Below are 70,244 nucleotides of genomic sequence, written 5' to 3'. Positions count from 1 at the left end.
AACCTTTTGTGAAGTATGGGCAGGCTGGCTTGGCAAAGAAAGGAGAAGATTACTTTTTAATCAAGACAGATTGCCAGAGAGTTCCTGGGGATTCATCAACACTCTTTTCTGTCTTTGCGGTATTATTTATGTTCTTGGTTTACATTTACAATTGTATTTACTTAAAATGATTAGCATCCTTTTGCTTTTGGTGAAATGTTTGGGGATAGACATCAGAATAATAAGAGATGAGAAAATAGCCTTAGATAAGACAAATCGGTAATCAGTTCTGTACGCTGGAGACATGTTTGTTTCTCAGGTTTGGTAAATAAATGAGAATTGAAGTGTGTGTTTTCTTTCTTCTCCTATATTTTCTCAGTGAACAAGTGGAGCATCAATTTATTCCCACAATGGTTATGATATCCATAAAGAATTCTTGATTGGCAGATCTTTGATGGGCACAACGGTATATCTGCTGCTATTTTTGCGAAGGAAAGCATACTAAGTAATGTTTTGAGTGCAATACCGCAAGATATGGGTAGGGATGAGTGGCTTCAAGCTCTGCCTCGTGCTCTAGTTGTTGGTTTTGTAAAAACTGACATAGAGTTTCAGAAAAAAGGTACATTCAGAGTTTTCTTTGTATCCCTATTGGAGTTCTCCACGTGCACTTTTCCTGATCTTTTAATTTTGCCTGCAGGGGAAACTTCTGGAACAACAGCTACATTTGTTCTGATTGATAGATGGACTGTTACTGTTGCATCTGTTGGGGATTCCCGTTGCATATTAGATACTCAAGGAGGTGTTGTTTCTCTCTTGACAGTTGATCACAGATTGGAAGAAAATGTAGAAGAGAGGGATCGCGTTACTGCCAGTGGTGGTGAAGTAGGAAGACTCAATGTATTTGGAGGCAATGAGGTATGGTGTAATCTTTATATTCCTTTCTAATCAGGACTTTTTAACTAGCCTGTTTTGGTTCCTTAATACATTTATAGGTAGGGCCTCTTCGCTGCTGGCCTGGTGGATTGTGCCTTTCTAGATCAATTGGTGACACGGACGTGGGAGAATTTATTGTGCCAATACCACATGTTAAGCAAGTGAAGGTAAGCTAGTTTCATTTTGAAGTCTTAGTTTATATATTGATGGTCATTTTTATGTGGAGATGTTTAGTACTAAATTTCAGCACTGATGACCTTCTCTTATTGGTTCCCCAGCTTTCAAATGCTGGTGGAAGACTTATTATAGCTTCTGATGGTATTTGGGATGCTTTATCTTCTGATATGGCTGCCAAGTCATGCCGAGGTGTACCTGCAGAGCTTGCTGCAAAGCTGGTGGTTAAGGTGATGTTAATTGGGCCAATCTCACTATCTTTTCAGGAATGGATGTTCCATTATCTTCTCTAATGCTTTGTGTTTTTCTCTTCCATTTTTTAACAGGAAGCTTTAAGGTCAAGAGGTCTGAAGGATGATACAACTTGCCTCGTTGTAGATATTATTCCTTCAGATCATCCCGTGTTGCCAACAATTCCAAGAAAGAAACGTAACGTGCTAACTTCCCTTCTCTTTGGAAAGAAATCTCAAAACTCTACAAACAAAGGCACCAATAAGCTTTCTGCGGTTGGTGTTGTGGAGGAATTATTTGAAGAGGGTTCTGCAATGCTTACAGAGAGGTAACTGGGACCATAACTGCTAAATTTATATTTGCATGATGTCATTTGAAGTTTAATTGTTGCTTTGCTTTGTCACCATCATGGTGGAAAGAGAAAAAATGATCCTTTTTTCCCAATACATCTATCTTTGATTCTTAAATTTTCGGACTTAAAATGCAGGTTAGGCAAGGATTTTCCATCTAATACGAATCCTGAGATTTTCCGCTGTGCGGTTTGCCAAGCAGATCAGCCCTCTGTGGACAGTTTATCAATGAACACTGGGCCTTTTTTCCCCCCAGTATCTAAGCCATGGGAAGGTCCATTCCTCTGCACAAACTGTCAGAAGAAGAAAGATGCCATGGAAGGAAAAAGGTCTACTAGGCCCTCGGAGACAGCATAGTAATATAGTATTCTAGCAACATAGTAAATATTAGTATAATTTTTCTCTGGCAGTGTGAGCATGCTTGCTTCTACATTTGGGTGGTGATTGTCATTGGTGTGTAAGAATGAGGTTGAGATAGCCATATTAGGTCTATTGGAGGTTGTCGCAAGTTTGTTTTTGGCGTGTGCTCTCAGCTGTTGGACTGACTGACAGAACAAGCAATGTTGTTTAGTAGATAACTTCTATTAGTTTGATTACTAACGGCTTGTAATTAACTGGCAATTTCATTGTTACCCTTTATAGGTTTATTTGTTTTTAACAACAGTACACATTATGTTGTGTGTGTGACTCTGTCGGACAACAGGATATGCTCAATCTCCTGAATTGTATGAGCTTTTTTTTTTAACTTGCTACATTATTAATTATTAATTAAATAGGATATTCAAGTAAATTTGATTAAGAGTGTGTTTGGATGGAGGAATTTAAAATTCTGAGAAATTTTAAATTATAAGAATTTCAAATATTTCAATTGAAATTTTTTTATTTTCAAAATTTTATGTTTGGATAAAAAAAATTAAAATTATGAGGATGAAAAAAAAATGAATGAAAAAAAAGAAAAGATATGATTGGTGTGCTAGTTATACGTGTTCCTCTACGCTTAGACTCATCATCGATGTTTCACAATCTCATACGGTATTTCTTGAATGTAAGAAGAGAATTTCAATTTCTCACCTTTTAGAAAGAAATTGAAATTTCAGATTTTTAGTTGTTTAAAATTCTGTTTTAAAATTCCAAAATTTTAAATTTAAAAAAAAAAACATCCAAACAATGAATTCTAAATTACAGAAATTCAAATTTTCTATAAATTATTTTTCTCAGTTAAAATTTTCTATTCAAACATACTAAAGGGATTTTCTAATGGTATATATATTTAAGCTAATAGTTTTTGTCGTAAACGTGAGTAGCCAATTTTCTGATGGAATATATATTTAAGCTAATAGTTTTTGTCGTAAACGTGAGCAGCAAATGGCCAAAATTAAAATATCAGTGTGCAGTATGTATATAACCCTTGGGGAAAGAGTATTAAATGCCTGAAGAAAACTACAAACAGGGTCTCCTACCATACTTTCTCGTTAATATAATATGACATACGATGAGCTGGATTCAGTTTTTAAAATTAATTTTACGTCTTAAATCAGTAAAAAAAAAAACAAACTCAAAAGTGAGAATAATCGTTGTTTCAAAATGATGACAGTGATCTATATTTAAGAGATAAAAGATATAAATTTTCTAAAAGATAAAAAATCAAAATAAACAGCGATTAATGATTGTAGTACTAGATTTATTAAAAATGTCCATATTTACAAGATAAATAACCAAAATAAAAGAAACAATTTTTTTTAAAAGAAAAAGAATCATGATATTTGTTATACTAGATTTTTTTACATAGACTAAGAAAATTAATAAATAGATCAAAGAAAATAATAATCTTATAAAATTAACCTTTTCATTTGTTGATCATCATTAATAAAAAATATAAGTGAAAAAATTTAATTAATGTTACATTAAAAAATTAAAATGATAATTATTTTAAGACTTTTACGATAATTATAATGAAATGAATGGAGTAATATTATAAGTTATTAGACAATATAGAGAATTTTAATTTACAAATTTTCAATATTTAGTTATTATTATGATTGAAATTTGAAACTTTTATGTAAATACTCACCTTTTAAGTTTTGGTTTTATAACATCATCTCCTATGGCTAATTTACTAGCTAATATTGGAAAACATGTGAATGAAAAGGTCAATATAAGTTTCAACCATATAGATCTGTTTAAGAAAGGTCATATCCTTGTCTGTTTTTTCATTTTTCAACTCATTTGTGGTTTTATTAATTGTTTTTATATAAAACTGTTTCTTTATAAAAAAAAATAAAAATCTGTTTTTGCATTTTTCAACTTATTTTTCTTTGATTTTTACGTTCCTGTCCTAGCTAGTATCGGAAAACTTATGACTTTTCTTGTAAATTTTTCTATTAATTTTGTAATTTTCTTGCAAATTTTTGTCAAAAAGGTTTTCTGGAAAATTTTGCTATAATTTAGACAAAAATATGACCATTTCCTTAAATTCATTGAAAAATAATTAAAAATATCTTTTTTTAAGATTCTCATACAGATTCTTGATTTGTATAAAAATAAAAATTAATGTTTCTTATTTTTTCACAAAAAAATTCAGATTTTTTTCTTCAATTTTTTCGATTTAGTAGAAAATAAGGATATACAATTGTAACAAAATGTTTAGGATTTTTACTAATAAAGGAGACAAATTTTTCTATTGTCATAAAAAATAATTGATTAAGAAAATTGATCATATTTGAGTGATATTATGAAATGTTTAAAATTACCCATTAAAACTGATATTTTCAAAGATGTTACATTTAATTTATATATTATAACTAATGTTAACTAGTTTGGCCCTTCCAAAAAATTGTTGGTTGATCTCTATACCTTAATAGAGAAAAAAAAATAGGGTGGATAAAAATAAAAACGGTGAGAGAAAATAAGTGATAAATAAAGTAAATATTAAAAATGTTTCGTTGATCTCTAACAATTGGTCCTGAATTCTAATTTTCCCCGACCATCAATCACCCATAATACTTTGGAAAATGATTATTATGAAGGAAATGCTTTCATACATAAGCAAAACTTTAAGAAGATATGATAAATTTAGAACTATATACTACCAAGTTTGAGGACCAAAGCAAGTATGTTCTTCTGCCTCTCTCACATGAAAATAACCATGGGAAACTGAAATTCAGAATGCTAAATAATGTATATTAAAAAAATAAAATCGAGGACCAAAGCATTCATTACAAATGCTGCTACAACAAGGTGAAGTTTCTCACAGAAGTATATGCTTCCGTTAGATGGTCAGATTTCCCTAAAACAACCCTTCTCCTGCCAGCATATGTATATTATAGTCAGGCATAATACCAGTTAATAAACAAACTTTGATCTTAAAGTAATGCTGAAACCCACATAATTAACTTTTTAATAAACCATAATCAAGTGTGTGGAAACCACTATTAAAACATGTCATTATTTGCAATAATAACTAAAAGAACTTACGCAATTCATCCAAGGAAGTTTTATCAATGCTCTCCCCACTCTTGATGAGGCAAATTTTCCCTGTAAAGACGACATAGAAAGTGACAATATGGAAGCTACAAGTTTGAAAAGTTAAGAATTAAAAAAAAAAAAAAAAAACTAATGAGCTAAATTGAAAATTTATCAATTTCAGCGAGTTCAGAATCCTTTAACCCCAATGTGGTCCATACTCATGTAAGTTGTAACATGTCATAACACTGAAAGTAAAAATGAGAATTCATCCGAGGGAGTTTCATGACTTTTATCAATGCTCTCCCCACTCTTGATGAGGTGAACTCTCCCTGAAGAGATAACATAGAAAGTGACAATATGGAAGCTACAAGTTTGAAAAAGTTAAGAATTAAAAAAGGGTCTTGCTAACCCCTTTAGAGCATTGGTTAAGGAATTAAAAGAGGAAAGGTTTTATTGGAAATCATATGGAAGCACATTTAAAAATCATAGGGGAGTGCCTTTTTCTGCATTTCTGCATCCCAATAAAAACCTTTCCCTTTTACCTCCTTAACCAGTGCCCTAAGGGCACCAGTTAGCATTTGCCTTAAAAAACTAATATAAGCTAAATTAAAATTTTATCAATTTTAGTGAGTTCAGAATCCTTTAACTCCAATGCAGTCCATACTCATGTAAGTTGTAACATCTCATGTTAACACTGAAATTAAAAATGAGAAATGCACTGCTTGCTGTCTCCTTTTAAACAAGATGAAATCCGCCTTTTCATGCAAAGAATACATATTTGGGCTCTCAAAACTTAAGTTCTATTGCAAGATCATTTTGTCCACAATAAATTATCAGTGTAATTAACTGCATATAATAATGGTGGGGATTTCTTGGAATAAATGAGATTAATTGTGATTAAGCAATTAGTATATATACCTCAAGCTTTGCAGCAAACCCTTTTAAAATTAAAAATAAGCTTAAGGTTTAAGATAAGGGAGTAAATGTTCTTAAACAATTAGATTGGCATTGATGATGGGGAAGCTAGTCCAAATTGGGTTCTAACTTAGTGAGACATTATGGTAGCATAACAGGAACCTATATAATGTCCAATGTCCTCAGGGAGAGCTTAATGTTTGTTTGTCTTACAAAAAAATGCTATAGGAGAAAAAATGCATATAAGTTGCCATACCGTCGCGGCGAACACATATCTCTGGAATGCTTTTAACTTCACCGTTGATGCTATCATTATAAACTCTAATCTCAATGTCACCCTCAACATAAACTGAAGAGCTGCATTAAAGCTTCATGCATGAGTGTAGAACATTTACACTAATAATAAAATATGCTCTTGTACAAATACTTACTTTTTAAAGAGTTTCTGTACTGCATAGGCCCCCAGTATATCATTATGCACAGCAATCCTATGCCATTGAGCAGGTTTTGGCAAATCCTTTGGTCCTTGAATTCTCTGGTCAAACATGCCCCCTGTCCCAACTGTAAAGATGGTTAAATTTCTACCATTCCTCAGTATTTTCTGTACAGGGGCTTGGCCAACTTTTCCACAAATAATTGCCTGCTTAGAAAGACTACCACGGTCAAATTATTTTTCAGGTGCAACAAGCAAATATTTCTTCAATTGTCATTTTAAGCTAAGGAAGATCAAAATACATAAAATCTCATTGTTTAAGATTTCTTCTGTTTTAAAGTCTCTCAAGCTCTGTATATGAATAGTGAGAATCTCTTTTTATAGGCTCCAGCATAACCATTGTCTAGAATCAATTCAATTTATTCAAAGTCTCAAAATATTTTATTGCAAAAACTTTTATTCGGTCATAGCATAGCAAAAATGCAAAATCTGATACACTGGTACACGAAAATAGAATCTATCTCAACATAAAATTGAATTCAGAGATTAGGTTTTCTATATCAAAAAACCATCATAGAGATGTTAGTAATAATAATCCATCAATTAAAAACATCCAACATACCTTGTGCACGCCACGAAATCCCCAACCCTTCTTGGGATCCACACCTTGCAACTGTAGCTCGGCCTTTTCGCCAAGAAAATCATCAAGTTCACCATCCAATGCTTCATTCTTAGGTGCAACATTATCTTGTGAAGGCTGATATTCACCTCCAGATAGAGAGGTCGAATACCATGACGCTCCACTTCTCGGCACACCACCTGATTCATTCACCAACAAAATCACAGTTAGGCAGCACACATCTTGCTATGCATGTATTATGTCAACGAAAATGAACTATGGCCTTTGCTAGCAAGTGTTCGACGAAATTATGCTTTGAACAAAAGAAAAAATGACCAGAGCATGCATATTTAGTGAAGAAGGGGTTACTTTAGATGATTGAACCAAACGCAATGCATTTGTGATTGCAGAACCACATTTAAAATATGATTTAGGTTATCAAGGAAACTAAAAGAAAGAAACACACCGAATGAAGATGAGGTCGGTGCAGAGAGTTGGAGATGCTTCACAAGTCTCACCGCCATAGAATTCATTTCCGGCAACAACCTTCAAAGACGAACAACTGCAATGGAAGGGTTTAACTTTAACCAAACACGCACGCACGGTCTTCGTTTATGCAATCGGGCTCACTCTGTATAATGTATATGGGCCCGGCCATACAATTGGGTTTCACATTTATGCTAAGTAAGAAGTGTTTAATAACTATCCCACTCACAATTTATACGCTAATTTAATCGTAAATCACTCTTTTAATTATTTTATGATATAATGAATAATAATTCAATGATTATGTATAAACATTTTTCTCTAATAACAATATGACATGCTTCCAAGTTCCAAATACTATTATTTTTGTATAACAATCTTAATTAGAGCTTTTAACTCTCAGATCAGAGTCCGATATATCTTCGTACAAAGGGCTGAGGGAGTAGGGAGGCCTATAACCCCCCAAAGGTTTTTAAACCTTTGTAATAAATATTATACATAAAATTATTTTTTGCTCCCCCTCTTCTAAATTCAATTAGTTCTCTTTAATAAATATTATACATAATTTTTTTTACTTTTCTTTATTTGATAATTTTATTTAGTTTCTCATACACTTTGCTTCCACAAAATCACAAGTTTTCTCAATGTTGTTGCTAAATCTTCTTACTTTATGTTATGAGTTTCTTTTATTATGTTTATAACATTTTTCATCTTACATTTTTTATGGTTATGGTTTTTTTTATTGTTTAAACATCTAGTCATAATTATTGACTTTGCAATTGCATCCTAAATGTATGTTATTTTTTTTGTTAATCATACGTTTATACTTAGTTAACTTATCTAAGCATTTATCATATGTAATTCATTTAACCAAGAATTTCTAAGAATTTTTTGTGTGACTAAAGTATCTATTTTTGAAATATTTCAAATAATATGCTTTGACTCCAATGAAATTTTCTACTTTATTCTCCTTTTGTGACCAATATTTAGACTTTTATGTGTTAGTTGTACTTGTTGATTAATATCACTTTTATGCTTAACATGATTACATGTTTCTTTTTATTCATAAGAAAATATTAGTTATATATTAATTTTTTTATAAATGTCGTGTATGTAAAATTTTAAATATATTTTTTAAGTCATGAATTTTTTATATTGGCCCCCTTATATAAAAATCTTGACTTCATCCTATCCATAAGTTTCAACAAATTAATTATCGGTTTAAAACTTAATGACACTTAAAGCTTTTCCTCCCCCCTCCAAGAGTGTATTTTATGAGAATTAAACATAGATCTTTCCTCTCAAACTCAACATGTGTTGCTAATAGAGTTACACTTATTGGATGTTCTAAATATTACTTTATATTCTCTCCATCTTTATTTATAAGACTTAGTCAACAAATTTTTTTGTCTCTTTTTATAAGACTTTATTTCATATATGTTGTGTATTAATTTATTTTTTTTACTAAAATACTTTCTCTTCCTCTCTTGTGAAAATTGAAAAAGATGAATAGATTCCAAAATAAAGTTAGGAATAAGTTTGAAAAAATATTATAATTATAGACAAGTTTAATGCTAATAATTAACTTTTTTTAATAAGCATCAATTAATCAACTATCTCTTATAAGCAGGGGATGGAGGGAGTAGTGATTATTTTTTTGTAAAAAAAAAGATATAGTGACAAGGCATGTTTAAATTGTTTCCGCTGCACGCACGTTCCCACTCCTACGTTATATTATTGAATTTCGTTACCCACCAACCCCATATTCTTTGTGCCCAACTCCAATTGTTTCTTCTAGCCTAGTTTAACTTTAACCTGTAACTGCTACCACCTCAGGGCCATAAGAAGTTAAGGATTGTGATTCCCAGGCCACAGGCGGTCACAAAAATGCAGAGAAAATTTCACTTTCTTGTCAACAAAGACAAAGCCACTTCTTCGTTTAGCGCTGATGACAACAGCGATAATGGGGGTACAAGGTTTACGTGTGGAACTCAATTCACAAGGAAAACATTCTCTTGTGTCATTGGAAACAAGGCAACACCGCGTGGCAAGCGTGCTTCCAAACTGAAGAAAAAAAAGGAGCCTCTTGGTCAATCGGGAAACGGAAAAGCTGCATTATCTCAGCTTCTTGCACTGGAGGAGACTGATTGTGCCGGTGAAGCAAAGCAGAACAGAAAGGATAGGCAACGCGTGAAAATGAATCTTCCTTTGTTGAGCTTTCCGAAAAACATGAGAGGATGGCACAATTTAATGAGGGCTAGATTTGGTAGTGAGGTGCATGGTGATGGCAATAATGTTGTTACCAAGTTCGGACAAGTGAGGAGGAAGGCAAGTTTACGCTACTTGGTTAGGCTTCCCTCTAAAATACTGGTCCTTCGCCTCAAGTTGAAGATGATAAAGTGTCTGGTTAAAAAGAAACCGCCAAAGCAGTTTAAACAAGGAGCTGAGGATGATGATGAAAATGAAGACAGAGAACCATGCAAAAAGAGGATTCTCTTGGGAGAGAGATGCAGGCCATTCAGTTCTCCAAGTCCAGGTTACGATACAAGTAATTTTTTCTTACCAAGAGTTAGTTACTTGACAAGGGCACAACGCCATCCCTGATTAATGCTTGGCTTGGATTGGATATCGTATAACACTATTTCTTTGTAAATATCCTTTGGAAATGTTTAGTATCTTGGGCTTGTCTTTTGCATGGAAGATCATGTCTTCTTCTGTACTTGGTAATCCGTTATCACTTATCAATTAATCATTGCAATCTTACATTTCTTTTTCTTTCTCCTGGGTAAAGAAAATTAGTCGCTAAATTTTTCCCCCTTTTTTTTATGTCGAAGTACCAGCAGTAGACTGAAGCCATGTCCTCTAACAACTTAAGCAGGGAATTTTAACTTATAATTTCCCATTACAATTGAAAGGACTAGTAAAATTCTGTGATTTCAAATCTTGCCCGAAATTAAAATTCTTTCAATTGAGCAATATATTTTACCCAAATTCCACAAACGAATGCTAGTAGTATTCTTTGAATATTCAAACCATAAATTTGACTAAGACAAGGCTGCTGAAACTTTCTGTAGTTAAAATTTCATATCAGAAGCTCTCAATATGGTCTCTTTAAAATAAAGACAATCAAAATATGGCTATGGACAAACGAGTTTGAGCTGGTGCAGCAACACAAGTACACGTACATGACAACTTATCCTTTTGACTTGATAACTGCTAATCAGGGATGTACAGAAAAAGCAAGCAGCATCAAGTGCCACAAGGTAACATGGTATTTACCACTTTGGATCCTTTAGTGGTTTCAAACCCAGACCAAACTCATACCACACTGCCAGATCAGACCCTCAGTGGTTTCAAACCCAGGGCTGCTCGTAGTTTGTTCGCTTCTGCAATCTCTGGATCAGGGTGGTCAGTCCCATCATCCTTCTTTTCTTTCTTTTCTTTCTTCTTCTTCTTCTTTGGCTCACCATCCTCAAGTCCATCTCCATGTCTTCTAGGACTTACACTACTCCGAGCATGTCTCTTTCTGTAGTCCCCACCATCATGTTCCCTGCGATCCCTACTTCTACTTCGACTCCTTGAGTGACTCCTTCGCCTTCCACGGTCACGATCCTTCTCTCTTCTCTCCCGCTCCCTACCCTCTCTATCACGACCATAATCTTTTTCTTCCCTTAGACGATATCGGTCCCTGTCCCTGTCCCTTTCCCTATCTCTGTCCCTGTCTCGGCCACGTCCCCGCTCTCGATCGTAATCCCTATCATAGTCTCTGTCATAATCACGGTCCCTATAAAAAAACATCAAAAAGCAAATGAAAACTATGGTCACCTTAATAATATCTGATAACCAACATAATGTCACTTTAATGATCTGTTTAAAATATTAATGCACATGACAGCATCAAGAAAGACCATGAATAAACCAAAATGTCAAGTAATCTGTGCTTTAACTACGAGCAACAGTTAAGCCACCATTCAGATGAATGTGCACATTTACGCAGCATATCAAAGTTGGGGAAACCAGTAGCTGTAATAACCGTGTTAACAATCAACAAAACTACCTTTCCGGTTAAAAAATGAATACGATGATCCATTAAAAAGAGTAAACTGAACTCTTCAATATATAAGATAATACTTGTGGAGCACCATCTACCAATGCAACATAGCTGTTTGACCCATCATACTTCTCACTGCACACTGTCAGTGCAGAGAAACCTGGCAGGATCATTGAATCTTACTATAGGAAGCAGTTGTATACCACAGATGGCTCTGAATGCCAGAGTGGAAATAGAAGTGTAACCTTGCGCAAATTCAAAAACAGCTTCCAGCATAATTTATTCATATCTGTTGTAAATAAAGCTCAGAGTCTTCCTAGAATCTTGTCATTATAAGAAAATTACAATTGATTTGAGGCTTTAGACCCCTTTGTCAGTACAGTCTACTAAGGGTTATAGTCTTTGGTCTCCACCATCAGAATACATCGTTTAAGATTTTACATCCTCCAAACTGGCATACCATGCTGATAGCAACAATCAAAACCAACGTGGCAACCCTTTGAACTGTTATAGTATTTGCATGGCTTACTGATCTTGCTAGAACCATCCTTGTTAGTGTCTTCTTCACAACCACAAGTTGTGAAGAAGGATGTGAAATATTATAGGAACCTAGTAACAAGATCAGTAGGCCATGCAAATACTATAACCATTCAAAGAGTTGCCGTGATGGTTTTGATTGCCGCTATCAGCATGATACGCCAGTTTAGAGGATGTAAAATCTTAAACGACAACGTATTATGATGGTGGAGACTGAAGACTATAACCCTTAGTAGACTGTACTGACAAAGGGATATAATAGAGACTGAGAAATGGGAAACAGTCCAGATACACTCCTACACTACCAAAATTGACGAAAAACCAAAATGCAAATTGAAGGTACCAGAAAAAGCTTTTTCAATAACAATATTTGCATCTACATCAATCCAAAGTTACAATTACAAAACACTTGCAAAGACAGAACAGTACCTGTGTCTATGACTATCGTGCCTTCTATCCCTGTCTCTTTCCCTAGTAGGGCTTCTCCCACGATAATGGTCCTGCAAATCATTCAATAATAAACCAAAACATCACAACTACTTATATTTATTTTTAACAGCAAAAAAAATAAGGTAAAAGAAGATATATCTCATAATTAGGAAAGAAACGGGAAGCACCTTCTCATAGGCCTTATCTTCAATCTCATCAACAGGCTGCTCATTATCCTCTTTCTCTTCTTCCTCCTCAAAATCTTCTTCAAGTGCACTTCTTCTAGGTTCTAACGAACCCAAAGATTCAAGAGTCCACCTATGGCAAAACATAAGTAGAATTAAACATCTTCACACCACAAAACCATGCTCGTAAACTGTATTTTAAAGTATAATTTCACAGTCCACAAAATTATAACTATAAACCATATTTAAGCACAGCAAAGAAACAAGGGAAAATAGCTCAAATTCAAATAATGAGTAAAGACACAACAGGAAACTACACATTCCAATAAGAGAGGAAAAAAATTTAAGAAAATATACCTTTTCTTAACGCGTGGCAGAGCAATATCACAAGAATAATCCTTTGTGAGAAGTTCATCTATAACCTCATCCACGTGCGTCAATGTAAACTCTGCAAATCAAGAGCAACAGATTAGCTTAATAAGCGAGCTGAGTAATTGATAAAATCAACAAACAATGAATGAACGAATGAAAATGGTTAAGAAACTCACGTCCATCAGCGAGCTTTCGTCTAAGTTTGCGATAGTCATTGTATAAAGGTTCGAGGTAGCGGTAGACGTCAATGTCAGAACCAGTGATACGCAAGTAAAAAGCACCGAGAATCCTAACGTACTTGTAATCCTCGTTTTTTATGAACTCAATGACGATTTCTTTCTCGGGCTGAATCTGGAGCATCTTCATGACGAGGCACATGAACGGCGTGGGTTTGCGGTTTCCGCCGTAGGTGCCGCCGAGGTGGTCGAGCTCCATGGCCTTGTCCACCAACGTCTCCGCCGTTAACCCGAAACATTGCTCCTTCCAGTAGGTGTTCTGGTATATCTTCGATCGGAGAATCTTCTCCACCAGGTTCTGAGGGTTCGTGCCCCTTATGCTCTTAGCTGCTGGATCCGTGCGATTCGCCATCGATTACGTACAAATGCACCGTCTCAGGAATTCGATTGCATAAACCCTAACCCTAACCCTATTTAGGATCAGGACCAGGAGGAATGATTCATTCCTGGTCTAATGATGGCACGGATTAATATATTTTTTCTTTTCTTAAATATAAGTGATTTCTTTCAAGACGGTACATTATTTTTATTTTTATCTTAGTTTAAATATAAGCTTAAAACATATGTGGGCATTTGGTCTAGTGGTATGATTCTCGCTTAGGGTGCGAGAGGTCCCGAGTTCAATTCTCGGAATGCCCCTTTTTTCTTTTCCTTTTTAAGAAAAAAGAATTTGCTCTATCGAGTATAGAACCCAAAGTCCCAAACCCATTGCTCCATTTTTTTTTTTTGTCTTGGTGGATTTTCTTAATGGGATATTTATTATTTTTTGTGTAAGCTATATATCCAATCACTTCAAATAAAGTCTAAGTTTTGAGTCTTGTAAATAAAAAAATATTATTGAAATGAAAGAATTTTATTAAAGATGATTTATTTATTATTTAAATCATGATTATTAATTATAATAATTGGGATAATCACGATTTATATGAGATAGGTGGATAACTGAAGTAATTACAATTTAAATGGGATATGTGGTTAAATTTTTATCAATTTGTTACTTCCCAATTTTCCAAATTTAAGTGTAAAATTAACGGACCTTTAGAGTATCAAAACTCAATATAAGAAAACTCTCTCCTCTCTCTCTTTCTAAAAACAAATTATCTGACTCTGACTCTACTGATTATTCTACCTTTCTTTTCTTTTTTCCAACTATTGTTCATCACTCATTTGAAGCTGCCAGTATAAATATCTTATTTTCTTCTCCATCTATTTGAAGATTTATCTAGGGTTATGAATGGTGGTTTTAATATTTGTTTTCATTTTTGTTTATACAATTTAATGGAAGGATTGGGCGACTTTTCTTCACCAAAATATATGTATTTTATTTCTATTGTTCTAACCTCTTTTCTCCAAATTTACACTTGAATTTGCTCTTTTAATTTTTACGCACCTTCTAATTGGTCATTTTGTATTTGGTTGTTTACAATTTTTCTTTTCGTTTGTTTTGTTGTACGGTTTTGATCTTTTCTTCTTCACTCAAGTTTTGGCCTTTTTCTCCAAACGTGGGTTATTTGAATTTGTTCTTTATTTTATTGAATGCGTCCTTTTGATTTTTCACTATTGTTCACATTTAATCCTCTATATATTTTGTTTTATAGCCTTGCAACCAGTATTGGTCCCCATTAGGCACGTGGGTTATTTGAATTTGTTCTTTATTTTGTTGAATGTGTCATTTTGATTTTTCACTATTGTTCACATTTATTTTGGATTAAAATTGAAAAAATTATCTTTAGAAATAAAAAATAGGTTTTATAATCAGTTGTTTTTCAAATTAAAATAATAATGAAACTTTTTGAATGTAACATCATTTTCTTAAAAAAATGTAAACTTTAAACAAGATCAAGGAATCTGAACTATAAACTTTTCAGGAAATTGCTAAATGCACACTATTTTTTACTTTTGCATCCCCTTTATTCTTGTTTTAAATTATTATTACAAAACTACCCTTAGATCCTTTAACCCATCTCTTTTGCATACCAGCAGATTGCAGTCACTCAAGTACACCCCCACCTTCTAACCTTTGTTCGGATTCATCCATTTGAGTGCATTTTATATTGTTTTTCCCTTCCTTAGTCTCATTCTTCCTTTTGTCTTTGTCAAAGTGGTTCCTCAAAACCTCCCTCACTCATACCCTCCAACACTTTCCTCCTGCACTGCAGCACTGTTTGGCCCTTATTCACTCAACCCCAATGATGGGATCTCCTTTGGTCTTAGCATAGTGTGATGACTATGACAATGGAGAATTGGAGCGTGCCAAATCGTAGATGAAGGGGGCTCGGATGAAGAATTGAGTGGATTAGTGGGGGTGACATAGAGGTTAGGGATTGGAGGGATATGGTTGGCGATTCAAATTGGCAAAGGAATATGGAGTATGAGAGATAGCGATTTCGGCATAGTGGTGCTATGAACTCGTGTTCTTGGTAGGTTAAAGGAGGGGTTCAGTGAAGAAGGAGAAGGTTAAGGAAGCATATGTTACTATGTCGAGCGACACTAAACTCCAGAATTAAATTTCAAAAAGGGTAATTTTAGAAAAGAAAAGTTGAAAGGGGTGTTAAAGTAAGTGCAAATAGTAATAGCCAACTTTTCGAAGTAATAATAAACAACTCTAATTTAATCTTAGATTTAAAGTAGATGGGGTAGAATTTAACGGAGGAATTTAAGTCCCCTTTAATCCAAAAGCGCATAGTAAGAAAAAGATGGCTAGCAAACCTAGTATTTGGTACTTCCAATTATATTTTCTTTTTACGAAGAAGTGCAAAAACAAAGTTTGCTTATACCTATAGCATTTTTTTTAACGCAACAATTTTTTTGACTGGAATATGGCTGTTCACGGAGTCAAGTCAACAACTTCCAAAAATGTTGTTCGAAAAATTCAGAGGGCAAGGAAAATCTTCAGATAAATGAATAGAAATATTTAAAAATTAATTTGGAGCTGGAATTTTCTCCCATTCCCTAATTCCAATAATGACAAATTGACAATTGGTTTTATACGGAGTACCGCAAGGGCAAGGAAAATTGACATACACTTGTAAGCAAGATACAAGGACATTACAACATAAATATAAACAATAAAATTGAGTTATTAACTAGAATAAATCAAGGTATACACGATTCTACGTCTAAGCATTTACCATTTTATGTCCAAGCTGACATGATATTGATGAGACATATTGGTGAATCGAAATCTAAACATCTAAGCTGATACAATTACAGATGAAAATAACTAGTAAAATACATTTGATCTTATCTTTGAGCCTGATCAGCGGTGTGGTTGCTTGTTGTAGATGATGATCCTGCCCTACCATTCAATATTCCATTGTCCATAGGTGGGGAGGTTCCCCACTTACCCTCTGATTCGTTCGGTTCTATCACTTTGACAGATCCATCCGTCAGCCCAACAGCAAACTGATTAGGTTCTAGAGGATGGGCAGCAACCACAAGAGGATACACACCTTGACTTCTGCAATATACAAGGATCAAGTATCAAGATTTATCCTCAAGTTTTGCAAGTGCAAATGAAAAATCGTCACACCAACTTGTTTGAGGAAGGATTTCTTTTCCTCCACAAAAAAGACAGTAAAGATATCCATAAATTGAAACAGCAGTAACTATGTTCGTAATAAATTACTAAGCAAACTTTTACTGCACCATTTTACATAGCTAGTAAGCAACCTTGAACAAAATTTTTAATATTTAATACATGAGAAATATCAATATAGTAAAATATTGCATGTGGGACTCGCTAAATAAACTGTAGAGCAGCTTATTTGGTGGAACAGACATTAAATATACTCTATAATAGAGAGTATGTTGAGAAAAGTGCATTGCTCTCTTTAATATAATAAATACTAAGTTTAGTCCAATTTACTGATCTGAAACTTACCCACTTAAAGCTGCCGGTGACAAGCATATTGATGGTGCAATACGACATCTGAGCCTCAAGCTATCAGCATCAAAAACGCCAATGTTGGCATCACAAAATGTCGCATATATTAACTGACTGTTGCAGGAATAAGCTGCATACGATATGGGGGCAGACAGAACATCTTGGGGAACCCACTGCAGCAAAGGAATTTATGAGCATATTTCATTTTAAATTTTGTCAGCAACCACCAGCTTTATCAATATCGGAAGAAACTTCATACCTGCCGAATGCGTTCCATCTTAGAGGCATCATATATTGCCAATTGAGTCTCATGAACTACCAATAAGCGAAGTTGATCAGAATGGAACTGTACTCGTGTATCACCAACAGGTGACTTTCCTGCGGGTAGCTGTATTGGAATTGATTTTCTTTTCTCCCATGTGTCTATACTCCACACACAAAGCTGTACAATAATAGAACTTCTTAAAACCCATAAAGTAAAAATTTTGAGCATGTAAAAACGTAATAGAAGCACAAATATGAGTAAAACACAGGTATTTTAACCTTGAGCACCCAAAAAAGAAAAGACACCCAACCCCCCCCCCCCCCAAAGTTATTGAGTGCAGCAAGCCAGCAAAAAACTTGCAAGGGTGCATCCACTTTGAAAATTGTATCAAAGGAGAACAGTTAAAAGACTTACATGAGCATCAGCACCAGATGAGACCAGTATGTTAAGATTGGTAGAAAAAGCTAAACCAGTAATACGCTTCTGGTGGCCTTTCAATTTTGATTTCACCTGGAACATACCCCCAAAAGGGGAAAAAATGGTGAGATTATTAGAAATAATAGAGTAAATATCAAAACGATAAAACTAGTTAGAGATAGCAATCACCTCATCGACTCTGACATTATAGATGTGAATGGTTGAATCCTCCATCCCAATGGCAATAATGTTGTTATCCTGGGGATGGAAAGCTAGGAAGGTAGAAGCAGGAGGCGGCGGCATGAATGTTGTCATTACCTATAAAAAAAGTAAAGTAATCAATAAACTTAACAAATGAATGGAATATCAGAGTTGTATATTCGGACACACACCTTGAATGTCATCATGTTAAATAGAGAAACCTTTCCACCACAGGCAGACATAACGTATGAGTCATTTTTTGAGAGGGCAATGCAAGGTACTGCTTCTTCAAGGTTGACGCCCGAGATATCATTAGTCATAAGAAGACCATTGTTGGGTTGCCAATGCAGTGGAACAACATTGGCAGTAGCCTGTAATCATAAAAACATCAGAATTCTGTTCTATATTGAAAGAAACAAACAAATGAAAAGCATAGAGAAAACAAAGAACTGAAGGAAGAAATATGTAAATTAATTATTTGCTTAAGATTACCTTCCCAGTAGGATTCTGTTCACTGCGAGCCCATTTCCAAAGCTTCTGGATACCATTTGAACCAAGGGCCAAAATACCAACAGCAGAGTTTGTATATAAAAGTCTGACAACCTATGCACGGATCAAAGTATTAAATCAGTGTACAGAACACAGTTTGCAATAGAGTAAAATTAGCAATCTTATATAATCCACAGTCAACACACCTTGCTGGAAGAATCTGTGCTCTCAGGCATGGTAACTGACCGACATTGGACAGGATCCAGAATTTCAGATAGTTGCCATGGTTTAGCTCTATCTATTACATCTTCCACAGTTCTTGGTTTCTCTGCACTTCGGCCCATGGGATCAACTCCATTCTTGATTGAAAAAGCCAAAACCAATGCATGTTTAAATAAGTACTAAGATGCATTAAATAATTCACAAGACATCCGTAACTTAGAAAAGCTATAAATAACAATTGGCCAAGTTATTCCACAAAGGAATACAGACATCAAATTATAAAGTAAAACAGACTCATGTATGACTTTTGGATCTAAAAGTAGACCCACAAAATGAAATAGGACATGTTCGCCAAAAAGTGGAGAGCAGCTGAAGTATATCCAAAAGGTGGTCCTCTATTGTTTACAAGGGTATTGCATTATTGAATTGAGCATACTATAAGAAAGAATAAAAGGATCAAACTATAGTCCACACATGCCAGAGTGTATGTAGAGAAGGGAAAAACCTATCAATGTCATTGTTCTAACATCATAATAATGAATTAATGATTATTCAATTCACAGGGTCAGATTCATACAAGAATTGGAGAAGGCCTGACAGGGGAGCTTCTTTCCACTTTACAGTTGACCGGACTAACATTAACAGTAGAAGAGCCAGATACCTACATAACACAAAGTAGACAGTAACAGATACATGTTATGATCGAAACATCGGGATGCAAGCAAAAACTTAAACTGTATCACTACCTTAATTGGAGTTGATTCAATGGGTGACCTCAATGCTTCAAATGCCGGAGTTTCAATGGTTCTTAAAGATCTAAGACCAGAAGCATTAGCAAGTATCTTGAAACCATTGTCCACGGTAGTAACAGCAAGAATATTACCTTCCTTGTTGAATCTCAAGCGTGGAAGGCTCTGAACAAATTCATACAATTATATACAGGATGTTTTATGAAGTGTAGTTATATTCCACAAGACTTAAAATAGTTAACCATAAATAACAACCTGTAATCCTCCATCGGCATCACTGCTTATTAGAAGATTAATATTGTCCATGTCCCAAAACTTAACTTGACCATCTTCACCTGCAGCCAAAAAGCGATTTTGGGTTGTGTCAAACTGCACAACACCAGTAGATTTTTTTCTGAATCCATTGTATGTTCTCTTGATGGCGCCTTCACTTTCATTCCATTCAACAAGAAAAGACTCTCCATCTTTACTTGTCCCACAAGAAAATAACCTGGAGAAAATATTTTGGAAAGTGTCATAAGAAACTTTAATATAATACATCTTAATTATCCATTGAGCATGATACTGTAACCGAATAATTACCCTCATCCAAATCCATCTTACCTAGTTCCATCTGCACTGTAAAGCATTGTAGTGCACCAGTGACCAGGGGCATCATAGTCAACCCTAGAACCCATGTTATCGTATAACCATGCCTTTATTTTCCCATCAATGGCAGTTGAAAATATGAACTGCAAAGTTACATAAACAACCTTTAGAGTGCATGTGTGTGTACATTGTGAGATGCTAAATCAATACATATTCTCATTTGACATGGCCATTTACGTGTGTAATGGGAAGGGGCCGTAATTCTACAAGACTACAATAAATGGAAGCCATTTTTTATAAGTTTAAATGCTTAATGCAAAAATAACTACACATAAAACAAAACTGAATAACCTACTAATTTAAGTGGAATATGGCAGAAAACCTTCCAAAGAATAAACATTGAAAATATAGATGCCTCAATAATGATATCTACTTTGCACCTGAATGTTCTCTTTGTGATGGGGACAAATGGAATACACAGGTGCTTCGTGGCCCTCAAAGGAGAATAGTTTTCGTCCATTTAAATCCCATACCTATCAAGAGTTTCTTCAGAAAAAAAAATGATAACTTTTGCATAATTCAAAAATTGCAAAGAGTAGATTTTCTGAACCTTTATCAACTTATCATCTCCACAAGTCACAATACACATCTGTTTATTTGGATGAGCAAATGACAAGTCATTCACACCCCCAACATGAGCATCAACCTGCTTAAACAAGGAAATGTAAATCAAACTGCAATCAAAACTTCAGCTATTTTTTTATGAGAAGAATGTCACCTCTATACGCTGGGTTAGCTCATTTGGTCCAGTGTAAGCATACAAGTGAATCAAATGTTTAGTAAAAGCAATACCTACAGCAAAGCAAGCAGTTAGACATTCACATGACAGCTTCAAAATGTTTCAGAAGCATGAAGTAACATACCCACAAAACTTCCATCAGGGCTCCATGTGACCCGACTGACTGAAATAGGTGCATCCTTGACTGCAGCAGCCTGACAAATTCTCAGCTTTAATTACAATGGTTCTGAATTCTCAAGCAGCAAGACTAATGGCCAAGTACAATAATATACTGGACATGATAGCTTAAGCTGCACTATTTTTCTTGAATCAGATAGAAAAAGAAATATTGCACTGTATGAAACCTGAAATGGTAATGAGCATGCAGACACATCCCATATCTTGAATGGCTTTGAGACCAACTTTTCTCGCAAACTGAGTTCCCAGAGGCTAATTTCTCCATTATTTGAACCAGCTACTCATTGGAAATATATACCATTAGAAGAAGAAAAATTAAGTTATGCTTTGTCGGTATTTTGGCAACCAAGATATTAGACATGAAAAAATCATGATAAACAATACCGAGAAGTAAGGTATGATGAGAAGGATGAAAATCCATGCTCGTCACAGAGGATCCTTGATGCAATGTCATAGTCACAGTTCTTGGTAGATCATCCAGCGACCAAGAGGCTTGTCGAGCCAAGGGATAAGAAACCTTAAATTATATAAATAAATAACACTGACATGAGTCACAAGCCATTACAAAGTCAAACAAGAGAAAAAGATTTGGCATCATAAAATATGTGAGACACGGCTGAATTGAACAGAAATTCATCAAAGTTACCTCCTCTACAGAATGACCAGGACGAAGCCTTTTCATTAGCTGTTCATGATCAGCATTCTGATAATCAATCATGCCAGGATTTGCAGGAGGTGTTCTAGGACGTTTCAAGATAGGCACTGTTTAAAAAAAATGTAGGTTTTAAGCCACTACATCCTCTTGTGAAACTATTGAACAGGTAATATTTTAATTAATATCAAGATATTCTCCTGTTCACCTACGCAAGTAAACACAATTGCAACTGTTGATAATAAGCCTTTTCAAAAGAGTGTAAAAATCTAGAGTGCATGGCATGCAAATTTCATGGAAAAAATAGGGCAGCAATGATTATTAAAAATAATAGCGTAACTACAATTTTAACCTTGATTCTGTGGGACAGGCATAGTTGATGCCGTGACAACAGCTGCTTGGACAGATGATGAAGCTGAGGCATTGGCCATCCAACCAGCCAAAGCATTAGCATTGGCAGTTGCAGCAGCAGCAGGTGGGAAGGGCTATACAAAATATAAAAAAAATCAAATTATTAACTAATCAACATAGTTACAATTATATTATCAATCAATTAAAAATCAAGGGCTGATAAAAAAAAAAAAATTAAAAATCAAGGTAACCAATTGTTCAAAATGCAAGGTATCTTACACCATGAGCTCCAAGTGAAGTATAAGCAGCAGGCTTTGCAACTGCAGCAATTGGAAGATTGACGGGTGTAGGCGCCAGAGGACCATTGGGAGGTGCACATGTGTGATCTGTGAATAAAGTCTTAATATCTGGATTTGGCCTTGGGTTTTTGCAGAGCTGATGCTGCCAGTTTAGACTGCATTGATAAGGGGCATAGATAAATTCACTGATTAAAAAATAGGCAAGGCACAGCACGCTAAAAATTCAAATTTACAAGAATGAATTAAAAAAGGAACAGAAAACCTTCCAAATTCTTATCATTTACCACTGACAAAATATGAAATATACTACATGTCCAGAAATCAACATGATTTACTTTTCATTTTTCCCATAACGACATATGGGTCAAAAAGCAGAGCCCAACTATGTGAATGAAAGAGCATGGCAAAATAGATAGATAAAGTTGGTAGAAATTAATCACACATACCTTTGATTGATCAAAGTTCGCAGTCTTGATGACTTAAGGGTAGGGAAGATAAGCTTATCACGGAAAAGAGGATTTGCCTCTATGAGTTTTTTCAGTTCTATCAACATAATGCTTCGAGCAGTTTTGGTGTCACCATACTTGGATAGCTGCTCATTCTCCCTGTTATGTGAAACAAAATACCACTCAATTGTCAAGCTTACCACTTAACTAATCTGAGTTGTGAATCAAAATTCATGAAGAATTGAGATATGAATTAGATGCACGATCTCATCCACCTAACAGTCAAAGACACTGACAAGCAATGCATTCAAGGTATTACCTGAAATTAGTAAGAGTTAATAACTGGGTTATTTCTTTGTATAGCTCCTCATTGAAGGTGGAGAACATTTTCAAATCACCCACTAATATCTCCACGGCCTTTGCCTTGTCTTGCCTAAAATTTGAAAAACACCAGAGACAAAACAATGTGAAATTTCATAACAAGCGCAAACATGTTTAGAAAAAATAGTTAAAAAGATAACAAAGTTCCGCATACTGATCAAGTGCTTCCAGATATTTCTGTTTCCTGATTTCAAAAAATATTTTCATTGAGTATCTATTATCATCAACTTTGGTAAATCCTGATAAGTACTTCTCAACCTCTTCCCACTCGCCAGCCTGCACTTTTTCCTCAAAGTACTTCATGTTAAAAAAGAACCCAGATTCTTTCTCAAGCCTGCACACATTAAGAAGCATTTAAAAGAGTGACATGAACAGTCGAGTGGATGCCATATAAAAAACTTCGTACCCCATTGCCCAGAGGCTCTTCGCTATGCGAAGGTATGGGGGAGGGATGTTGTACGCAGCCTTACCCTTGCATATGCAAAGAGGCTGTTTCCGGATTCGAACCCATGACCAACAAGTCACCAAGGCACAACTTTACCGCTGCACCAGGGCTCGCCCTCTGATATGAAAATTCTTACAAAAAGAAAACCTAAAAACCAGAACCTTAACCATAGGGAGAGAAAGAGTCTTTAATTTAATTTTTATCATCTCAATCGCACTCTCCAAGTAAGAGCATTATATAAATAACCCCCTTTGGATGAAAAGAACAGACTTATTACCGTTACAAGATTTACAAGTTCAGCTTTTATATATAAGTAGTAAATTGCTTTCCCCCATTCATAAAGCCAAGAGGAGTAAAAACAACAAAGAAGGTACAGAATGTAATACACTTGCCTAGGAGAAATTACTGCATGGCCTAGACCACCACAAGTTCATGGTCTCGGCCAATCACCACGTGACATGTACCTTTCAGTTTATAAAAAACAAAAAGTTAACAAATCTCGGTTACAGCAGATGGGGGACTTCAAAGAAGAAGGTTGGGAATGGGACTTTAGGTGGAGAAGACCATTATTTGATAGCGAAGTCGATTTGGCGGTGTCATTTTTATCAGCTGTTACAAGCCACCCAATTCAACCTCACAAATCTGCTCAATGGGTGTGGAAGGCGGAACCGGATGGACAGTACACGGCTAAATCTGCTTACGAAGTGTGTAGGGAGGATTCACTTGATCAGCAACAAGATGGAGTGTATGAGGAGCTGTGGAAGTTCAAGCTTCCGTCTAAAATTATCATATTTGCATGGAGACTAATAAGAGACAGACTACCAACTAGAGAAAACTTGAGGAGGCGTCACATTCAGCTTGGAGATTCAAGATGTCCATTCTGCGGAATTGAGGAGGAAAGTGCAGGTCATTTATTCTTCTTTTGCAGCAAGATCCTCCCAATATGGTGGGAATCTTTATCATGGGTGAACTTATCGGGAGTTTTCCCAAACCAACCAAGGCAACACTTTCTTCAACACATTTATGGAGTGACAGAAGGGATGAGATCTAGTAGATGGAAATGGTGGTGGATGGCACTGACATGGACCATTTGGAAGCACAGGAATACTATTATCTTCTCAAATGGCTCACTCAATGCCAATGGAATTCTAGATGACGCAATTTTCCTACTATGGACGTGGCTTACAAATTTGGAGAAGGGATTTAATATGCACTACAACTACTGGTCTTCTAACATCAGAGCAGGGTTCCTAAATAGAATAGGATAGAATAGCAGTGCATGTTTCTGTATTATTTATATGTTTTTCCAGATTGGCCAAACTATGTTAAGCTCAATTCTGGATTGATACTTGTACTGTTAGTACCTCTGGTACTCAATTAATATATATTATTAAGTTTGCTGATAAAAAAAAAACTTGTCACATGGAGATTTGTTGAAACCATGGACATATAGTGGCCTCGAATTCGAACCATAAAATAATTTCTCCTTGCCTAGGGGTGGGTGTCTGATTATAAGGGGGCTTTAGTCCACGTGAATCTTTTCAAAATTATAAGAATTTAAAATAATAATAATCTTTTAAATTTCTTATTCAAAATATCAAAGTTGTTTACTCTGGCTCTGCCACTGCCCTTGCCCAATTGGCAGAGTAATTGAACCCTGATACAGAGCTCAACAGTCAATTAGATAATACACTGCGAAGCAATACAGCAATTTCGCTACTCACATCCAAATTGTAAATTACAAGAAAAACAACATGGTTAAGACATGAAATTGAAACATTCCTTCCTACCCTTATTACTCTTTTTTTCACCTCATTTCCAAACATTTTTTCAATAATCAGAACAATAAAGTAAAAAAAAAAAAACGTTACAAAGCAGGATTACCTCATTTCAAATTCATCCCAAGTCCCAACCACACCAAAATCACAGACATCCACAACTTGCAGAGAAAAAGGGGGGAAACAAAAACAAATAAAAGAGAGGGAAAAGAAAGGGAGAAAGAGCCCTCACTTGTGTACGGATTCTTTGAATTTCTCTTCCTCCAGAAACTGGAGTATGAGAAACACCAATTCTCTGCTCAGAGAAGTCATTTCGGACACTCAAATCCAAAACCGCACCGTTAATTTCGATCTCCAAACCCTGATCTTCGAACACGACCAATATAACCTTAAAAGAAAACAAAAACACTACGGAACTCAAATTCCACCGACCACGGACAAACTTTCCCTCTTCAACCAACTCCAACTCCAAATCCTAACTCACGCAACCTCAAAATCCTCAAAAAAATTAGAGCCTCATAGGATTATTATATAAAGGGCTCGGACTTCGAGAATTTCTAGGGTTTGAAAGGCTGCGGATAAGAGGAGAAGAAGAGAGAGAAGAGAAATTCGGTCTCGCTATCTTCGATGCGTTGTACAAGGTGGCTCTTTTTCTACTGACCCATCAGACATAAGCACATTCACTTATGCGATAAGCACAATCTTATCCCGTGAACGTATCACTTGGTGCTTGATAAGAACACTCTAAGGAGTGTTGCGGAATCCAAACTAGTAATTCAAATCTAGTGAATATTCGCGACACACGTCCAGTGATCCCATTATTTTTGTCCTGTCTCTTTCACATTCTAAGGATAATTTGATTTCTCATTTTCTCGCGATACTGCCGAGAATGCAAATACAAGAGCGGGCAGAATTTAATTCCTGACCCCACATTTCACTGTCGGGTTTTTCTTTCTCTGTTTTTGGCGTGCGTGAGGGTGTCTATTTCTCTCTCACATTGAGACTCTGATTATCAAATTATGGTCTATTCTTACCCAAATTACTATAATTATAAAGCAAATACTATTCAGTCTTCTTGGATCATTGGCTAAAAAATTAAAAGCAATTTTTTTTATTAAGATACATAAAATTATGTTTTTTATAAATTTTTTGATAATTTTTATTATAAATATTTTTTCTTCTTAATTTCTTAACTAATGTCTTAAAAATATTGTTAGCAAATCCTCATTCTAATTATAATTCCATAATAGAAAACCTATAGGGTTTGAAACTCAAAAGCAACTTTTTTAGTATGTATCAATATTAATGAGACAGCAATTTTCACATTAATGACATTAGATATTTTCCGATAGTTTGCAAAATTCATTAACTAGGAATGGTTCAATAAATTAAACTAAGCAGTGTTGTACTAACTTTGCATATGTTCTTAAAAGTTTTTTAAAAAATAAAACAAGATATTTAATACGAATTAAATTCCTTAATATTAATTAAGTTATTAGCTAAATATGTTTAAGATACTTGTAAAATTTAAAAAATATTAATTTTGTCTTTATAAAAATTTTCATATTAATTTAGTTTATATAAATAAAATAGATTTTTATTAATCCTCGGTGTTAATAATTTTACTACACAATTATCTAATATAACTAATGGACTTAAATACTTTCTCTTTCTACTTTTTAAAACACATTCCAAGACACAAGAACCTGTTTTATCTTTGCCTGAAAATCACCCATGATGATAAAAAATTATAACTTGTAAGAATTTTCAGCTGTGGGTTTATTTAATGATCATAAATTATTAAATTTATTTGTAATCAAATTACACATAAATTATTAAAAGTTTATTAATGACTTCAAATTACCATCTAACAAAATTAGCAAGGATCAACAAAAATATGTTTTATTTTTATAAGGATCAAATTAATAAATTTATGAGAACAAAATAATATTTTTCAAATTTTACAAAAATTTCAAACATATTTTACCCTTAATTTATACTTACTACTTAAAATACTTACAACATGTGAAATAAAAATATCGTTGTAATGTGTTGTTATTATTTTCATCAAACATGGTTGAAAGTTATTTGAAAAAATCACTGTAATACTTTATTATTATTTAATATTTTTAATTAAAGTAACATTTTAAATTAATGAAAAAAACTATGGTGATATTTCACATAAAAAATCATATTTAATATTTTATCATACGTAATTATGCGACTTTTTCTACTAGTACAAAATGTGATAATATCTAATTATGTAAAGGTAAAAAATAATACATGCCTACTTATGATAAAATATAACTAACAACTATTGGTGTGTATTGTAATATTTTAATGTTTTATTTTTTTCTCGTTTTAATTAAAATTATTTTAATTATAACAAACTGTATTGAAAAATATTACTAACTACTGGTGTGTAGTAATAAAGATTGGGATGAATAATTTAAAGCTACAAAAGTTAGACATAACGACTTAATTTTATTAAGTTAGGAATTTATCTTAATTTAATATCAATAATAATAATAATAATTCACGATAAACATATTATAATTTTTTAAAATGATTAAATATTTAATGTGATGGAAATTATTTGATATTTAATTGAATATATTGTTTATTTATGAATTAATTTAATATATTATTTTTAGTAGTAATTTGATACAATTTCTATATTTTCTTGGAAAGAATAAAATAGTACTATATAATAACAATATTATCTATTTCTCTCTATGACATAAAAGACCGCTTATTAAATACAATTAATTATAATCCTTATTAATTCACAATTACTACTTTTGAAATAGATTCAAAAGTCACTTTCTCTATTGCTATAATTATTAATTGTCACATGCTATTAAATAAAATATTCTCCAAAGCTGACGTATTTTTCATTTTTATCTTAACCAATCTTCCTTTTCTGTAATTTTGTTTCCTTTTCTTATGATTCTTCCACGTTTTGGAAAAAATATAAGGTAAGCTTTTTTTTAAAAAAATTCTTTTCTCAGACTCAAATACATACTATATGCATCAACTACCAAATAAAACATACTATGGGCATTAGAAGTTTTTCTATAAAACCTACTATGGTTCATCATAAAGATAGAAATTTCAATAGTTTGTACAAAATTCTATGTTCAAACTTTATAAGTTATTGTACTTGACTTCTCATTTTTTTTCTTCAAACGTCATGATTTAACACTTTGGAGCTCGAAATGTATTCTTTAATTTCCATTTTTTTTTATCTACTTTACATAATAGTAAAAAAATTAAGAAATATGTATTTCATATATTTTAAGAATGTTATACTTATTTAATAAAAAATAACATCAAATGTTATTTAAAATATTTCTTTCAATATACATGCATACATATATATATATATATATATATATATATATATATATATATATATATATATATATATATATTAAGTATAACATAATTAATCCTAATATATAATCATATTTTTTACACATTAAAAATAAAATAAAAATTATATTTTAAGGTAGTGTGTTTAGAAGTTAACTATTAAGAATTGATTATTCAAGAAAATAATATTTTCTATAGCAATTTATTTACTTTTAAAAATATGATTCATACCGCATTTCTTAAGAAAAGCAAATATTAATCTCAATAGATTTGTGTTTTCTTATGAATTACTGGTAGTATTTTTTTATGGATATAAAATTTGTAGACAAAATCTTATTGTTAATTAATTCGAGTCAAAGTTACAAATACATTGGGAGAATTTATCTAGAAGATTTATTTATCTGCAGTAACATGTAGCTTGATTATGTCTAAAAATATAACATGTAAGCTTATTACTTCTTACGCTCCTTTAAGCCGCGCTGGACACGATATATGGCATTGTGCTAACGACACAAGAATTTCTTATTATGTAAAGTTCGCATACCCTTTCAAACACATTTTCCTTTTCCCTTTCTATCATTTATTTATCCATTCTTTCTTTCTTTCTTTTTTTGCTTTATACTTTTCTTTTGTGCTGCAAAGCCGAGAATTAGAGAAAATCCATTTTGCTGTTTTTCATATTTTTAAGGATAAGTTAAGCATAATTCTTTAATAAACTATCCTTATTACTTACCCAAAATTTATAAATAATTCATTATTTATAGTTTTCTTTTAAAGCATTAATAATTTTTTTCTACATATTTTTATATTTTAAAAAATTATATGATTTTTCCCATTTTTAACACTACAAAAAATAAAAATATAAAGTGATAAAATTAATATCAATTTATTTTCTCTTTTATTTTTTATAACTTTGTACATATATTTTTTTAATATATATTATATGGGAACAACATTGATTTGTTTGTGGAGACAAAAGTAAAAGTTATTATAAATACTCATGTGAAAAATATATTATGAAGGCAAATATTCCCATACTCTTTTAAGTTGATCCGTCATTGTTATTATTATCTCGGGTTTCAATATAACAATCACAATGATTATAAGATGTAATCATAATTTTTATTTTCATCACCACTATAAATATTACTTCATCATCTGTCTCAAAATAAGTAATATTTAAAGTTTTTTCACATAGACCAATAAAATAAGTATTCAAAAGAGAAATAATATTTGTTAAAGAATAATTTTATTAAAATATCCTTATTCTCTCTCTTATTTTTAATAATATATTATTAAATCTTCTAAAATAACATTATTTATTATAGAACAAGATTAAAATATATGTTTAGATATCTCATTAAAAAGTGAGAGCAAAAATCAATTTTTTTTTTCAAAACTTAAAACTGTACTCATTTTGGACGAAGAAAATAGTATGACTGCTATTCTCCCCCTTGTCATGTAATTATTGTCATCATTACCGTGTGTATTGGCATTGCCATTATTTTCATTACTTATGAAAGTGATTTGTGTGGTATTATAATTAAATACAATTTTAAATGTTTAACATTTTTAAAAAAGGAATAACCGTAAGATTGAAAAAGATACAAATGATATAAAAAAAATGATATTTTTATCATTTTTTAGTTCAGGACGATAAACTATTTTAGTAGTATTTTTTTACTTCACGTTATTTAATCATGATAATTGGTCAGAAATCAAAATAATTGAAGCAACTGCCACAAATTAATGAGCATGTTCTATGACTCCCTATAGTGTTAATAATATTAGTCTTTATACTAATAATCAATAAAAGCATGTTATGAGCGTAACTAAGGCATGCCGTAAAAATTGATGAATGTTGTATGGTTCATGACCTTAATATAAACTCCTATTTCCATTATAAGAATTTTGGATTTTATTTAAATATTTTTACAAATAATGTTTTAAATTTTGAGAGAAAATATCAAAGTATAATTAAAGTTTAGTTGGAATATTTACCAAAAAAGTTTAGTTGGAATATTTACCAAAAAAGTTTAGTTAGAAAAATATTGTTGAATAGAGAGTGATAATTGAAAAGGTTATATATATGTCTCAATAAATTTCGCTTAACATACCAAAACAAATTCAATAATCTATACGTCTATGGAGTAAAAAAATGATTTAAATATCTAGAATGTTTTCAGTCATAATACTCCTCTTATTATAATAAGATAAATGTTAACAACATTGACACACTCTTTCTTATGAGTATATTATTTTAATTTATAAGAAATTTCAACCAATTATAATTGGTACGTTAAGAGAATTGTGTTAGAGAGCGTTTCACCTAACACTCTTCTTATACCAATAATAATTATAACAAAGCAGAATAAAGTCTCAAGAGGGCGTGTATTTGAAAGGGCCAGCTCACATGAGTTTGCATTCTAAATGGGCTTATATCTTTCAGACCCGTTTCTGGGTCAGCCCTCGTAGAGTTCCCTTATTTATTTTGCAAATTTTGAGGCTCTTGCATAAATGGGCGAAGAATAAATTAAAAGAAAAATACGCTGATGATTAAACTAAACAACCAACAACACAAGTTTAAACCAAATAACTAATAACAATTATAAACTAGATGATTCAATCCTATGACTATGGCTAACTGAAGAGAATGCAAGTTACTATTTTACTCGCTAAGTTTCTCAACAAGGAAAGCATACGTTTTTGTGCCGATAAGCCATCCTTCAACCAATGTTGCCAAACTTTTGTAATTGCCATTTTGAAAAATACATCTACATAAAGATGCTAATACCTTGCTACGTGTCAATGCCTTGGCTTATTGTCCACTTGGTCAAATTTAGGTGCCAACCTCTATGTCCATGAATCGTGGCACTCTTAAATTTAATTTGAAAATCAAAGTTACACCCCAAAGGTTTTTATTTCACATGCTTAAATTTATCTAATTCATTAATTGACTAATACTCTCATAAACTTGTTGGAGTATTGACTCTAACTATACCAAATGGGTTGGGAAATTTATTTAGCATTATGTTTTTTTGTCTCTATAAAATTGATAAAGTTTATTTTTTGTTTTTACAATTTTTTTTATCCTGTGTGTCGTTTGAGTTTTCACATCAATCACTCCATTAGACATTTGAACTCGACAATGTTAATTTTTTGTTGTTTCTATTGAGGTTGCACATTGACCACTTTGCGACTATGGTTTGGAAGCCAACCGTGGTGTTGTTTCGGTGTTTAACCCAAATTAGAAGATGCTTCATGTGTGAGAAAAGTTCTGGAGACAGGATTTGTGGTGGTCCCATGCACAAAGAAGGTAATATTTTGAGTTTTACAATATGTTTGGGTTTTGTTTTCGTGTTTGCTCGAACTTGAAGGGGATTAGGGTTAATTTGGTTTCGAGTGGGGTTAGGGTTCCAGGTGCAGTTGAAATTGCGTGAGATCAAAATCCATTATGGTTTAGGGGGTTAGGGTTTTTCTAAATGCGAATTGAAGAAGGGTCCAAGGGGGTAAGGTTCATGGGGGTGTTAATTGGGTTAGTGTGTGATTGAGTGTGAATTAATATAGGGTTTTTGTGGCTTTGAATTGGAGTATGTCTCAGGTGTGTGCGATTTGGGGTATGGCTCGTTTGAGTGCGAATTGGATAGTGGTAGTGTGGGTTCAAATTCTGTACGGTTAGGTTCTAAACTTGTTTTCTATTTGGCCTTTGTATTTTCTTTTTGTTGTGACATTTGATTTGATGATAATTTGTGTATTGCAATATGATATTATTATTTTGTTGAACATGGATGAGGTTGAGGTTTTCTATTGCAATTCACTTGATGGGGAGATGGCTATATAAACCGACACTTAAGTTGGAGGGTAAAGAGGAGCATGCCTATCATAATCTTGATATTGACACATGGTCCTACTATGAAATTATTTGGCTAACGAAGGACCTTGAATATAATGTTGCCAATGGGATTAAAATGTGGTGGAAAGGCAAAGATGATGATTATGACTTCCTAAGAGAGTTGTTGATTGATCAAGACGTACTGGATTTGGAAAACTATGCCTTGGAGCATAACTGTGAAGCTCAAATTTATGCGGTGCTAGGTGTTTCTTAACATGAAAAAGTTAGTGGATTTGATATGTTAGAACATACACCAGTAGCCCCTAATTCTGACAACTGCAACGAAGAGGCCAATAATGTTGTTAATGAGGAGCTAATCAATGGTCAAGATGTTGTTGAAATGTGTTTTGAAGGATATGATCTTGACTTAGAGTATGGTATAGATGATGCTTTTGACTAGGACTTTGGTCTAGATAATGGTCAATCATCTGTGAAGCAAAAAGCAAGTAAGAAAGCAAAGAAGAAGGTGGATGATGAGGATCCTCTTGAGATGCTTGATGAAGACCCACCTGATATGCCTGGTGACTATGAAGCTGACCCACCACATGTGCATACCCATCCTAATTTTAGGGAAATGCATCATTTGGAGATTGATTATAACACTTAAGAGTTGTACAATGATGTTGAATCAGAGGACCCAACTACAAAGCTGGGAAACAAATATCCAATGTTCAGGAAAAAGAACATGTGCAAGGTTTTCAAATGGAAATCAGGAATGCAATTTACCTGTATGAAAGATTTCAAAGAAGGCATAATGGAGTTTTTTGTGTTGAATGGTTATCAAGTAAACTTTCCCAAAAATGATTGCATAAGGGTTAAGGCAGTGCACAAGACTAAGGAGTGTCCATTTCGTGCATTTGTATCAAAAAGTGGGAGAAACATCTACCTTTCAATTGAAAACCTTGGAACTGAAGCACACATGCGCTAGAGTATTTTACAACAAAAATGCTAAAGTAACATGGGATGCAAAATTTATAGTCGACAAGTTTAGAGCAAGTAAAAGGTTCAAATTGACACAAATTATTCAAGAGATGAAGTCCACTTATGTTGTTGGAATAACTAGATCTTGTGCAATCAGTGCCAGGAAAATAACATTGAAACAAATTGAAGGTGATGCAATGAAGCAATATTCATTTCTTAGGAGGTACAATGATGAAGTTAGATCCCAAAATGAAAATAATACATTTAAGATTCATGTAAACAAACCTGCTCCTACTTTGCTGCCATGATTTGGGTCCATATATACGTGTTTGGATACTTGCAAAAAAGCATTTGTAGAAGGTAGCTTACTTTTCATTAGGGTAGATGGTTGTCACCTAAAGACCAAATATGGTGGACAATTGCTTGTAGCCATGACCAGAGATGCTAATGATTAGTACTTTCCATTAGCCTTTGTTGTTGTGGAGATTGAAAGCAAAGAGAGTGGAAATGGTTTTTGACACTACTACTTGGTGGCATTGGAGACTTTGAGACTAATAGATGGGTGTTCATTTCTGACAGACAAAAGGTAAGTTAGTGTTTATTATTGACTGCAATTATGTTGTTCTTATTTTTTGTTTTAATGTTGTACAATGTTACAAAGGGACTGGTTAATGCATTTGCAGAACTAGATGACAAAATTGAACATAGGTTCTGCCTTAGGTATATGTATGCAAATTTCAAAAAAAAGATTTGGAGGAGGAGCTATGCTTAGAGAGTTGGTGATGGCTGCTTCAAAAGCTACATATTTGGAGGCATATGAAGAGAAAATGAACCAAATCAAAGAGATAAACAATAAGGCATATGAGTGGCTCGCTACTGAATTCCTTAAGAAGACATGGTGTAAGTATGCTTTTAGTGTGTACTCCAAGTGTGATGTTATTATGAATAACATGTATAAGTGTTTTAATAGTGTAATTTTGCCAGCAAGAGATAAACCAATTATTGCTATACATAATGGACAAACCTATGAAAAGATTAGATTAGGAGGTTGAAAAGGATAAAAATTGGTTTACTGAACATGTTGGGGCTTGTTGTTTGAGGTAACAAACACATTGCTCACACGGAAGTTCATCGTGAATCTAGCAACTAGGAATGCTTGTAATTTTTGGGGATTGGTTGGGATACCTTATAGGCATGTAACAATATAGTATAATAGGGAAAAACTAGTTGATTATGTTGATGCCTACTATCGCATACAGTCATATGCTAAGTGTTATAGTCAAACAATGAGTCCTATTAAGGGTGAGAACAAATGACCAAAGAAAACTGCTGACTCTGTTATGTCTCCTAATTACAAAGTTGGGCCTGAAAGACAAAAAAAATTAAGAAGAGAACCTGATGAAGATCCAAGATCAACTGAAATGAGGAGAAAAAATACCAAAAAAATGCCAAAAATATGGCCATAATACTAGGACTTGCAAAGAACGACTAGTGCCAAATGCTAGATCTCAAGTCCCAACAAAATCACAAGGGACTGCATCTGAGGTCCCAATTGTTGGATTTCAAGTCCCAACAGAAGCACAAGGGGCTGGATCTCAAGTGCCAAATGTTGGATCTCAAGTTGGGAGCAAGTCTACAAAGCATCAAACGAAGGTATATCATTGTTAACACCTTTTGGGACCTTGTATTTTCACATTATAACACTTTGACATAGGCAATGCCAAAGGCAACAACTTAGCTTGCAAAATCAAAGCTAACCATTGAAGGAAAACAAAACCAACCATTAAACAAGGTACTTCAAAATTAGTCATTAACTGGTTTATATATTTCGTGTTTCTAGCAATTGGTTTAAACTAGTTTGAACATTATAAATTGGTTTACCTAAAACAAGCAAAGGGGATTTCAAAATCTGCCACACTCATGACAAAAAACAACAATGGCAAAGGTAGATCTTCAACTGTACCCGCGATACTAGCTTTTGCAAGAAATTTAACTCCTGGGCAATTACTAACAAAAATTATGTTGGGTGATAAAAGGGTTGTATGCATCTTAGTTATGAATTGTATGACCGATCTTAAATAATTTGGTAGCTCATGACTTATTTCCATGTTTGTGCAAGTTACTAAAGAGAAGAAAAAAGGTAAAAATGTGGAGAGAGATGTTGCTTCTACTATTGACTCATCACATGTGAATGGGAATCAAATTGACTGATTTATATGTGGGAATTCTCCACAAGTTTTTTTTAGGAATGTATGAAGGGAATCTCAATATGGTGTTGGATTTGGATGTATTCGTTGTCAGTGGGGTCTTTTTTTTGGTTAAATACACTATTGGAATCTTATGTGTAGTCTTCTGATGGATACCCAAAATCCAGGGACGATTATATTTTGCTTTTTGGCTAGACAATTGCATATTATACTATGTAATGGGATTATTATCAATGTTAAAGTTTGTTTGCCATGATTTACTATAACAAGTTACTTTCTCCAACTATATTTGTTGAATATAAATGAATATATGAATAAATGCTATTAATTTTCTCCAACTTACTTTCTCCTACTCGAGTAGGTAGGAAACTTGTAATTTCTGTACAACAACTTTTCATACTTGCAAGTGCAAATTGCTTTTTAATGTTCAAACTGCTAAATTTCAATAAAGGAACAAAATTTCAATTGGAAGATTAAATTGAAATTGCTTGCCGCATTACATTAAATTGAGAAACTAACATGATTCGGCTGTTACAAATGATCGCGTAACATTTAACACTAACAATATCACAAAAGCAACTAACATTCCTAACTTTATGACAAAAGCAACACTAACATAATTTGCCCCATCAACACTAACACTAAACCCCCTTACACCAACCCACTAACCCTTAAGATTGGCACTTCAAAAGAAAAATCAAAATCATGACCAATAACATTGAGCAACCCATGACCAAAACACCAATCAACCCACTCAATAGATATACAATTCTATCAGAACCATCACCTCTATTTGTTGCTCACTTATGTGCCTTGCATTGCATCATCAGTAGCTTGGCTTCCATCAACATTGGTTGTCTTCTATTTCGACATTCACGACAACATTAACCCACTCAAATAAGTTGCAAAATGTTTTCTCTCTGCACCCATCAACGAAAACGAATCAACAATAGGAGCAAGAACAACATTAAATTACAGCGAGAGAAAACAACATGGGTTCTTCACAAAAGCACTTTTTAACACCCATCTCAGATGACGTCGCCAACGATCTTCCATCACTTGCTCTAGGACGACCTTTATAGCTTTGAGATCTCTCCATGGTCACCAACGACAACATGAAGAAAAAGCACCATGGGGTAACACAAAGTAACCAAACATGGATAAAAAAAATAAAATAATAATGATGTGAAAAACAAAACGCATGTGTCCACTCATTAATGTGATAGTTAGATGACACGTAAGATCAGTTTTGATCATACCTAACTCTAGACTAAAAAATCATATATTATGATTTTACGAGAATGAAAAACATATGAAATTTTTTTTAGTAACGAAAAACAAATTTTATCAATTTTGTAGGAATGAAAATCATATTTTCACCTTTATTTAATCCACATTTTGATGCTTCTGAAAACAAAGTCAGGTTTAATCATACAACTTGAGTTTGTATTTTTCTGTCGGTCGAATAGTCCCAAAAGAACTATCAGAGAACTGCTATATAGTACAAATAATGTTGTATGAAAAGTAAAACGAAAGAATACCTAGTTTTATATTAGTGATTTGACAGAAAATATAATGATTTATATTGGTACACATAAAATTCGTATCCTATTTATGAAAAATAAAATAGTACCAGCATTCGTGGAAAAAAATAAAAATTCTGATAAATATCCAGACATAGATATTACGTACACGAGAGGACGGATTTAAGAAGAAACCTCATTTAGTCGGCAATAATTTTCTAACCACATAACTCCATATTTTTTATGGTTGTAATTTTTTTGGTGCTACGTATATAATTCCATACTTTTGTGCTTGACTTTTGGTTTTACTAAGCTCTATAAAGATATACTTTCCCTTGTTGACCATCATTTTGTTGATTTCAACGTGGGAATCTTCAAAATAGTGGAATTAAGCACCTCACGTAAGGATATGGGTGGTAGCAAGTTGCAACTAAAAACCAAAAGGCGTCATTGATTAGGTTAACAAATTAAAGAGGAGACTGAGACATGACACCTTCAAATGAATCGACCTTAATATATAGGTCATAGGACCATGTTTACATGGAATCGAGCAGCAAGTGGCACCTGACTCGTCAATTTTACATGATAAATGTTCTATTCTGGGGTGGCAACTTGGTCAAGTGAAGGTGAAGAGTGAAAGAAGAGACAAATAGCTGAAATATCATCCATTGCAATGCCTCGCCTCTTGCGTTTCCATGCACGCATTGCACACTCCACCAAACGTTTAGACGAGTCTGTTCTGTCTGGTGTTGAAGACACAATATCCACTGCTTCTTGATTGGAGATTACATCCCACACCTATAATAATATAATACCATTAGCACATGCAAAAATCATATCACATATCTTTAGCTTACTAAACATTCAGCAATAGAATATTAATTTGTCTCATATTGATAATTATTTCAAGGCTTAAATACCTTTTTTTATCCTTGCAATATAGTGTTCTTTGAATCCTTGCAAAATTAGTTTTTGTCCTTATAAGTTATAACTCGTTAAATGGCATTTTTTCCCCTTCAAAATACTAGCTAAAATACTTTAAAGACTAAAAATAAAACAAACTAATTTACAAGAATTAAAAAGAAAAAAATAATTTTAGAAGACTAAAAAGATATTTAAATCTTATTTGAAGCATACAAATTTTTTAAGGATAAGAGTGTTTACTATACCCCATCAGTGGCTAGCACAACAAACTGGTCTTTGGTGGTTATATTCCTGTGTGTTACCTCAGGCACTGAAATAAGACCATACTTTTTGACGCAGTAGTCACCAAAAGCCCTTGACATGGCAAGTCCTGGAAACTCCTCATCCGGCAACCACACCCTATGCACCCCAGGCTCGTCGTCTAAGCAGAAAACTCGTCCTTGGGACTCAAGTATTCGCTGTGCCTCTTCTGAAAAATAGTTAATATCGTGTCACATGAAGATTAGTCAGGACTAATGATTACATGGTCATGAATCATGTAATAATTTCTCCGTGAACTCGCAGAATGATACAAGTAAACACGCTGAGCAACACTTACGAGGTAAATTGGGCTTGAAATCTATTGTCAGCTGAACTGGTACCAAACTTCCATCATCTGATGTTGTAGCTAACACAGCACGAGAGTCACCAACGTTTGCAATGATAATGAGTTCACCCTGCCCATGACAGAATCAAGATAAGGTTCGGTAACCACCAGATTCATTTTTGTAAATTAGGTTACTTAGATATTTTCTGATGACACATCTTTTTTAAGTACTTTTGGTGCTTTTCTGTTATCCAAATTGGAGTTTCGTTTCAATAATTTGTGCAATAAAGATTTGCATTAGAGGTCAGAGCAGAGAATGGCACCAAAAAACACTTAAAAATTTACATTTAAGTTTCTACCCTTTTGGCAAGCTTTTTTCTTTTTCTTTACCTGTCTAACAATTGACAAGGCAGTTGTTCCACTGTAAAATGAATCTATCTTGCGATTCTGCTCTAGTTCGCGATCAATGGCAGCACAAGTCTTCAAGTATGAATGCTTCCACAAGTTAAACCGGTGTTGCTTTTTCTCTGTCTCTATATCAAAATCAACATCTGAATGAAGTGGAGTTTGGGAAAGTGTCTCCTGCCAGTTGCATAGCAAAGATGGCGGCATTGACTTTCGTACTCTTTTGGCCACAAAGTGACCCCATGGCCCATGCCCATCAAAAATCCCGCAGAAGATCATGTCCTCTTGGCACCCAAATTCCTATAACCAACATCAACACAAATACACTCCTTAACACACACAAACGTTTGCAAGTAACATCAATGGTTATTGAAGCAATTAATTAATTAACAAGAAGAAATTCCGCCATTAAGAACAATTAATAGATATTGCTACATACTTCCCACACAATGCAGCAATCCTGATTAACTCCTTTCTGGCCTTTTCTGGAGAAAACTGAGGCAAAGTTGTTTGAACCATCAACATTAACTGTGCCAGAGCTATGCAACATGAAGTGATTTCTTTTGGCTTCCTTTGCCATTGCTTCCGCGGCTTCTCTTCCATTACATTCATCAGAACTCCTTCCTTTCTTCGTTGTGAATGACTTTGCCAACCTATTGAACGCAGATGAAAAATGCCCCATCAACACTGCAATATGATTACACCACTGAAAGCTGCTTAATTATGCCTCTTCTCTTCTTCCCTTGATGTATATAGTACAGAATCTGGACAGTGAAAATTCATAACGGTTAAACATTAGTCACAGGAAGAACAGTTTCATTTTCTTTTTTATTTGTATTTTAGTCTTTTCTTAGTGATAAAAACAAGAGTGAAACAATTGAGTGTACTGTGTGGTGGGGGATCCTGGGAGATGCCGTGATGGAACAATTAACAAAAGACAATTTCTGACTCAAGAAGGAACAGGATTCAGGATTCATTCAGAAAAAGGGCTAAATCCTGAAAGAGCTTAATGAAATAAATTGATTCTTATTCTGAATTTCAACATTGCATCTGGAATTCTCTATGAAGAGGATATGTGGAGAAAGCAAGGACAATGAAAACTGGAGCCCGGCAAGTTTGAATCATGCCATGCGGCCAAGTTTGATTGAAGCTAAAAGAAACGAAATCAGATACGCCTTTGTTACTATCCCATTATTATTTTCCTTCCTTGGCTCAAAAAATCAAAAGGGTGGACCATACTTTCTTCTTCCAGTAAGCATACCAAAAGTAGGAGAAAAATTTGAGTATAGAAAAGTCTGGATAAGAGGATTCATCTGCTCAAAGTCATTTGTTTATTGCTAACTGAATTGGGACCCAAAAAAAAATCATTTTTTTTTCACCTTGCTTTTTTCTTAGATTGGATCTTTCATCTCATGTAAAAGAAACATATTTTATTGGTATTTGCAGAATAAAATACGAGATTATGCATATAGGACCCGAGGAAAAAACAAAGCCTATATAGGCTATAGTAGCAGGAACTATTTTAACTACCATCTTACTCCCTTTTCAAAATGTTATAGAATTGGATGAAATCAAAAGGGAAGAAAGAAAAAGTTCAGGACTTTGTGACCCCCCATTCCACCCCAATTCTTCAAAGCCAGAACAGAAACATCTAAGAAAAAAGAAAAAAGAAAAAAAAGAAAACAGTTGGTTAAGTTCCTGATCCAATTCTGAAGCCCCTACTTTCTTTTCTGTGATCTGAAATGGTGTCAAGAAAAGATAACAAAAGCCTTTGAAGAAGAATTAAAACAAAACAGAGAATGGAATGGATGCAAGACCTTTGAAGAAGAAGGAACTATAGCTAGAGAGGCGGTTGAAGGAGTTGTTGTGGTCTGAAGAAAAGGATGCAATTGGGACAAGACCAGCTGAGACTTCGAGAAAGCGAATGTGTGGAGGGCTTTGTGTCCATTTTTGTGTGTTGTTTGTTTGGTTCTGTTTTCTTCTTCAGTTCCCTTTTATCAACGGAGACCAAAACAAAGATGATTCTTTTTTCTATGCACTCAGTGCATGATGAAAATTTGTATTTTGGGCAGGTGCCACTGTGTGTGACTAATAACAACTAATTAAAGCTATAATGAAAAAACGATCTCAACTCTGATCCTCTGTTGACTTGCTTGGTTCCTTTCAAATTAAGAGTTGTGTTGTGTGGCCTTTGTTTTACCAAAATTGGAGCTCTATTAAGTCAAGTTATAAAGGGAGAAAAAAAAATCAAACATTACCATTTTTTTTTTTGCCAGAACTTGCATGTGGCGAATTGAATTATATCTTATTTAGGCTTCATGAGTTTATTTAGCAAATATTTTTTGCTTCATGTGTTTCAGGAGCGTATCAAGAAATTAATAAGAGATTGATTATTTGATCAGAAAAAATATCTTCAGCCCTCATGATATTGCTTTATAGTTTATACATGAATATAAAAACGTGGAGGATATAGTGTAGAAAAAAAGTCTTCATGCGAATGAAATTATTTATCTGTTATTTTATGAGTATAAATAAAAATTTAATGTATTTCGATTTTTATTGAATTGGCATGTGCTTTTTCCCCCATATATAGGAACTCAGGAAGGTAGATATTTATATAATTAATCTGGAGATTCCTACTGTTTTGGCTATATATGTGTATTGCATATTCTGGTGTTATTGTATCCGAAAGCAGGGTATAATAAGTAGATAAGATCGAGTTGTTGTCAGAAGGTATTCGTTAGAAGATGAACCTGAATATCTTTAATATTTCATATTTAAAGCGTGTAGGAGAAGTGATGAACTTCATCAAGAAATTTTTTGTGAGTATTCGTGTATAATGATATAATAACTTAAAAAATATCAAATGGAAAATGAAGCGCCAATGCCTTGCCGATAAATAAATCCTACAATAGTAGCCGATAACATATCTACATTTGAAGATAACATTATAACATTTTCAATCACAAACTATTATATATAATAAGTTTTATTAATTTTTAAAATAATATATTTAAAAGTAATACCATTAGTGACTTTTAATTAGTCGACATTATGAAATTTCTTATATTAACATTATCTAGTCATTAAACATTATAATATATGACTTTTTTAATTTAAAACCATGCTCTGATTAATAATATGCCTAAATTCAACATATGTCGGTGATCGAAATTAGATAAAAATTATTTAGTGACGCTATGGCCTATGGCATGACAACAAAGAATTTCAATAGGAAAAAGATACTTGCACTGTTGCACAGTTTATGAGGTATACGCATACTTTTTTCTTTAATTTTTTTTTTATATATACATTGTGCATAGTACAAAAACATTTAAAATAGAGTTTTTGTTAAAAAAGAATATTTCATTACCTTAATAACAGAAAAATCATTTATTACGTCAATTATTTTTTATCTCATTAACCAACACACCTAATGTATAGAAAAAATAACATGGTAAAAAAAAGAAGAAAAAAAGAATTACAATAATGTTATAATTCTTTTCTTAATGTTTTATTTTCATATTTATTAAAATTGAGATGATCAAACATTATGTTATAATTCTTTTGAACTTTCTTTTTAGAACGTAATTCTTTTGAACATCTTATCTGGTGAATAATTGTTTTGAACTCATTGAGTAAAAAAAAATGTTTTGAACTCATAACTATTATAATAACGACACTCACTTATCGTTACTTTTGCGAGGTTACTTATGGTTACTTTGACTTTTATTGAGATTGACAATTTTACTATAGTTCTTTTGAACTCAGTTAATGTTCTTTAGTTTATACGAGTACTATGATTTTTTTGAACTCATAGATAGCACTCGTAGCAGTCTTGTATATTTAAAGTACTTAATTATCTGGTGGCTTTAATTAATAAAACAAAGCCATTAATTGCATATACATATATGTGAGTGAGATAACTTTAAAATTCCTTTCATACTTAATTAAACTATTATTTAGTTTTGGACCAATAAAATTGTCATCTCTAATCCAACGCGTAATGGTAAGTTTTTGGTAGAGAAGAAAAGAATAATGGATGAAAATAAAATAGAAAAATAAAAGGTGTTTGGGTGAAGAAAAATAAAAAATAAAAGAGATAAAGAAAAATATAAAAAAATAAATGAAAAATAAAATAAAAAACTTTCTAACATTTTATTTCTCTTCTTTCTATTTCTATCATACCAAATTCATATATTTATTTCTATCTCTTATATTTGTCCTCCCTCCCCTCCAACCAAACAGAAAGTGATGAATGACTGAGTTTTTAAAACCACTAGCCAGAGTAAGACATGAAAAGTGTACATCTTTTTTTCCTAAAAGATATTAATTGAAGCTACACTTTATGACGTACCAAATCTAATTCCAAGCTATACTCTTTGTCTATCCCGTCCGAGAAGAAAATCAGGCAGAAAGCCGCACCTAAAATAAGTTTGTTTCTTTTCAAAAATTAGGTAGTATTATTACATTAATGTAATGTACAAACTAAATCTTTCTTTTTACGATTAAATTTTATGATAAATGAATATCTTTAAATATATAAATTGTATTATGGTTTTATAATAAATTGTGCTATACAAATTTTTAATTATTGATAATATTTAAATATTGTGATATAAAATTAATTTTGGACATATAGATAAAAGAAAATAAATTTAAAGGAATAAATAAATAAGAAAATCAAGCATAAAATAAAGATTAAAAAATTGATAGTCTGAGATAGTTGTAGAAGAAAAAAAGTATCAGCCATGGGATTGTGCCTAAATGCATTTTCACAAGAGAGAAAACTCATAAAAGAACGAATGTTAAAGAAGATGAAAGTTATGTATTCTAATTTATAATGCTAAACTAAATTATTATGAGTATATTATTAGATTAAATAGTAATTTTGAGCCTTTTTATTTTTTTATTAATGATTTTGCTCTTCTGATTTTTTTTTCCAGTGATTTTAGCCTCCAAATTTTATAAAATTCATAATTTTTGGTCTAATATATAATTTTGCATATGTTTATTTCTTTTATTTTTATTTATTTAATTAAATAAATAAATTCTTGATGATTTTTAAATAAATATGTTAGATTTGGGATTCAATTGAACCAAAAATGAAAAATTGAATAAAATTATGAATTATCTAAAATTTGGAGACTAAAATTATGAAACAAATAGAAGAACAAAGTAATGAATTAAAAATTAAAAGAAAATCAAAACTATAATTTAAAAATTAAAATGTCGCAAGGCTACCATTTAAAAAAGTTTAGATCAACCTAATTGATTGGAAATGCAATTTATCAACCATTTTATATAATTATTTTCGCAATACATATAAGTTTATTGGGTCATAAATTTAAATTTTTGAAAATTAATTGAGAAACAAAATCTTCAAAAATTAATATTGGAACACTTTAATCATGAACCATAAAAATTATAGACTAATTATTTTTTTGAGGAAAATTAAATAGTAAATCAAATTTAATAATTTTTCAATAGAATTGATTGCCGTATTTCATAAGCCTCGTTGTTAATCCCAATGTCACCGTCTTCACTTTTCATTGGAGTGGGAGAGTGGTGGTGTTTTTAGGTGAAGAAAAAACATATCAGAAGTTCTTCACAAAATATGAATCGACCCCATTTAATAAATAAACCCCATGAACAAAAACTAGATCTATTGTGATATCATTAGCTAGTTGTAATATTGATATTACCCGTCGAAAAGGGTAATTGGATTGGGACCCAAAAATGTTCAAGATTGGAAGGCCCAGGCTCACGTACATTGTAATGGTCATTTCATTTCAACACTGAATGTTGTTTGTTCTTGTTACCCTCTAGGGTAAAAGTTGTTCTTTTTGGTCGTGAAGCAATACCTTAAATCTGACACGTAGTAGTCAACAATCATGTATAGGGCGGTGGCGGTGCCTTTTTTTCTCTAATGGTTAGGTTAGGTGTGGTGTGGAATCAATGGTTATACATTTCTCCATTTATCTAACTCTTGATGCAATCAAACTATTATGGATACATGCATACGACTTTGACCTTCTTCATTTCATTTCAAATAGTGTCATGAAGAGTGTGATACCATAGCTCTAGCTCGCCCCTATAATGTAGGACTGGGAAACCCCTTCATCTTATCTTCCATTTCATGCATAAAGTTCTATATATAATACAATTCTGCTCATTCATTTATTCCAACTTTTATGGATAGGCTCCGCTTAATTTTCACCAGACATTCACGTGAATTTTAACTTTAAAATCCTGCTTATATGACATATATGTTTTCTTTTTGGACACAAGATTATATAATATCTTAAGTGTTGTTTTTTATATTCTCTGATCAAAATTTAATTTTTGTTTTGGTAATTTGTATAATCTTTTAATGTGAAGCTTTATTACATGGATTATCGACGTAAAATTCCAATTTCAATTAGAAAATTATACAAACTATACCTAAAGCACTTTGTTTAAGTTTTTTTTTTAATACATCCTATTTAAGACAAAATCAAATATCAATTCTTAAATTTTAATAAAATAAAGTTATGATATATTTTAAATCAAATTTAAAAATATCATTATTTATTGTACTCTTAAAAGAAATCATCATACTATATTTATTAGTTTTTTTTAATGTAACATTGATGTGAACTATGATTATGTTTGCTAAAATTAGCTGATTTAATTGAAAATGTTTAATATAATTAACTGATAAATGTTAAATGTCATAAAATGATATATTTAATATTTTTTATATTTAATTTATTTCTAATAACTTATATTCTTAAAAAGTAGGATAATAATTTTAAAACTTTTTATTATAAAAAAATGATAAAGATTTTTGTGATATTACTTATTAGAATTATATTGTTTAAAATTATTTTTTTTGACATTTAAATACTTTTTTGATAATATTATTTTAAAACAAAATAAAAAATGTTTTTTCTTTATAATTTTTTAAATGTTTACTTTTCTATTTATACAAGAATAACTTGGATGTATATGTTTGTCACTTGTATAACTATGAGATATGATACAAATAAAATCTTATATTTAAAACATCATATATATTTGAATTTCGTTTAAATTAGATTATACAATTAAAAAAATAAAAAAAATTCAGTAAATAATATCAAAGTTGATATCTAATTGATTAATATTCTTTAGAGAATTTGATTGTTCGTTTTTAATGATATTCTCCTTCTAATCACGTTTTTTATTTTCATTTATAAGACAATATAATTGACATCCACCACAACTTGTCGGTTCATAGCTACTCTTTGATAAGGCCATAAGGAACTATTGACCAAACAAACTACGAGACACAAAAATGTCAGGATTTTATCTTTTATGGTGGAACTCGAACTTGGAAGCAATTATTTTTAGATCTTTATGATAAATCCTGACATCAAATTACTATTTTAAGGAAGATTTCTTGTTTGGTCAGTTTTTATATTTTTTTTTTCGGTTTTTTGTTAAAAAAAAAGAAGAAAATCATGTATTGAAAGTGTCATACAGACATTAGACATATATATAAAATGAAAAATACTGTAATGAAAAAGTGATATATAATTAAAATAACATATATACAAATAACATCGTTAGACTTAAATTTATTTTATGATAATTTATTTACTTTAAAAGACTCAAATCTCTTTCCTAGAGTGTCTACACCCTACAAAAGATGTACAAACATCAATTTCCTTTTCGATAAATTGTGCAAAAATGTGTAATACTACTAGTTAACAGACAAAATTAAGTTCGGTATTTTGATGTTTATGATGCTATTTTACAATCAAAACTAGAGTTTCACATTGATAACTATCATATTAAAGATGGGCACTCAAATTTTAATATTGGAAAGCAACAACATATGTAATTACACGAAGCGAATAGCATTGGCCGTAGTTTTTTTGGTATGATCAAGGTATTCCGAACCACTGACAATCATAAATTGACACCTCTCAACGAATAGATCTTGTCTCTCCCAAATTATGATGATTTCAATCCATGTGCAACTTTCAAAGTTAATGCTGGATTTGTTTAATTAGGTCCTCGATCTGCTTCATATCGTAAGAACAGCTAACAAAACTGATAATAATAATTGAGATCAATCACCACAAAGTTTCTACAATTTTACCCACTATTAAACTGCAAATCTCACAGAGACGAACAACGAACACACTATATATGCTCAATCATCTTTTCTTACGAAGTCCGGTGCACTCACATGTTGGTGGGTGATTGCGTGTGTTTAAACAGCACATATGTGTCCAAGTGTGGCTGCAAGAAAGAGTAATTAATGGATATTGATAGGACATACCTCATTCTCAAGTAGGACTAGTTAAGCAATGAATTTGTAGACAAATTAGTCAATTCGAAAGGTATAAGTCTATAAGATGCACAGTATTAACTTTTAGAATCGCATTGTGTATAATTACACTTAATGATTGGTGCTAAAGTGTACTCGTGTAAAATGTGAGAGGAGAGATATAAATTGTTGAATGATTGTTCAACACCATCATCATTATAGCATCTTTAACATTAAAAGATATATAATATATACATCAATCCAGCCAGACAGATCTTATCTTACAGCTGCTAGCTGCTGCTGGCCAAAAAGAATTTGATATAGATAGTCAAAGGCATTACATGTCAATTCTGCATGAGCTGTTTGAATTATTATTTGTTTCCTTCTTAATTAGTCTCAGTCTCTTAGTTTTTTATTTTATTTTTCAGAATATACTAATATCCAAACACCATAGTAAACATTCACGTGATTAATTCGAATTGAATCTAATAAAACTATTATGAGACATACAGTTGATTATTCCCAAAAGCTCAAACTTAAGACTTCTGTAAGTCATAAAAAAGATTCAAATCAATAGATTAATAGCTCTTAACAATTAATTTCAGTGATTAAATGTTTTTTTTTATAGATAGGAATCAAAGATAGTATGAAAAAATTTTCAATAATTCACACATCATATGTATGTTCAATTAATGGAATTAAACTTTCTTGATTTCAATGGTTGAATATAGTCATAGTCACTTTTGCGGTAAAAAAACCACATAATTTTAATTATAAAAACAAATTTCATAAGGGATCACAAATAATTTCTATTCATCGTAATTAAACTTAGGTATCAAAGTCATAAGAATTTATGTATATTATTTGACCAATCAACCTAGTTAGAATTCTTGTTGAATCACAAATATATTATGTAATTCCTAAACGTTTTTCCATCTCTTTTTTATTCCATTAATATATTTTAAATAGCGTGTATGCGTTCAGTTTTTTTTTCAATTTGTTTTTAAAGTGATTCTTCTAATTAATTAATTAATTAATTTCATTTAACAAGCGCAATATATTTATTTTGATAATGATATACACTTTTGTTTACACTATTTTTTTTAATCATATCAATTTTTAATAACTTATTTTATAGCTTTATAAACTGTTCAAGGTTTTGATATACTAGAAAGTAAACGAGCGTGCTTAATTTGTATGGTACGAATTTCCTAATTTATTATTATAATGTTAACAAAAAAGTTGTTTTTTTTTTTAATGTAAATAAAAATATTGCTTTATTAATTTCATAACCACTACAAATCGTGTTTCTGAGAGAGATTAGATGCAGACATAATGTTATTTGAAAATTATTTCGGTACAATTAAAAACGGAGCGCATAATAATTAATTTATTACATGCTTGGTTGAAATTGTTTTTTAAAAAATAATCGTTTATTTTTCAAAAGTCCTCTCTAACAAAAACATGCTGAGAATATTAATTACAAATTTTCAACCACTAATTTAAGTGTATAATTTTTTGAGATATAATAAATTGATATAAGAAAAATGTGGTGATTATTGATATGCGTGTGATGACACTTTTTAAAAGAGACGACTCCTTAAATTGTAAAAAGTATGCTCTGAATAAATGAAAGAGATATCACAATTCAAGTTAAATTTGTGTTTTTTATTTTTATTTTTATGTTGTGTTCAATTTTTGATCCTTGTTACGTTCGCATTCTTCTCCAATAATTGAATCAAAGCTAAAGGTGCAACCATAGTCCATACATCCGATCATACAAGTATTAAAGCATCACGATGGAGTTAATGATGGATCTGTATGAAAATATTTGCATCGATTCGTTGATGATAGCTATCAATATTTATGCAAATATTTACTTGGTCAGTCATATAGATCCATCATTTATCGATGCAAAGATAAGAAAAATGTGGTGAATGGTGACTATCAATATGATAATTTCCGAAGGAGGTGACTCTTAAAATCGTAAGAAGACATTAATTACTACTTATCCAATCGGGCTTTTTAAAATATTACTTGTCCATTACTACTATAAATAAAAGTCCTTTAGATGAAAAAAGACACCAGAACCTAAAAAAGTTGTAATGTACCCAAGTAAAAAAAAAAGTGATTCTAAGATATACTCCATAAGGGGTCTCTTACAAGTGAGAGAGTGTCAATCATTCATTGCAACTTTTGAGTGAGAGCCTTGGATATGTAAGATGATACACTACCTGGAGAGGATTTTTTTTTTTTTTTTTAATTTAAATTTGTCTAAAAAACTTGTTATCTTATTTGAAACAGTAAATATTTATTGAAGGTTTTTGTGGACACGCGCCAAAAATGTCAAACCATGATAATAAATTTGTTTTTTTGTTATTTAATTTCTCCATATATAGTATGCTTTGTGCTTCTTCAATCTTCCATTCTTGTTGTGTGGGTTTTCCCCAAATAAAGCAATTATTATTTTTAAAAATAATCTGAAATAAACATGCACTTAATAACCTTATCAAAGAATCATACATGAACAATTCCCAGGTCAATAGAAGAAGAATATATATACAATTTCCTTTACAATGAATGAATTAGGGCAGTATCCAGTCAAAAAGAAAAAAAGAATTAGTGCTAACATATGAAGGTTGCATGGCATATTGCCATCAATTCTTCTGGTGAGATAGAATACTGCCATTTAATTCTGAACAATGTTATTTGCAACGATTTTCACATACTTCCACACTTACTAACCGTGCATACTTTTTTTTTTTTTTAAGCAAGAAGGATTCTGCATAACCACTTCCTTTCTAAACTGTAGCTAAGAGCCATAACTAATTTATAACCATATTGTGTATCCTTTCTCCTTCAGCTTTCTTTTCCATTGTGTTCAATCCTTTGTCTCCAAGCTTATCTTCCACATTTCCCTTCTAAAGAGTGCCCGCAAAGCAACATATTTACTTAATGATATACTTGAGGAGCGACATAAAACTCGCTCTCAATAACAGCTGGTCTAAGATCTTCCTCACGCATGAACTCCAAGGGAAAGGAAACAAGATGTCCCTTCACAGACTTCAACCTATCTATAGGGTCTATTATTTTGATTTCTCCATTCTCATGACAGACCAACTTATCTGGGGCTATTCCCATATCTATGGTGGTATGACCAAGTTTTTCTTTCCAGTGAACCATGCTTTGCCGAAGTGCAGCTCTGCATATTATTGTAAAGTTGTACATTATAAGAAAGGATAAACTGAAAGTAACAAGAGATAATCAGAAAATTGGGAAAAATCCACACACCTTGAGTGTATCTGATTGTTGGGAATGCAAGCAAAGACCTCATGGTATATCCTAGTATTTTCCTGTCAAACGTATCGAAGTTTACATCATTACATAGTCAAATAACGTGTGTTCATCAAAAAATAAAGTCAACATGTGACTGTATCATGCTTGTTTAAGAAAAATATATTTTTTTTATTCTGCCTTATATATTTCAAATATCTTATATCAGCCATTATGTGTTCAAGGAAAAAATTGAGCTCAATTATTAAATATGGGGTCCTAAAGGAAGATTGCAATTTTTAACATCTTGATCGGCTACGATGTTGTTGATAAATAATGCTTAAAGTCTTAAATCACACAATATCAAAGAGGAAATGCACAAACCAGTAAGACAAAGTCTAACCTTTGCAGTTGCTGACCACAAGTCCTTGTAGGTTGTATCTGCCACCGGATCACTGATTTTACTGATCTGTTACGAGAAAGAGTAGGAGGACCTTATCAAGTAACGTAAACAGATGAATATATATATTGTGAAAAGATAACAGACGAATAGGAAAAATAATGGTTATATAGTCAGTACGGTTGCTCATGGAAATTATGGTTGAGCAAACTACCAGGGAATAAGCGAGTGATGCTTTTCCTCTCTATCTATGACTTATGCAAGCATGAATGTGATGAAACTGCTAATGCAACTTCATCATCTCATAGTTTTACAGATTTTGTCATTGCACAAGCACATTTATAATCAATAAAAAATAAAAATAAAAACAAGGAGTCTAATTTTTCCAAACTTGTTTATTCTTCTCATTAATCAATAAAAGATAGACTGCTTGTCAGAGCCTGTGCTGCTGTGACATGTAGCATAAAAGCCCAAATTTGGTCATTTTTACTAACCTCTCCGGCATGAAGACCAAGGTGCTCAGACCATAGGGAGCAGCGGAGGCTGTAGGAAAATTTCCCAGCCTTCCATGGTTTTCCATTCATCAACGAGTCAACATATTCTTTGTCTTCTATAAGCACTCCAATCTGGTTGATGAAAATTATTACAATCACACATGCTCCTAGAAATAGATAGATTATAGAGACTAAAGAAGATATCAAATGTACCTCAGAGTCTCTTAATCCAAGCAAACTACGGTCATTTATATTAGATGATCCAATAAAAGCTATACGGTCATCAATTATCATCAATTTACTGTGCACATATACCTGTATCAATATGGGAATTATACACCAAATAAGACAAATATTTGAGCTGTTAAATCATTATAAAAGTTAAAAGTTGTGCACAAGATCTAGGAGATCCAAATTGCACTTTTCCAAGATCTCTTTTGGCTCAGAGAAAAATATTTGATGTTTTAAAAGCAAAATCAAAAGATGTTTCAATATATATGGTAAGATACCTGACTTGTAGCCACAGGGCCATTTTCATAAAGTCTGCCATGAGATCGTAGACCATAGAAAGAAATATAATCTTGTGTCTTAGGACCAAGTATAGCTTCAAGATTGTCTAATATGGAGTGATTTTCTCTAGAAATTGTTCGATACTGCCAGTGTGTTAAGGCTCTTACAGTAGCAGCACCACCATCATCCAGACCACCCTGTTAATAGCTTACAACAGAAAAATATTCAAGTCTACAGCAAAGAGGATTGGTGTTATAAAAAAAAGGTAAGCACAGTTACCTGGAAACCAGGCAAGAGGGGCATCACAATTATAACTCTAAAATCTTTCTGATCTTTGTGGGCTTGCAAAATACGCCTGTATAGTGCTTCCAAAACACGGTTGAGTATTATGTCATCCCCTGCTAGACCTGATATGAAAAATTGGTTCTGAATGGAAACAAAATGAGAAAGACAAAGAGAAGAATTGGGAAAATGTGATTTTATTAGTCTAAGTATGAAATTCTTTAGTACATCACCACTATGATATATGCACAATGTAAGCAACCAGTCAAAGCTTAATTCAATACTTATCACAAACCTACTATTGCTATAACACAGGTGTCTTTTGTATTAACGATTTGGATCCTTGAAGTGCACCATGCACTTTAGAGGATGAAGTTCTAATCGGCTAATCGCCAATGAAAAATAAAGAATATAGGAATGAATTCCAACAAATTTATAGTCTGTTATCATGTTCTTGTATCAAAATCTGTATTTTTAATTTATAGTTATTAACACTGTTTTAGCCTCAAAACTCAAAAGTGCAGACGGCAGAGTATACTTTAGAGTATCTTGATCCTTTCTTGTATAACATTTGCCAATTAGCACTGCAAGCTAATCTTTAGGTGTCACATGTAACTGGTGTTAAGTTCTTCTCTCCCCCTGCCTTCATTAATATAATCTTTAAATGCTACATTTTTTTATTAATATGGCTTGAAGATGATGAATTTATATCATGACTTTGGATGTTGATCTTATCTGACAATTGTCAACCCAACCAATACAAAGATTGGAAAATTAATACCTGACAGACTAACTTTCATGTATTTACTACATAATAATCCCAATGGCTAAATATCTTAAGATACTCACAGGAAAAATGTATTCAAAATAGCACTGTCAGTCAATCATATTCATATATGACATTCGAATTTGTTAAGCGCAATAAAAGCAATGCAATCTACCCCATGTTTCCTAAAGCATCATATAATGCAGAACAAGAAGTCAAGAACATTTGTCTTGAGATCACTATGAAAATATGATTCATTTTGATGCAATGCTCAGCAGGAAATACTTATCAACATGAAGCAAGATCAAGGAAAGTACAGTAATTAATTTACCTCAATGTAGATAAAATGCTTTGCTTTTTCAATAAGAGAACAATATGCAGTGTGAATGCTTTCTTCAGGCTGACTTGTTCCAGCAGACCACTGGCTGACACTTCTGATTACCTGTGGATTTCACATACATCCAAGATTGTGGCAGATAAATAATTATGTAAACTTATATTGACATAAATTAGGATAACTCCCAAACTAAGAACCAATATGTTGTGCTAGATTCTGTACATAAATATGGATAAACAATTGATGATATGACCAATTGTTTTGGTACAAATATGAGTTATATTGCCAACCCAAACAGAAACAGCAGAACAATCCTTCCCAGAATTATTCTAGGAGCAAAATTTTGCAAATTTGGGTTTTATAGTTTACGGATCCTTTCTGTATTAAGCATATGGTTTCTGACATGGCATATCATCCACAAAATAATTATTCTTCACACCATTGTAAACTTTTCCCCCTTTTATAAAGAATTTACAGCAGCTGAAGAATAATGTGATATTTATGATCTAATTAATATTGGTACAATTTTCTACTAATAACTACTGAAGTCATATTTTACCGGTCCTTGTAGACTGTTCTAAGAAAGAGAAATTAATTTTACAAGGACCGGTGCAAATTTGAAAAACTTCACATTTTACATAGAAGATCCACGAAGGCATCATACTAACCTGACAGTGACAGGTAGTACGTGGACCAACTTCTCCATATTCCAAAGTAATGTCATCATTGGTTTCTTCTGGTGTTTCCCACCAATCATCTAGAGCATTGGCAACAGGTTGTGCCCCCAAGTTTAAAGGAACAACTTCATCTTGAAACCCTTTCATCTGGGTGTCTGAAACTAAAGTTTCATGCTCCAGCTTTTGGGACAATGGAAAATTTTCACTTAAATTTGTATGATCTCCATTTGAAGTATCTAGTCCATCAGCTTCTTGAGGCAAAAGTAGTGGTATATCCTGCATTGGAGACTCTGAGGAAAATGAATCCTGCCTGCCAATTCCTTTCCTCTTGTCTTTGTCTTTCTTTTCATCAATGTCTATCTCTTTGCTTCTTCCCATGTAATGAGGGAGGACCATGTGATGGTGAGGCATAAGTAGCGGAATTCCATGTTCATTTGGAGCTTTAGTTCTCTATGATATGCTTCACCATGTAAGATAGGATGAAGAAAATAATAATAAAACGTTTAAGATGAAATAACATCATTTTGTATACCTTAGCATGGTTCCAACGTTGAACAAAGTGCCGAGCAATGTCACGACAGGGAGGTCCCCAAAGAGCACAATGGACATCGTGCCATGGCATACGGGGATACTTCTTGCGATCCAATTCATCTTTCATGGTGTCTTCCCATGAATTTGGCTCAGATTCTCTATCAACCAACAAAATTACAAATTATATAATATTACTAAGAACTTAGAAAAGCAGACTCATCAGCAATAGTGAAGGCTCCAACACGGCTAATTGTAATGCATATGACATGGCTAAATGCATTAAAATGGAACCTACAGCGTTAAGGAAGTTGAACGTTTCATGTTGTAACATATACAGTACACTGTTTCATAAAAAATAGGAAAAGAAATACCTTGGGTTGTAATAGTCCTTTCCAGGCCATATTACAGAAGGACAGTCACCCACTTTATGTTCAGGTGTGTCATATCGACCAAAGCATAAATCTAATCCTCCGATATAGCAAATCTTGTAATCAATAATTACAAGTTTTTCATGGTGTGACCTGTAACAAACCAAGCCAGTATTCATCATATACACGTGAATAAGGTTCCACCTGAATTTATACTATGATGTTCAAACTTCATTTATTAATAAATAGTACATACCATAAATACACACGAGCAGCGAAATGATCAGGATAGCGTAATACCCTCACATTCTCATGAATTTTGAACAGTCTTCTCATACTGTACAAGCTGTTGATTTTTAAAGCTAGAGAAACCTCCTTGTAGAGAAGCACATAGATCTGTTGGATCATTTAATGGCATAAGCATTATTCTCTTTATTGTAAATCAATCTTAGAAAGAATTAAATCTTCTAAGATGAACAAAAACAAACTTGACTGTATTGATGAGAGTAGTAAGTGTACCTGAACCCCTTGGTTAGCCTTTTCTTCTAGTAATGAATCTAACCGAGAGGTAGAAAAGCTATCAAAAGGCCGTCTCAGATATAGCTCTGGGCACAACCACCAACCCGTAATGAAGATCTGCAACCAGTTTCCATTCTCTTATTATTAAAATTGAATTAGGAAACCAATATATATATATATATATATATATTATTGGTTAACAACGGAAATGTGTACCTCTGACTTTGCATCTTGAATTGAAGTAGCAATTGCTTCAAATGCTGCCTGTCCATCAACAAACCATTGGGCTTGGCTCCCATCTTCAGTCAAACCTCTTATGGGAGCAAAGGAACCAAAGCGATGAGGACAACACCAGCCCTCAAGAGGTCTTAGACTAGCTTCATTGATTGCAGTAACCCAAGCTTTTACTTTAGCACTGCTGGTAGTTCTCAACAATATGCTCCTATTTCCACTAGTAACCTATTAATAATTTCAAACAATTTTTAATAAAATTTTGGGAGCAAAACAGAAGGTTGTTATCACTAGTATTCTGTTTTTCCCCCATAAATTGGTTGTTTATGGACTAAACTTCTGAGACCAAAATACAATAGATTGTACTGTATTAAAATTTGATGACCAAGATTTCTAAGGGTTAATGAGAAAAGGAAAAAGGAAGAAGCTGAAAACATTATATGTCTGTAGAAGGTAAGTCTTTGATCTTTGTGAATGATAGTTATCATATTAGTTAACAGGAAATCTAAAAACAGTTGCATCTTTCGAATTTTGTAATATCAGGTCAATCTAGTTGCTTTTGACGGACTGTAATAACAAAGAACAGATACAGCCCATAAGAGACCTAACCATTTTTAATCTTAAAGATCAGAATTCATAAAGAGCCTAAGAGACAAAATTTGATTACCTTGAATGTGTAACGCAAAGGGTTGCGTTCTTTTACAGGATCAGCTAAAAATATTTTGGTCCCTCCATCTCCATTTGAGTAAGGGAGGATATCAAAAATCATTATATCCAGTGGTTTGTTGTTAAAGGGATCATCCAGGAAGGCCAAAAACCCAGGTTTCAAAACAGACCATACCTGTGTGCAGACAACAGTTTCTAGATTAAATGAACTGAAAAAAAGAAAAAAAAAAGGAAAAAGAAACAGTTGTAGGACAGTAGGAGACCACATAATACTATAAAGAGGGATTGCTACATCAGAGGTATCATACATTTTAAATTTGTTCCCTAATTTAACATTTTATTAAAACATGTTAAATTACTTTCCATTAATGTTAATAAATTTGATAGGTCACAATGTACCCAAAAAAAACTTGATAGGTTATAGCTAATTTTTTTTTTTGGAAGGCAGATAGGTTATAGCTAATACTCTATACATACTAACAGAGTAATTCATACATTTGTCAATACCTTTACAGAGCTCCATACAGAATTATGACTTGATTACTTGAAACTTGAAGCATTCCATGTAATCAAGTCCAAGAGATTACTATTAAATATATAAGCATATAGTAACATTCAATTTTTCTGTTGGTCGCATCCCTTACTTTTCTCCACATTACATAGTCAGTTTATTGATGCAGAACAATCCAAGAGTGTTCCTCTTGGCAGGGTACTTCCCTGATAAACCTAGAATACTCCTCTAGGGTTGACTAAAAAATCAGATACTCTCTAAATAAGAAAAACTCAGTGTCATCAAATTAACCAAACAGCTTCAAATGCATGTATGATGTAACATCGGAATAACATGCAGCCAAAGAAATTAAATTATGCTTTGTCACCAAAAATATACTGCAGAACCAAACCTTCTTCCAGCTGTTATTACAACAGTGAAACCAATTGCATGGGAAGCATGATACATCTGAATCCTGTGAAATATTTGACAAATGCTTCACCATTACATATCCCTCTTTCAGTTTGGGACCATACTCCTGTAAAAAGGATAGCCTGGAGACTTCCAAAAACCTGCAGACCTATAATCCAAAACCATATGTTAGGAAAGATAATTTTAGCTCCAGAGAAGTCGCATTAGGTACATGGTAATGGAGCATCATATAAATAAACTGTATATCTAAAACCAAAATCATATAAAGTTCCTTAGTTATATATATAAGTGTAGACCACACTGAAGAAAAAAGTCAGAAAACAGATTTACAAAGCATAAATTCTATAGAAGTAGGCACAGGTATTGAACTAGACAAGAGGAGATGAACAAAAACAGTTCTATCATGGAAACAATGTCATCTTGAACAAAATACCCTACATATATCTGAAGGTCTGCTAAACATTATCTAAAACAAATCCAACAATTGTCAACTTTAAAGCTTCAATTGTTTACCTCTTGAGAATTCACAATATCCAGGTTTCCCAAGAATCGATTCAAATAACCCTGCATTGCGACTTTGGCTCTATCTGCAATTGTCTGCTGCCCTCCTATTGATGGACGGATTATTGATAGAGCAGCAACAGATGGAACATATCTTTACAAAAAACCAAATTAATAAGTATGTTTGTTTAAGCCCTTTCAGGAAGAAATACTAAAGAATTATAGCTAATTAGCTACTAAACATAAAAAGGCTTTATTTGGTATAACTTGATGTTAGAGATATAATGACTGCATTCTTTTATTAAAATAAAAAAACACAAATTATGTACTCTTAAAATCCTTAAGCTTTTGAAAGATATCAGTTTTCTATTTTATAATGATATAAATTAGTTTAAAAGTGCATCAGATATCAGTTTTCTATTTTATAATGATATAAACTAAAATACCTGTTTTTAACACTGTCTTCATGGTGTAAAGGCACAGCTCCATCATCAGGTTCTTCGTCATCTTGTACCATTACCGTTTGATCTACTATTCCTAAGTTGTGAAGCCATTCTTTTAACTTCACAAGACAGCGGTATTACATTAGCAATTAGGCTGAATCAGCTATATCAAATGTAATGAAGGAAACTAAACTAATGGAGATATGTATCTTCACTTAATAACAACGGAGTAACATGATAAAGAATCAGGTTTTGGAACCTAAGTTGAAGTGTGAGGTTGGGGAGGCCAAAAAGATTAAATGAAAGAAACAATACTGCAAAATTAATGTGCAAACCTGCTCTTGCTTGTCATGAAAATCTTCAATTAATGCACGTTTCCGCAAACAGAACTGTAAATAGAGAAGTTGTGATGCCTTCTTCACTAGACGCCACTTGAACTGTGAAATGTACAAATGTAACAACTACCTAGACATTAGTTGAAATGTTGGATTGGAACTGCACCGCTTGACATCATAATCATAATTTATTACATCAAAAGCTTATAGTCTACGTCCCAAAAGGATATATAACTAACTAACTTAGGTGTATGTAAAGTGTAAATAACTGACATTCATATAATTTATGAACAATTCAAATTCGTAGAACTGTAGGAGGTCCCTCAATTAACGTGCAAAGATACACAGATTGGCAGCTATAGATGTTAAACTCCAGATCGAACCATAGATGGTAACCACAAATAAATAATATTTACTACTAAAGGAATATCTAAAGACATTAGGCAACATATGATACCGTATAAACTATAAAGGTATTTTATGTTATCATCCAATCACAAATAACCATGGTAAGTTTATTAACTTCTATAATAAGTCATATAAAGGATACATATTAAACTCATTTTTTGATCCGTCATTAAACTCATATTTGAATAGGCAAAATAATCAACAAATACTAATTTGCTATTATAGTTCTCTTCCGTCTTCTTAACATCTTCCAATTGTAGGCATAATACTAATAATAACTGAATTGGATGCGTCTACCCAATTGGGTGGGTTCACAAAGTGACAATAGAAAAATTGAAACCACCCCATTGAAGATCACTTGGCAAAACAAAACCACAGCAGTTCGTTTATCTTTCCCGCTCAAATTAGCTGAATAATATTCGACAAAGCTGCAAAAATAATGATATTCACGCGATAGCACGTGACATGATTGCCAATATAACTTGGACCACAAGCTTAAAACTGTGAAAAAAATTGGAGAAAATTGATTCTACGTAGAAAAGTAAGATGAAAAATAGCAAGAAACAAGTGGGTGCCTGTTTGTACTGCAACTCAATGGTATAAGAAAGTAGGATTGGACTAATGTCTCCGGTCTCTGGTCTCGACACGGAAACGATGGTCGCCGTCGGCAATTCTTCGAAAATCCACGCCGGTTCGCCGCATCGCCGGGAGGGGTGGTGAGATTCTGGCAATGCTTCCGACGGTGGAAGCAGTGGCTCAGACGACATGGGAATGTTGGAGACAGACAGTTACTTCACAAGTTGAGTTAAGTTGAGAGCACGGTACTTTATTTAATGAAGCAAAGACAACAAACAGTGTTGCGGGTTTTATAGTTTTTGTCAGAGTTTTCGGTATTCTTCAGCTTCCGTAATCCGAATACCTACATATCTTTGGTAAAACTAATGACCAATAATAACAACAGTTAACAATTAGCTGATAAATAACTGAATTTTTTAAATATATGATCAGGAGTTTAATTTCTTTTAGTTATGTGCATGAAGAAGACTTTGTGTTAGAGAAGGTACAATCTACTTCGATAAAAAAATTTAATCTTTGAGTAGGTGTTGTGTAGCAAATCAAAATGTTGATACTTATAACATGGAAAAAAGAAAACAAAAATCTTCTATTTTGAGTTTAATGGGGGTAAGAAAGAAGTATGGAAACAAACAATAATGTGTAAACAACAACTTCTAGTGTGATTTTTTAAGAAACTTCTTTCACTGTTTTTTTTTTCAGTGGTTTTACTGTTGTTGCTGGTATAGAAAATTAGAAAAATTTTCATACTATAATATTAAATAATACAAAATAACGCTAGCATATTAAAATTATCTTCGAATTTATTTGGCTGTGGAATGAAGTAACAAGGCAAATAAAGTTTAATAATCAAAGGGCAAAAGTTTGTAAGCTAATGATTTGATCCTTAAAATGATTTAAGCCTCCTGAAAGTGTTACTGTCAATTTGGTGAAACGGAGGAGGAGGGCAACTTTGGTTAAAAATCGATAACTGACGAAATCAATGTACACAGGCTGAAAATGTACGCGGTATATCCTTCAGTTTGGAAGAGAATATCCAACTTTTGATGCTTACTACTGAGAATATGCCAAAATGGCATATGATTGGCGTTCCTTAATAATAACAAATTCAAGCTAATACGGATCGGCACCTTACCTCAATGGATGATTATTGATTCTATATTCCACCATTAAGGAGCCAAGTCATAATCCAAAAATATTAAAATAGAATTGCAGCTTATTTTTAACATAAATTGCGGCCCCAGGTTATTTGTATGGCCAAAATAGATTGGAAATCATCTGTTATTTTTTTTATCAACAAATATTAAATGTTAATTTGTAGAAGAGTCGAACCCACGATTTATTTCTCCTTTCCTTTTCCCTTCATCCGGAATTCATATGCTATTTTGGTTGTGGTTTGTGTATATCCGTGATTTTGAATTACTCAAGTAGCTTTGCAACAGTCTATCCCCAAAAAATGAAAAAAGACGACACTGCGTTTACTAGTGCATGAGAACAGTGTAGGGCCTGCTAAGTGACTAAGTCATTCACCAAGTTGAAGACAAAGAAACATAGAAAAGCAGCCACTGGCAGGCTAAGACAATTGGATAAATATTGAAAATATGATTAGCTGGATCAGTCATATAATGTGTCAAAATCCTGATTACATAATTACACTTTGCAATCGGTTTTGCTTGAAAAACATGTTAAAAAAAAGTATTGCTTGAAAAACAATCTCACCCCTCATGTCTCAACGAGTCTCGTAACATCAAGTTATGTTCAACCAGAAGTTATTAGATATGTATTTAGCTTATATACTCAATCATGTGACCCAGCGCCAATGTCATTACTCTCCTTTGAAGTTTCAAATTTCCTCCAGATAAAAATATTGATATGTTTGTGGTACTTCACATCATCATCATCATCAATACCTAAATACAACTCACTAAAATAAATCAATACCTAAATACTTGCAAGTCACTATGGCGTCCCACCAAACCTAAACAGGAAACAATCATTATAATCCTTACAAGACAATAGTTGTAGGTATTGATCATGAGCAATGGATTCAAACCACTAGTTTATTTCTGTTTCTTTCCATATTTTTTCAAAAAAAAGAATGATAGGAGTACATAAGTACATAACAAAAAAAAAGAGAGATATTGTTGGTATTTAAAATTGAGGGTGGGGAACTAGAAGGCCGTTTTTTTTTTAGTTGAAGGGACAACGAACATGTAGATTATTAGAATTTGTTATGGACCCCTCTCTCGAGGACTGTAGCCCACAAGAATTAAGCCCTACTATTCCAACACGATCAACCTCAATAGTTGATCCATAAGGAGAACCTTTTGGTGCATCAACCCCAATAAGTTGTGATGCACCAGATCTGACACAAAGTTCATTAAGCATGCACAAAAAATTTCACAAGATTGATCCTTAGACTTAGAGCCATTTCCGACAAGCGTAGCATAAGAGACACTGCCCTAATCCATAGAAGAATAATAGGTCCTCAAGTTATGGTTGAGTTAAATTTCAATATGGACGTAATAAGCTTACCTAAATTAGAAGACTAGCCTGGTGCAAAATCAACCTTTTAGAAACCAAATAGTAGTTTACTCATCTAAAGATGATTTCACTATTAAAAGAAATTTCATGTTTAAAAACTTTCTACCAGAATCTACTAATATTCATATAGGCCACAAAATCAAGTGAAAAAGGTAAAGGAATATGATAAATTTGTTTAACCGTTCCAGTAGCAAGCACAGTAACTCACTATAGATGCTGTGAGTAGTGTATAGAGAAACTTATGAATGAGCTTCATCGTGCACAATGGACACTGAAAAAAGTTTTAGTTGAAGACCCAATTTCGGCAGGGACAGTGAACCTTGGCAAGAGATGCCATATAATCATCAGACCTTTCATGTTCCAAATTCGCATTCATTGTCTAGCTAAGAAATGTGTACATATTCAAAACCAAACCTTTGCCCATAAGGAGACTGGCATGCAGCAACTATATGAACTTTAGCAGCATCTGTTTCGTTCTACCCATGGAAAAATCATTAACATCCATTCACAAATTCACAAGTCACCTTCAAACCAAATAAAAACAAAAAAAAGTAAAAATTTTCTGGCATAGTAAAAGATGGCACTTTAATTCACAATATTCCAGTTTGGTCCATTTTCTTCAACTTTCACAACGGTGCTTACCAATCCAAAGACTAACAGGAAAGTGTGTAAACTAATAAATACTTCTCTTGTCTATTATGAGCGTCTATATTTGTGCATGCACATGTTTGGTTGGAATTGGAAATGAAACCATGCAAAGTGTCCAGAAAGAGAAGTAAAGCAACTTCAGGGATTCAAGCCAAGGGTTTTATACCTTATTTTAAGCAATCCAATATTCCCCAACAAAACCAGATCCTTATTAATAATTTAATATATTCATTCATGCAGAGAAGGTTGTGCTGAATTCTTGCAAAGTTGGTCACAACCTTATAAATTGGAAAGACCTAGACTATATATGCACAATTATTTCAACAACATATATCTAGTTTTCCTTATGTCAAAAAAAGAAAAGAAAAACATTTTTCTCTGTCAACTTACCATCCCCACGAGTCTGAGTAAACAGCAACCAGAGTTTCATTGGTGATAATGATATCAATCATCATACCAGATATATAATCTCTTATTATGTTTAAGATTGGAATAACTAGAATCGGTAAAAAGGAAAAATATTGGAAGTTGCAAGAATACCTCAGATTCGTAATAAAGCCCAGCATATAATGAAGCATAAAAATATTCACCTTCTCTGCTACCAGAGAATGCAGCTACAAGCTAGAAAGGTAAATCAATTGCAGTATCAGATTGCATTCGCACATGCATAAGGAATCTTGGAGAGCCAATAACAAAGTCAAATAAAAACATTATAGCCTATGCAGGGAACTGAAGGAAGATAAGTATTGTAAACCTGATCATAAATGATAAAATAAGCATGAAGGAAAAATTGTAAATATGGTAGCTTAATCTAACTGTCAAACGGGAGATATAAGATGGATTGGATGGTTACCGGAGAAGGAAAGAAGTGAAACCTCAATGGTTCGATCTCCTCTGCTAACAAAACTAGCATTCTAACAACTAACATTTGTCGATAAAAAATAAAAAAAACCTAACTGTCAAATGTACAAACTTTTACTAAAAAACAAGAGCCTATGGAATCCAAAGCCCATATTAAAAAGTGAAACAAATTTAGGCTATTTGCACTATTGGTCTTCTACTTCTGATTCAAAAAAAAAAATGGTTTAACATTTTTGACTTTTTATTTTCAACTTGAATAATGTCATCTCCCTATTTTTGAATTGATATAATTTACTCTCTGTCAATGTGCTGCTGATGTAGTTGACAGGTCCTTGACAATAAATATCAGCCTCAAAAAGTCCTCACCGGTAATTTTTCATTTCTTATTTTCTCACCACAAAGAAGTGGATTTTTCATTGTACTTTCTACTTTTTCTATGAAAACAAATTTATGTGAAGGCACTTCCTAAGTTATCAAAGTTAATAATAGACTGAGGAACAAGCAATATCCCCTTCACATATGGCATAACAGCTTATTAATTAATTTTCAAGAAGATAAGATCAAGTTTAGAATTTGTGCAAACATAAGAAATAGAGTAAATTTCACTAACACCCCTTGAGATTTAACACAATTATACTTGCTACCCGTATTCTTTTTCCAACATTACACTGATCTCCCTTACTTCATCTAATATAAGAAATCAAGAGAGATTTATGTTAACGGAAGGGTGTTATAAAAAGTGAAGGAGTTAAACCTTAGGGGATGTTAGTGCAATTTGTTCTAAGAAATATATCAGAGTTTATGAAAATTAGATCAGATTAATACAATGGCTGACAAAATCTAAGTCGAAGTAAATTGGAAAGGACTCAATCTGGGAAGGATTACCGGATTATGAGGTAAATGTGTAGGAAGATAAAGAAATGGCTTGCCTTAAAGGACCAACTCTCCTAAAACTAGCTCAAGCTATTAATGGAAGACTTAAGCATAGTTTTATATCTCACAGAAATAAATCAAATAATAAATGCATAGTTACATACTACTAATAGAAAAAGAGCATTAAAGCACACCTTTTCAGGATCCCCACCATCTATAAACATGTTATATGCTTCTCGCATGACCGGCCATGGGTCTCTGCCAACCTAAATTCATATAGCTATTTGAATATTTACACAATTCATTGTCATGTTAACTCCTAGTAATAGAATCAAGGACTTGCCTCAAGATATCGCTTCCTTGCTTCATCCACTCCAAACAGTTGAGCTTCACACAGAAAGCACCATATAAACTCTTTCGTATCATTTGGATTTTGTGCAACATCTAACCGAAACTGCTCAGCTCCCTCTTCAAATCTACGGCAAAAGGGACCCAAATCAGTCTCCTTTCCATACATTCAGATGTAGCACGTTGTAGTTGCGCTTGCCCACACCTAATTTAACTTTGTCACTAAAAATTTCAACAATGATTATTTCCTGAATTTAGCTAGGGAAAGTATTGCTGGGAGTAGTGAAAGTACCGATTAAGGTAGTAAAGTGATAAGCCCCTTTGCCAAAGATCCGGTAACAATCACAATGTTTCATAACCAAAATATCAAAGTGAATTGATAGAAGCGTTTTCCAAAATGTGTATCCTGCATGCCTTTTGACGAGGGTCCAACTGAATTGCCTTGTCGAACTCACAAGAGACCCCAAAACATCACCCTTAACAACAAATTAACGGGAAATGCTATTTGTACAACAACTTATGTAACAGATTATACAACTATGAGAGACAAATATTAGATGCAATATAAACACGAGAAAATATGTTATGAACTTACAGTGAAAAACATTTGCACTATCATCTATCACAACTCACCACCACCTAACATAAATTTATTGACTTCTATAATAATTTAACTTAAATTCATACCAATTATAAATTGTTTTACATTATTATTAGTGTATAGTTGTTATATTGCACAAGTGAGAAGGGAGGAGGGAGAGGTCGAGAGAGGTCGCAGTTTCGAATCCTCCCACTAATAAAAACTAACAAAACTAACCATTGTCGATACAAAAAATTACATAAATAATGCAATGGAAAAACATAAACAAAAAATGGCAATATTATATTATAAAAAATGTTGTATAAATAACACAAGGCAAATGCTAATCCCATGAACTTAAAAGTAGAAATGTTTTTATTGGGAGGCAAAATATTGTGCTGCTCATTTTAATTCCTTAACCAATGCTCTAAGAGCACTGATTCCCAAGACCCATAACACAAATCTAAATAAACAACGAGCACAGCATAACATAAGCAGCTATGATATGTGACACTCAAAAGTGGCAGAAAATGTAAAAACAAACGGTGAGGTGAGGATGGTGGTGGAAATAGAATTGGAGAACAGACCTGGCGGAAGAGAGACATTCCGCGTCGAATTACGAGAAGGGCTTCGCGGGCAATGTTGTTGCCGCAGGTGAGAGCGTCCCAGATGCCGGAAACCGAAGGAAGGAAGAGTCTTAAGGTGAGGATTAGAGGATGGGAGGCAGAGAAGGGTGCTTTGAAAGACAATAGCAACGGGAATATAATTTTAAGGTTGTGGGACATTATTTACCCTTCTCGGCATCATGGTGTCCCCTTCTATGCACCATCTTGAGGAAGGGTGGTGCAGAGAAGGGGACACCAAGATGCCGCCGGTTTTAAGGTTGTGGGAAATGGACATGAACGCGGCGGTCGTCGTCGGAACGGAAGGAATGGTAAGGCATATAATTTTATCGCGTCTAAGAAAAAATTATATTAAAATAATTGTCTTTTTAATTTTTGATATAATATTAATTTTCACTTATATTAACAAAAATAAATTAATAATCATAAAATTAATTTATAAAATTATTGTTCTCTTTTATTTATTTATTATTTTTTTAGTTTATATAAAATAATTTAGAACAAAAATTACAATGACACAAATAAATATTATTATGGATTTAATATTTCTTTAATTAATACCCATAATTTGCGTATTCCAATAAAATTATTTTAGTCATTTTAATTTTTTAAATATGTTTTTTTTATGATTTTTGCCATTAGAGAAATTTCGTTAAAAAATAAGATTAGAGTGTTCTCATTTTAATTATCGTTCGTCTTAGAATATATTTAGAGACTAAAGTATTAAAATAATTTTATAGGAACTAAAAAAATATTGAAATTATAGATATTTTTGTGAGTTCAAAATTATAGAGATTAAAATTACTAAAATAATTTTATGGGAATAAAAAAAATAAAGAGAATTTCTACCGTACTCCCATTAATTTAAGAATGCATTTTTAATTTACTTGTAATAATTGTTTTGATTTATTAACTTAATATATAGATAAATTGCGTGTTGTAGTTGCAGATATATGTATATAGGTACCCAACAAGTGTGAGGATGAGGATTAAAGTTGTTATCTGCTTGGGTATGAGACCAAATTGGTGGCAATAGGTTTCAAGCAAAAAAAAATCATTAAGTTTAATTAGACCTTTTCGTTTGTATCAACAAATGGTTCCTTTAGGATCATAATAACCCATGTAGCTTACTTTGATGGACAACTTTTCAAAATAGTGATTTGAGTGAGACAATACACATGCAACAACTTGAGGATTCTCATATTGGTGGAAATAATGACCTAGTTTATTCATGGCTTGAAACAAGCTTCTAGATAGTGGTGCATAAAATAGGAGTATTTAAAATGCGAGATCTAAAAATATATCTTTTTGTGGAACCAATAGTAAGTACTCTATGATTCAGGGCTTAATGATCAAGTAACTTACATAGGGGGGGTTAGATAGAATAAAATTGATTAGTGTATATATATACACACACACCCCTTTTGGTTAGTGGGAGCAAATTTATCTTCATGTTATATGTAGATGATATATGTTGACTTTTAATGATCTTAGCATGTTGCATGAGACAAAAAAGTTATTGACTAGATCCTTGATGTGAAATATCTTGGTAATAATTCTTTTGTATTGGAGATTGAAATTCATAAGGATAGGTTATGTTGTACACTAAAGTTGTCTCGAAAGGCATACATTGATAAAGTATTAGATTTAACATGTGAGATTGTAAACTCAGGAAAATTCCAGTCGTTAGAGGTCCTAAGAAAGAAGATTCAACAAGGATCAATGTCCTAAGAATGAGATTAATCAAGTATAAATGAATAATAGACCTTTTGGAAGTGAAACTTTGGGAATGATCACTAGATAGCTACTAAGAAGGTAAAGAGGAGATTGTAGAGGATCAAATGGTATATGATTACATATAGAAGAGTTAACAGCTTGGAGATCGTGGGATACATAGATTTAGATTTTGGCAGGTGCCTCGAAAGAAGGAAATCAACTTTTGGATATATCTTTATGATGGTTAAGAGTACGATATCCTATAAGAGTAAAAACAAACTCGAATGGTGTTTTCTACTATATATGCATAGCAGAGTTTGTTGCATGCTTTGTTTCTACTACTTATAATGTTTAGTTGAGGAGTCTTGTGGTGGTACCTCACAATATGGACTCTATTCATAGACCATTGAGGATTTTATATGGAAATGATGTTGTAGTGTTATATATAAAGAACAATAAAACTTCTAGAAATTCTAAATTCATGGAATTGAACTACTTGACTATGAGAAATCTTGTGAAAGACTATGTCATAGTTGTTTAACATATAGACACAAATTCCTTGCTAGTTGATCCCTTAACCAAAGGACTTAGGCCTTTGATTCTTAAGAGACAAATGGATAATGTGGGTATTGTGAGTTCTTTTAATCTTATAATATGTTTCGTTAGTGGAAGTGTGAGTTATGTGTTGTTTTTCCATATGTTGACTAATCTTTCAATTTTGGACCTTTTTTGGTGATATTTGAATTTCATTATTATGTACATTAATGTTATAATATCAAAGCTTGATGTTGTTGGGACCACTACATATGTTGGTGGTCGACACAGGACTAGAGCTGAGACACTGTAATATTAAAGCTTAGTCTTGTTAGGACCATTATGTCGATGGTCGACACTAGGATTGAAGATGAGACATAATAATATTAAAGCTTAATGTCATTAGGATTACTATGCCGGTGGTTGACACCAGGATTGGAGTTGAGGCACAGTAATATTAAAACTCGATGTCGTTGGGACCACTATGTCAATGGTTGACATTGGAATTGAAGCTGATGCATAATAATATTAAAGCTTAATGTTGTAATGGCCATTGTGGCACATGTGTTCGACACCAAAATATGAGCTGAAACGGTGTCATTAGGACTATGCTCGTGGTCGATGCCATTTTGGAGTTGAGGCATGATGGTTTTATGATAAACCATGTAATTTCTCTAGTTTTTAAGCACTTAAGAGAAATTGAGGACTGACGAAGAAAATAATGATATTATTTTTTAATCACATTGGTACGTCATTTCTTGCTACACTCCACATTGATGATTAGTTGACGGAGTTGGTAATATTTGTAATCATGAAAGATTTGGCATCAATGAGGAATGTAATTACCACCATGATTCGGTGCTATATGATTTTTGTTGGATGAAGTCTTAATTAGGTGTTATATCTTGGGTCCATATGTTTTGTGGTCGTACTATGTTATTAGCCCAAGAGTCATTTTTGAAAATGTTTTTAAAATCAAATACACAATTAATTTTGCGCAAGTGAGAAAATGTTAGAATTTTGCTATGAATATATGTGGGTTGTTATTAATTGTAATATTTTGTTTTGTCAAATACAAACTAATATTATGATCTATTTGATACTACTTAAGCACACTAATATGTGATTAATTATTTATGGATTTTGGACACCTAAGTTTGATCCGTGTGAAAAATAGTGTGGGTCTAACCATTGGGCCTATAATGAGAGGTGTTTAGGGTTAATAAATAATGAGACTAGGTTCCTTTTGCCATTGTGACATTCAATTGTTCACTAGAATTTGATTATTGATAACCTTAGGATTTGGAGCGTGTGATCAGGCGAAGGAAGACTTGCCTTCTCGATTTCAAGAATTTGTATATTTTATCACTTTTATCGATTTTTTAAATTCATATAAATTGCGACATTCTTGGTAAATAATTCATCTTACACGCATCTCTCGATCAAATATAATATGTGAATGGAGTAAAAATAAACTATTCCCCCTATCTCATAATAATTTTTGTAAGAAGAAAAATATTATTCTAAAATAATTATTATTTTAATTTTTCAATGTAATATTTTTTTATTTATATCTCTTATAATATTAATGATATGAGTTATAAAAATT

The 70,244-nt window shown here is 32.7% G+C and overlaps 7 protein-coding genes, 1 long non-coding RNA gene and 2 other non-coding genes across 18 annotated transcripts in view; 3 read left to right on the top strand and 7 right to left on the bottom strand.

Moving 5' to 3' along the window:
- Positions 1–2,412, top strand: part of LOC100794630 (probable protein phosphatase 2C 5) — a 3,336-nt gene extending 924 nt beyond the window's left edge. Inside the window, exons 2-8 of one of the 3 annotated variants that reach the window (XM_014772943.3) lie at positions 1–119; positions 427–598; positions 677–894; positions 972–1,079; positions 1,191–1,316; positions 1,413–1,645; positions 1,805–2,412. The exon at positions 1–119 is cut by the window's left edge and continues 135 nt beyond it. In XM_014772943.3, the coding sequence (XP_014628429.1) occupies positions 1–119; positions 427–598; positions 677–894; positions 972–1,079; positions 1,191–1,316; positions 1,413–1,645; positions 1,805–2,024 (1,196 nt within the window). In that variant the 3' untranslated portion in view covers positions 2,025–2,412. Of the gene's footprint in view, positions 120–358; positions 599–676; positions 895–971; positions 1,080–1,190; positions 1,317–1,412; positions 1,646–1,804 lie in introns of all 3 variants that reach the window. The other 2 variants (XM_014772944.3, XM_014772945.3) reach the window with 2 other exon arrangements.
- A 2,319-nt stretch (positions 2,413–4,731) lies between these two features.
- On the bottom strand, positions 4,732–7,748 carry LOC100306124 (uncharacterized). 5 transcript variants are annotated; one of them, XM_041013021.1, is made up of 7 exons: positions 7,698–7,716; positions 7,566–7,671; positions 7,103–7,299; positions 6,479–6,687; positions 6,304–6,404; positions 5,351–5,461; positions 5,137–5,201 (listed from the first exon to the last, which is right to left on the bottom strand). In XM_041013021.1, the coding sequence occupies exons 2-6, from the start codon at positions 7,630–7,632 to the stop codon at positions 5,370–5,372; spliced, it is 666 nt and encodes a 221-aa protein (XP_040868955.1). In that variant the 5' UTR covers positions 7,633–7,671; positions 7,698–7,716; the 3' UTR covers positions 5,137–5,201; positions 5,351–5,369.
- A 2,893-nt stretch (positions 7,749–10,641) lies between these two features.
- LOC100794094 (pre-mRNA-splicing factor 38) lies at positions 10,642–13,863 on the bottom strand. The gene is made up of 5 exons (XM_003556480.5): positions 13,336–13,863; positions 13,145–13,235; positions 12,791–12,920; positions 12,603–12,673; positions 10,642–11,369 (listed from the first exon to the last, which is right to left on the bottom strand). Exons 1-5 carry the CDS (start codon positions 13,745–13,747, stop codon positions 10,922–10,924), a joined length of 1,152 nt encoding a protein of 383 aa, XP_003556528.1. The 5' UTR covers positions 13,748–13,863; the 3' UTR covers positions 10,642–10,921.
- A 99-nt stretch (positions 13,864–13,962) lies between these two features.
- Positions 13,963–14,034, top strand: TRNAP-AGG (transfer RNA proline (anticodon AGG)). Its single transcript has one exon. It is a non-coding gene; the product is annotated as a tRNA-Pro (tRNA).
- Positions 14,035–16,457: 2,423 nt separating this feature from the next.
- LOC100793575 (topless-related protein 3) lies at positions 16,458–26,291 on the bottom strand. The gene is made up of 25 exons (XM_006606482.4): positions 25,773–26,291; positions 23,472–23,651; positions 23,256–23,369; positions 22,937–23,095; positions 22,471–22,645; positions 22,193–22,325; positions 21,835–21,950; positions 21,573–21,705; positions 21,356–21,465; positions 21,136–21,205; positions 20,991–21,064; positions 20,823–20,918; positions 20,653–20,745; positions 20,228–20,355; positions 19,880–20,114; positions 19,622–19,789; positions 19,453–19,536; positions 18,860–19,012; positions 18,657–18,767; positions 18,356–18,535; positions 18,153–18,281; positions 17,961–18,056; positions 17,541–17,723; positions 17,279–17,454; positions 16,458–16,855 (listed from the first exon to the last, which is right to left on the bottom strand). Exons 1-25 carry the CDS (start codon positions 25,850–25,852, stop codon positions 16,639–16,641), a joined length of 3,393 nt encoding a protein of 1,130 aa, XP_006606545.1. The 5' UTR covers positions 25,853–26,291; the 3' UTR covers positions 16,458–16,638.
- Positions 26,292–31,774: 5,483 nt separating this feature from the next.
- On the top strand, positions 31,775–36,186 carry LOC102661919 (uncharacterized). The gene is made up of 2 exons (XR_420428.3): positions 31,775–34,314; positions 34,412–36,186. It is a non-coding gene; the product is annotated as an uncharacterized lncRNA (long non-coding RNA).
- Positions 36,187–37,952: 1,766 nt separating this feature from the next.
- LOC100793051 (probable protein phosphatase 2C 34) lies at positions 37,953–41,570 on the bottom strand. 3 transcript variants are annotated; one of them, XM_003556478.5, is made up of 6 exons: positions 41,191–41,570; positions 39,813–40,137; positions 39,359–39,673; positions 38,981–39,098; positions 38,628–38,851; positions 37,953–38,256 (listed from the first exon to the last, which is right to left on the bottom strand). In XM_003556478.5, the coding sequence occupies exons 2-6, from the start codon at positions 40,053–40,055 to the stop codon at positions 38,053–38,055; spliced, it is 1,104 nt and encodes a 367-aa protein (XP_003556526.1). In that variant the 5' UTR covers positions 40,056–40,137; positions 41,191–41,570; the 3' UTR covers positions 37,953–38,052. The 3 variants fall into 3 exon arrangements, with proteins under 3 accessions (XP_003556526.1, XP_014628345.1, XP_006606544.1); XM_014772859.3 differs by having other exon boundaries at positions 41,506–41,570; XM_006606481.4 differs by lacking the exon at positions 41,191–41,570 and adding an exon at positions 40,261–41,172.
- An 8,547-nt stretch (positions 41,571–50,117) lies between these two features.
- On the bottom strand, positions 50,118–60,250 carry PLDZ (phospholipase D p1-like). Its single transcript, NM_001288593.1, has 20 exons — positions 59,911–60,250; positions 58,928–59,029; positions 58,596–58,711; positions 58,162–58,303; positions 57,629–57,796; positions 56,728–56,901; positions 56,046–56,288; positions 55,830–55,946; positions 55,567–55,706; positions 55,314–55,463; positions 54,944–55,100; positions 54,403–54,861; positions 53,729–53,839; positions 52,629–52,775; positions 52,349–52,546; positions 52,053–52,154; positions 51,840–51,971; positions 51,349–51,414; positions 50,964–51,025; positions 50,118–50,874 (listed from the first exon to the last, which is right to left on the bottom strand). The coding sequence occupies exons 1-20, from the start codon at positions 60,100–60,102 to the stop codon at positions 50,625–50,627; spliced, it is 3,228 nt and encodes a 1,075-aa protein (NP_001275522.1). The 5' UTR covers positions 60,103–60,250; the 3' UTR covers positions 50,118–50,624.
- Positions 60,251–62,535: 2,285 nt separating this feature from the next.
- On the bottom strand, positions 62,536–66,547 carry LOC121174369 (uncharacterized). The gene is made up of 8 exons (XM_041013581.1): positions 66,350–66,547; positions 65,597–65,658; positions 65,475–65,501; positions 65,178–65,310; positions 65,029–65,100; positions 63,641–63,721; positions 62,867–62,928; positions 62,536–62,771 (listed from the first exon to the last, which is right to left on the bottom strand). Exons 1-8 carry the CDS (start codon positions 66,545–66,547, stop codon positions 62,705–62,707), a joined length of 702 nt encoding a protein of 233 aa, XP_040869515.1. The 3' UTR covers positions 62,536–62,704.
- On the bottom strand, positions 66,532–66,682 carry MIR5043 (microRNA MIR5043). Its single transcript, NR_048834.1, has one exon. It is a non-coding gene; the product is annotated as a microRNA MIR5043 (primary transcript).
- Positions 66,683–70,244: the final 3,562 nt, after the last annotated feature.

Source organism: Glycine max, chromosome 20 (genome assembly GCF_000004515.6).
Source record: "Glycine max cultivar Williams 82 chromosome 20, Glycine_max_v4.0, whole genome shotgun sequence".
NCBI classification, from domain to species: domain Eukaryota; kingdom Viridiplantae; phylum Streptophyta; class Magnoliopsida; order Fabales; family Fabaceae; genus Glycine; species Glycine max.
Note: the sequence above shows the minus strand (reverse complement) of the source record. Positions and strands in the feature narration are given on the sequence as shown.

Excerpts from the sequence above, each read along its gene's own strand:
- LOC100793051 (XM_003556478.5), bottom strand. The coding sequence starts at position 40,055 with ATGGGGCATTTTTCATCTGCGTTCAATAGGTTGGCAAAGTCATTCACA. Across the intron at positions 39,674-39,812 it reads ATTGCTGCATTGTGTGGGAA|GAATTTGGGTGCCAAGAGGA; the intron begins GTATGTAGCAAT and ends TGTTGGTTATAG. Across the intron at positions 39,099-39,358 it reads CCTTGTCAATTGTTAGACAG|GGTGAACTCATTATCATTGC; the intron begins GTAAAGAAAAAG and ends TGTCATGGGCAG.
- PLDZ (NM_001288593.1), bottom strand. The coding sequence starts at position 60,102 with ATGTCGTCTGAGCCACTGCTTCCACCGTCGGAAGCATTGCCAGAATCT. Across the intron at positions 55,707-55,829 it reads AGGCTAACCAAGGGGTTCAG|ATCTATGTGCTTCTCTACAA; the intron begins GTACACTTACTA and ends ATGATCCAACAG. Across the intron at positions 52,547-52,628 it reads CCCTCTTGCCTGGTTTCCAG|GGTGGTCTGGATGATGGTGG; the intron begins GTAACTGTGCTT and ends AGCTATTAACAG.
- LOC100793575 (XM_006606482.4), bottom strand. The coding sequence starts at position 25,852 with ATGACTTCTCTGAGCAGAGAATTGGTGTTTCTCATACTCCAGTTTCTG. Across the intron at positions 23,096-23,255 it reads TTAACTCTTACTAATTTCAG|GGAGAATGAGCAGCTATCCA; the intron begins GTAATACCTTGA and ends TTCACATAACAG. Across the intron at positions 22,326-22,470 it reads CTTCACTTGGAGCTCATGGT|CCCTTCCCACCTGCTGCTGC; the intron begins GTAAGATACCTT and ends TATTTTGTATAG.
- LOC121174369 (XM_041013581.1), bottom strand. The coding sequence starts at position 66,547 with ATGTCCCACAACCTTAAAATTATATTCCCGTTGCTATTGTCTTTCAAA. Across the intron at positions 65,659-66,349 it reads GAATGTCTCTCTTCCGCCAG|GGTGATGTTTTGGGGTCTCT; the intron begins GTCTGTTCTCCA and ends TTTGTTGTTAAG. Across the intron at positions 62,929-63,640 it reads GGCTTTATTACGAATCTGAG|AACGAAACAGATGCTGCTAA; the intron begins GTATTCTTGCAA and ends TTCCATGGGTAG.
- LOC100794094 (XM_003556480.5), bottom strand. The coding sequence starts at position 13,747 with ATGGCGAATCGCACGGATCCAGCAGCTAAGAGCATAAGGGGCACGAAC. Across the intron at positions 12,674-12,790 it reads AAGATAAGGCCTATGAGAAG|GACCATTATCGTGGGAGAAG; the intron begins GTGCTTCCCGTT and ends AATGATTTGCAG. Across the intron at positions 11,370-12,602 it reads CACGATAGTCATAGACACAG|GGACCGTGATTATGACAGAG; the intron begins GTACTGTTCTGT and ends GTTTTTTTATAG.
- LOC100306124 (XM_041013020.1), bottom strand. The coding sequence starts at position 7,632 with ATGAATTCTATGGCGGTGAGACTTGTGAAGCATCTCCAACTCTCTGCA. Across the intron at positions 7,300-7,565 it reads ACCGACCTCATCTTCATTCG|GTGGTGTGCCGAGAAGTGGA; the intron begins GTGTGTTTCTTT and ends TGAATGAATCAG. Across the intron at positions 5,462-6,303 it reads GATATGTGTTCGCCGCGACG|GGAGAGTTCACCTCATCAAG; the intron begins GTATGGCAACTT and ends TTATCTCTTCAG.